The sequence below is a fragment of the Mixophyes fleayi genome, chromosome 3, assembly GCF_038048845.1.
Source record: "Mixophyes fleayi isolate aMixFle1 chromosome 3, aMixFle1.hap1, whole genome shotgun sequence".
NCBI lineage: Eukaryota > Metazoa > Chordata > Amphibia > Anura > Limnodynastidae > Mixophyes > Mixophyes fleayi.
In genome coordinates, this window is record NC_134404.1 from 311,992,085 (window position 1) to 312,064,173 (window position 72,089).

The 72,089-nt window shown below is 40.1% G+C and overlaps 1 protein-coding gene across 2 annotated transcripts; it reads left to right on the forward strand.

Annotated features, from left to right (window-relative positions):
- The first annotated feature begins 7,795 nt into the window (after positions 1-7,795).
- Positions 7,796-27,540, forward strand: HAO1 (hydroxyacid oxidase 1). Of its 2 annotated transcripts, XM_075200737.1 has the most exons (8): positions 7,797-8,010; positions 11,364-11,515; positions 14,330-14,585; positions 17,390-17,565; positions 18,554-18,645; positions 21,918-22,076; positions 22,176-22,245; positions 27,289-27,540. In XM_075200737.1, exons 1-8 carry the CDS (start codon positions 7,874-7,876, stop codon positions 27,354-27,356), a joined length of 1,110 nt encoding a protein of 369 aa, XP_075056838.1. In that variant the 5' UTR covers positions 7,797-7,873; the 3' UTR covers positions 27,357-27,540. The 2 variants fall into 2 exon arrangements, with proteins under 2 accessions (XP_075056839.1, XP_075056838.1); XM_075200738.1 differs by lacking the exon at positions 22,176-22,245 and having other exon boundaries at positions 7,796-8,010.
- Positions 27,541-72,089: the final 44,549 nt, after the last annotated feature.

Sequence of the window (72,089 nt, forward strand, 5' to 3'; positions counted from 1 at the left end):
AATTGACATCATACACTAACAATATGTAAAATGTATAAACTGACTGCTGGTAAGACAGATGTTTCTGCTAATAAAGGTCACAAACCAAGGTTTGGATTGGAACTAACTTGTTGTTTCATTTGAATCTTTAAATATGTATCTGCCACTGTCCCTGACTGACAGATCACATAGATGAGTTATGTGAGTTATGCACAAAATAATAAATTACACAACAATAAGCATTTGGTCTGGTAGGTGTAGTCAAGGGCCCCTTGGATTTGACCTTGTAAACACATACAGAGAGCAGTCTTTCTGAACAAAGAACATTTTCTGTAGATTAGCTGGCCCAGTGCTAGACATGTGACCTTGTGCCGAGTCTCTTTCTCTCCGTAATCCCAAATTACATCCCCAAGAGCCTCAGAAAATGTTATCCTAGAACACAGAGATGACAAGAACAAGCCCAGAGACAAAAATGTCTTAAGAACACATGAGATAAAGAGTACAGAAAATTGAACATTACTTACTTGTAAAACCCAATTGTTTGCAATCCTCCTACCTTGTCCATGATGTGAGATGATTTCCCCCATATTGCTCATCCTTCTGCAGTAAGGTGAATTTATAACAAGTTCATCATGTGAGGAAGCACATGATTAACATGCTAGAAATGTACCAACCACCCTGCATTTCCTCCTGTTTTCAGTATATGGAGAACAGGCAGTAACAGACATGATAGTGGGGGATTAAAGATCAAGTCACATTTACACAATCTGGGAACGGGGTTGGAAGAGTTGGCGACAAGAGGTGTGATATACCCCTGGCTCTTACACTACTAACTGCCATACATATAACTTATACAACCATTCACCTGTCTCACCCCCTTCAATAGGTTCGATAACCTCTGTCCCGTTTTGCTGACTGTTGTCCTGTGTCTTATCCTGTGTCGACCGTGGATTTAAAAAAAAAAAAAAAAAGCAAACAAACGTTAAGGACGTCTGTGGTCTCCATGTCAGGCAAATAACTTTTTAGTTCAACATTAATTGTGAGAAATCTGTATTGTGTGAGAAATCTGTATTGTACAATTTTTACAGTTTACACAGTTTTACATTATCATTATTATTTTGCAAAATGCAACAGCACAGGTTATATTCACTTTTATGCTTCTGTACACGCATGTTTCTAGGTACAATATTAATAACTATGTATTAATTGCTGCACAGTGCCCTGCCTATTCTCACCCTCCCAGTATAAAGGGAGTGGAGACCCCGATCCCCCCATGCGTTTATCTGAAGTTAAGATTTTGCAACTTTCCCTGTGTATACCTGAGCCACAGTGTATTACATGTAAAAGAACCCTTCTGATTAGAAGTTAGCTCTGGGAAAGTAGACAGGTAGTATTTGCAGGACATAACAGAATACGAGGGAGCATGTTCACACACACCTCCCCTCATCTATCTATCCAATGACATCCTCACGCTGTCCTCTGTCCTGCAAATCTGCAGCCTAGGGGTTGTCCTTGACTCCTCCCTCTCGTTCAATCCACACATTCAATTTATCTCCAAATCTTACAGCTTCTACCATAGAAACATCCCCAGGAGCAGACCCTTTCTCACCCTAGAGGCAACTAAGACCCTCATCAACTTGCTTATCATTCTCTCTGGCCTTCCCTCCTGCCGTCTATCCCCACTTAATTCTCTGGACACTTTGATTTGTTGCAGCTCCAGCCGTCGTTTACTTTGTTCAGAAGTTATTATATGCAAACTAATTTTTGTGGCATTTACAACCATCAGTATACTAAAGGATTAGTGGGAACCTTTGTTTGACTTCTTCCCAGGTGTTTGGACACAGATGACAATTGTGGGATTGAATTAGTGAAAAACATTTACAGATAAGTTGATGACTATTTATTAAAATACAATTACATTCAATCAACAAGGTCAACTTTAATAGAATGCAATCAGGGGCGCACGCAGGATTACCCCCCCCCGACAAAAAAAAACCACGCGAGAGCAGCGCTGTCCTATACAGCAGCCGCGGCGCTGACAAAGAAGCGTCCGCGGCGGTGCTGTATACAATACAGCACCGCCGCGGACGCTTCTTTGACAGCGCCGCGGCTGCTGTATAGGACAGTGCCACTATGGTGGCCACTTAGTTAGCGGAGAGAGGGGGGTTCTGGAGACCCAGAAACCCCCCCCCCCCCCTGCGTGCACCACTGGCAATACTATATTATTTACTTTTTAACAAAAAATGTTTTTTCAAAACCAAGGAGTATGAAAGTATTATAAAACTCACCATAAAATTGGTCCACAGTTACTTATACAATTTACTATAACCAGACCAGGCCAATCCCAAAACATCACAATCTTATCATTCTTGTTGATGGGTGAACATTACGGCTGCATATATGTTAAGTGATAAATACATATAAAGGGCCTAAATCATTAAGGCACGGAAAACTAATGCATTGTGCATTTTTTTTAAAAACGCACATAAATCGGGCATATGGATGGCCGTACTCAGCAAGGAGCGAATGTAAAGATACTTCTGTTGATGAATACGGGTCTAGATCCGTTCTTCTCTAACAGACAACACACTGCAGGATACGTCCAATACATACGTGGAATATAAAGTCACAATAGAGCGCACAGAATAAAAATTTCAATTAATGTCACCTGTTAAAAATAAAGTCAAAACACAAAAAAGTTTTTTTGTTCCTCTCCTCATAAAATACATGTATTAGGATGTTCTTAATGTCTACTGTACACAACATGCATTTTCTTTACAATTGCTCCAGATTGGACATGTTCTAGCAGGCATACGCGACCATCATCACTATCACTGGGCACTTTCACCTGACCTGTAGTTGGTGCAAATGATACAGCAGAAAAACATGTACCTTTAAGATCCTTAAAGCTTGAATTGAGCGCTGTGTGTGTGCTGGAGCTTGGCACGCTCTTACTGTACATTGATTACGTACTTACGCCCATTCCCTCCCCCGGTCTGCCCCTGAAACTGTAGGCTGTAGTAAGGGTCATTTGTGCTCAGGGCCGGATTAACCATAGGGCTAACTGGGCTACAGCCCAGGGGCCTATGGCATCCAGGGGGCCCTTGAAAGTGCTCAGCAGCAGTATTGATCAGTCGGGGGCGGGGGCGATCAGTGCTGCTGAGCACTTTCACTGCGGTCCTTCCCTGGTGCGCTGTAGTCTCCTTACTGAGGAGATCTCGTGAGTCTCAATCTCACGAGATCTCCTCAGTAAAGAGCGTACAGCGCGCCGGGGAAGGAGGTAAGTTCTGGGGGGACGGATGGGCAGCTCGCATCATCATCAGCTCGGATCACGGGGGAAGCGGGCAGCTCAGATCACAGGGGGGGAAACCTCATGGGGGAATGGAGGCCCCCTTAGCCCAGGGGCCTCCATTCCCTTAATCCAGCCCTGTTTGTGCTCATAGAGGAATAGGACATTGCTGCGTTCTCAGGCGTATGATTGGTTTATTGGTATACACAAAGTGATTTTACACAAAATATGGCATGTTCTGCATTCACGTTCCTTAATGAATCAGGCTGTCAGAACTGTGAGCTGGATGGAGCTACTAACTGATATTAGCTCAACTGTACCGGGAGGTGCGGAGTCTAACGCACACCTGGTGTTGGCCAGGGACCCCCGCAAGGAGGTTTGGACTTTGTTGCAAGAGGCGTGCAGGTCACGGTCCTACAGGACAGTCACAAGTGTAGTAGTGATGAGGGTGGTCAGGTCAAGCCGGGTCAAGCCAACAACACAATGAAGTACCGAGGGAGATCCAAAAGAATAGTCAGAGAAGCCGAGGTCAAACCAAAAGAGCATACAACTAGAAGCAGGATCCAGGAGAGTAGTCACAGAACAAATCGGGTCAAAACAGGAGAAATAATGGTGCCAGAGTCAGGTTTAAATAGTGGAGCCCAGAAACTGATAGGTCGGCGGTCAATGACATCACAGACCGCTGACCGAGATCCGAAACTAGCATCCCATTGGCTAGCAACGGCATGGACGGCGCTCGGGCGGCTGGGGGAGACTGCTTCTCAGTTGCCTAACAACAGAGCTCCCTCAGCCGGAAGTGACAGGCAGCTGTCCCAGCTCCCTAGATGCGATGCGGGATCGGTGACTGACACAGGCCCTATGTGCTTTCTATCAGACGGGCACAACTTGGTGTAAGGTGCATAGCACAGGGGGCTGGTGGGTTCACTCATAAGACACTACAAGTAAAGGTGGTACATTGAAAATTGCAATTAATTTTATTATGCATGAGCAGTGTTGGTTTCCACATTCATGACTGTCTTATTACTTCAGGAACAGCTTTGATATTCACGCACATTAAAGAATGCAATGCTGTTAGACTTTACGTTAAGTGGAAAAACAGTAAATTGTATCCAAGAATAGTTGCATAATGGTACAGTTTAATTAATGTTATATTTCATTACATAAAAATGTGTTACGTTATATAATCTGACACTGTTTTATTGGGTGATGATTATGTTGACATCAGTGCTGACACTGATGAGGATGATGGGCAAATTGAGTCCAAAGTCCGCTCAAAATCCATATTATTTTATGTTGTTGGGGCAGTTCAGCCACAAAAGTGACACTGCCAGTCGCTGAAGTGCCTGGGTACTGGAAAAAATATCTGATTGACACTGCCTGTCACTGGTTGGTAGAGCAATGAACTTAATTAAAACTTTGGCTTTCTGGTTATTTGCATATCCTAAAAGCCATATAACCCCACAGAAAAACAAGAAAGCCTTTATATGCACTATATGGACAAAAGTGTTCGGACAATTGACCATTATACCAATAGGGACTGTAATGACATTGTATTCAAATAATTTTCCTTTAATATTGAGTTGGTCCCCCTTTTGCAACGATAACAGCTTCTCTTCTTGGAAGGACTTCCACAAGATGTTGGTAGTGCTTTTGTCGGAATTGGTGCCCATTCATTTTGTAGAGCATTTATGTGGTCGGGCACTGATGTTGGACGAGAAGGCGTGGCTCGCAATCTCGGTTCCAGTTCATCCCAAAGGTGTTCGATGGGGTTGAGGTCAGGGCTCTGTGTGGGCCAGTCAAGTTATTTTACACTGAACTCATCAAACCATGTCTTTGTAGTCCTTGCTTTGTGCACTGGGGCACAGTCATGTTGGAATAGAAAAGGGCCTTCCCCAAACTGTTGTCACAAACTTTAATGCATAGCATTGTCCAAAATTACTTGGTATGCTTAAGCATTAAGATTGCACAAACTACAATACCCTCTTAGGACACCCCAGGTACTAACTGATCCTGAGGGATAACTATGAACACTCCCTACCTGCTGTCACTCACCCAGCTTAGATCACTCAGGTCCATTAGTACACAGCTGCTCCGCAGGCATCTGCCCGCAACCTGGGCCCCAGCCTTTGGGCCCACCTTCTTGAGTCTCAGAACTTTAGGTGCTCTTCCGGAACGGTTAGAGGGGACTTATATGCCACTCTTACAGACTACCAAAGAACTACGTAGGGCCTAACGCCCTTCTATACTATCCAGAGCCTAGGGCCCTATTATGGCTATATAAGGGTCTACTACCCTGCTATCAATAGGAACCTAATGTCCCTCTACCTACCAAGGGTCTTGTACCCCTCTTCTAAATGGCCTGGCCTATAGTCACACTTAAGGACCTGTGCCCCAACTAATAGAACTTCAAGGGCCTTGTGTCCCAACTTACACAACTACAAAGGCCTTGCACCCCAACTTACAGAACTACAATAAACTACAGGGGCCTGATTCTTTCTTGTCCTATCCTACCAACGCCTTGTGCCCTACTGAACCAAAGTAGAAGGGCCTTGTGCCCTGAACCTAAGATCGCGCAGTCCTATCTGCCACTCAAGCCTAATGCCCGATATGAGCCTTGGGCCTAATGCCTGTTGAGAGAAGAAGGTGTCGGGCGGGAGTCCTGGAAATGGGGTGCCCAGTAGGGCCCTACATGTCCTTGGGGGACCGCTGTCCACCTCAGCGTAGCTTCTTCCTCTGCCGCTGTTTCCCGGATTCACCGCCGACGTCTTCGGGCCTCTGTGCTTGATCCTGTCGTCGCCCAAACAGGGTAGCTCTCAGCCCTTACAAGGGCTCCCTGCAGCTGTTCTCCACCAGCCTCCAATGTACTCTTCCTTCTCCTCTTGAGCGCGCCATCTTTATTCTTCTTTCCGGTCGATCTTGGAGTCTTCTTTGGCGTCTTTGTGCAGCTCCTGACAACCACTCTCTTCTTGCTCCGCCGATGAACTGCCCAAAATGACGGGGTGCAGCAGCTTATAAACCTGCTGACATGTCTACGTCATGCGCCAACTTCGTGACACACCTAAACAACGCGGCGAGTCTGAGTTAGCTCGCCGCGGTGGCAAATTTTAAAATTGACAGTCAAAGAGCCGTGATTGGCTCCCCATCCAGTCCAAACTTGTAACAGAGGCGAGTCGGGTGCAATTTACCACTGTCATCCCAGGAGGACACTGGAGGGACTCACCAGGATGCAAGGACCCAGGTGAGTCCCCCACAGAAGCAATAAGATTGCCCTTCACTGGAGATAAGGCACCTAGCCCAAACTCTGAAAAACAGCCCCATACCATTATCCCTCCTCCACCAATCTTCACAGTTGGCATGTTGCAGTCAGACAGGTAACATTCTCCCGGCATCCGCCAAACCCAGACTCTCCCATCTGACTGCCAAACAGAAAAGCAGGATTCGTCACTCTCCAGAACACGATTTCACTGCTCCACAGTCCAGTGTCTGTATGTTTTCCACCACTCCATTCGACGCTTGGCATTGGTCTTGGTGATGTGAGGCTTGCATGCAGCTGCTCGGCCATGGAAACCTATTCCATTAAGCTCCCACCGCACAGTTTTTGTGCTTATATTAATGCCAGTGAAAGTTCAGAAATCTTCAGCTATGTAATCAGCAGAGATTCGGCGACTTTTACGCACCATGTACCTTAGCAGTCGTTGATCCTGCTCTGTGATTTTATGTGGTCTTCCGCTTTGTGGCTCAGTTGCTGTTGTTCCTAAACTTTTCCACTTTCTAATAATATCACTTACAGTTGACTGTGGAATATCCAGCAGTGATGGAATTTCACAAACCATGTTATTGCAAAGGTGGCATCCTATCACAGTACCATGGTTGAAGTCACTGAGCTCTTCAGAACGACCCATTTTTTTATCACAAATGTTTGTAAATGGAGACTGCATGGCTAAGTTCTTGATTTTATACACCTCTGGCAACGGGTCTGACTGAAATGCCTCAATTCAATAATTAGCAGGTGTGGCCAAATACTTTTGACCATATAATGTATGTGCCATCTCTACCCTGCCTACTCAGTTTGGAATTTGAAAAACTCCATGTCCTATGCAAAATCTACAAGCTCCTTATTGCACTGTGCACATACCACATACATATACAATCCCATACAAATAGGCACACAGCCTACAAATAGACTTTCATTATGTCACAAAAGTAACTTTATTATACTTTTTTTTTTATACAGGTCCAAAGTGATAAACAAGGCTAAACATATGTTTTTCATTTAAAAAATAGACCTAATTTTACTGATTTTATTTTAGTGTCTCAATATATTTTATATATTTATCTTCACATTTCAAGCAGTGACTGAAGAGTCACTGGCCAGTTTTCTAAAGTTTAAACATCCCAGTGTTGACTGAAGGAGAAAGTCCAATCTGAAATCAGTGTATATACAAACCTGTGTTTATACATTTACAGAGATAACAATCTCAGGTCACTCAAACACAATGTTGAATTTGTTATTTATTATCTATGTACCACTTTTAAAAAGCTAGGAAGCCAATACCAAGTGACCATTAGTACGGCTGGCTGGCTCCCAAGAGTCACTAATTTGAAATGTCTGGAAAGCTAATAACAGTGGATGATTTTGAGCACCATGCAAAACGCTTTCTCAAAAAATCAGTGTTTGATTATTATCGATCAGGGGCAGAAAATCAGCAGACCCTAGCAGAGAATGTAGCAGCGTTTTCAAGGTAAGTTATAATATACACTGGGTTTCAATATTTATTTTGTGGACATTTTCTGTCTGTTATTTCTGGGGGTTTTCAAATGTGCAAAATCTGTGTTTTTTAGTATTAAGGACAGAGTTATACCATGAAAAATGAAAAACTGTATAACTTATCTTGTTTTGATATTAAACAAGTCTTGTTACACTTATATGTTGTCACTATTAGCATTGTCACAATATGTGCTGGGAGTAAACTACTAGTACTGTCACAATATGTGCTAGAACCAGGGACAGGCTGGGCTGGGGGGCATTTTCCCCCGGGCCAGACCCATAGTTGGCTACCTTGGGCTGGCTCACTAGGCCACCTGCATTTTTTTCCTTTAAAATATTCCTAATAGGCAGCTTAATCGAGTCTTGCCCAGCGTGCTAAAATTTTGTAGCCCTCCCCTCGCTGGGACTCACTATTAATATTGTCACAGTATGTGCTGAGTGGTCACTAATAATATTGTCACAAATTCACAATATACATCGGCTGGGAGTCACTACTGGATTTGTGAGGGCTTATGTACTGGAGATCACCACTAATATTATCACAATATATATCTCCTATGTTTACTTATGGCACTATTTTGTGCCATAAGTGTGCTGGGGGCACAAGTAAATAATTGCCTGATAGAGTATACTATTTTTACTATTTTCTATCAATCTCAGTGTCTAGTGTGCTTGGGATATTTCACTACCACTCTGGATTATTCGCATTGCCTGCAGTTGCTTGTGGTTTTGATAGAAGTGTTTAGCTGCATGCACTAAACATAGAGACATGCATAATTTATGTAGTAAAAGTTTTGCTTTTTTTTATGATGTGTTTTGAGTTGTTTTCTGTATGTATCTTTTGGGATACTGGCAAGGGCTGGCTGGCAAATTTTAGCTTGGGGGTGAGACATAGCTCAGCAGCCTATTAGGAACATTTTAAATAAAAAAAAATGCAGTTAGCCCGGGTGGCTCAGCCTAAGGTAATCCACTATGGGACTGGCCCAGGGGGCAGAATCCCTCTGCTCCCCAGCCCAGCCAGTCCCTGGATATTGTACATTTTTCTATACTGCACTGCTTTGACTGTCCCATTGTCGTGCTAGCTCCTCTGTATTATTTCCAGCTGCTTTTATTATTATTATTTCTATTATCGTTGGCTTATGAGGCGCCACAAAGGGTCCACTGTGCCGTACATAGAGCGTGAGACAACAGTACAGGGTAACAGTACGCGACATACGGGCAGTACACAATTGCAAAAAAGTACAAAAAGGTGCAAAACACAAAAATGACAACTCAGCAGGGAGCGGGTGCGCAGGCAAAGAGGTAAAAGTGACTACCAGTGCACAGATAGAGGAAGAAGGGAGGGAGGAGGGGAGTACTAACAGAATTAGTACCAAGATGAAGAAGCAAAGGCAAATAAGAAGATAAGGAACAGCAGCAGGGGATGAGTGATGAAAAGGAGAAAAGAAGGGGAGAGGGGGGCATGGTAAACAGGAGGAAAAGGACAAGAGGATAGAGGGCCCTTCTTATGGGAGCTTACACTCTAAGGGTGAGGGGAAATAAAGACACAGAGAGGGAAGATAAGTTAAAGGGACGAGAACTCAAAGGAAGAGGTGAATGTGAGTAAGAGGTAGCGGCGGAGGAATGAGCGGGTGGTAACATATGGTAGGTGTAGAATGATAGTGAAGAGGGTTGTAGGAGGGCAGGGTCAGATGGAGGAAGGATAGGCAAATCTGAACAGATGGGTTTTGAGGGAGCGTTTGAAGTTAGGCAGACTGGGGGAAAGCCTGATGGACTGGAGGAGATCGTTCCAGAGAAGGGGGGAAGCACGGGAGAAATCTTGAATGCGGGGTATGAGAGGTGGTGATCAGATGGGAGGTGAGGTGGCAGTCGTTGGAAGACCGTAGAGGGCAAGAAGGAGTATGAGTGGAGATAAGGTTGGAGAGATTAGGAGCAGTGGAGTTAGAGATGGCTTTGTAGGTGAGGGTGAGGAGTTTGAGGAGGCCAGTGTAGAGCTTGACAGAGGGGGGGGGGGTAGATGAGTACCGGCAAGAGAGGAAGATAAGTCGGTCTGCGGCATTCATTATGGACTGAAGAGGAGCTAGACAGGTGCGAGGGAGGCCAGTAAGGAGGAGGTTGCAGTAGTCCAGGCGGGAGATAATAAGAGAGTGGATGAGAGTTTTGGTGGCATCAGTGGAGAGAAAAGGTCTGATCCAAGCTATATTACGAAGCTGGAATTGGCAGAATTGGGCAAGGGATTGAATGTGAGGGGTTAAGGAGAGGGAAGAGTCAAAGGTGACCCCCAGACAACGAATTGGGGTGAATAGGTGATGATTGTAGAACCAATGGTGATTGAGGGGGCGGGAGGGGAGGAGTTTCTAGGGGGGAAATTATGAGTTCAGATTTGGCCATATTGAGTTTGAGGAAATATTGAGACAGAGAAGAAGCAGGACACCTTTTTTGAGGATGGAAGGGGAGAGGACAGGAGAAGAGAGGTAGATTTGGGTGTCATCAACATAGAGGTGGTACTGGAGGCCGAAGGAGCTGATAAGATCACCCAGTGAAGAGGTATACAAAGAAAAGAGCAGAAGGCCAAGGATGGAGCCCTGAGGGACTCCTACGGGAAAGGGCGAGAAGGCACAGGAGGAGCCAGAGGAAGAGACAGAGAAGGAGGAGTTAGACAGATAGGAAGTGAACAAAGCAAGGACAGTATCAGAAAGGCCAAAGAGGTGAAGAGTATCAAACAGGAAAGGGTGATCAACTGTATCGAAGGCTGCAGAAAGGTCTAGGAGGAGGAGGAGGGAGTAGAGGCCTTTAGATTTGGCAGATAAAAGGTCGTTTGTGATTTTAGGTAGGGCGGTTTCTGTGTAGTGGTGGGGGTAGAATCCAGATTGGAGAGGATCGAGGAGTGAGTTGTCGGTGAGGTGGTTAGTGAGATGGCTGTAGACTAGCCACTCAAACAGTTTAGAGGAGAGAGATAGGGCGGTAATTGGACAGGTTGGTGGGATTAAGATTCACTTTTTTAAGAATAGGCGAGACTATAGCACCTTTGAAGGAAGAGGGAAAATTCCAGATGAGAGGGATAAATTGAAGAGGTGGGCTAGGAGGGAGCAGGCAACGGGCGAGACGGATCTGAGGAGGTAGGAGGGAAGGCTTTTATACAGACAAATGTAGCAGATGGGAGAAGGTTGGCAGAACAAAAGTCAGGCATGGCTGCCATGAAAATGGAGGTTCTGAGAAGTGAGAATTGAATTGTCTTGAAAATGTTGCCTACTTACAGACAAACAATGTGAAAATAAACCCTATAGATCTGATGTATAAAGCTTTATTAAATGCTATTGTTGACAGATGGAGGTTGTACCCTCGTGTTCTAAGAGACGTTTCTGTCACTGATCTATCAACAACCATACTGGGACAGAAAGTCAGCATGCCGATTTGTGTGGGAGCAACTGCAATGCAGCGAATGGCGCACCCTGATGGAGAAGTAGCGACTGTGAGAGGTAAAACAGTTCCCCCCACAATTATGTATCATGTATGATAGAGGATATGGTTCTGTTCTTTGTTCTATGATTACACTATAGACAAGTGTGGCATTTGTCTAGGAACCCCAGACTACCAGGGACATATAACAATACAATTATAATTTATATATTTATTTGGTTATATTCTCAAAAGTGAAAGACAATATGGTTTTGAGGGATCTGTTTATTACCAATTGTATTTTTTTCACATTAATTATCATGTCTTATCGCAATTACAATAATTGACTTAGCATATATGTTTATGAACATTCTTCAGCTGGGACAGTGGCTCCGATAGAAGCCTGTCCCATCAAATAGTCTACAGTAAAGTTATCGCAATCATGATCACTTTTCCTACAGGTTCTTATGGGCCTTTTTACACTTTACTATGGGAAGGAGGGGAGGAACACAAAGCCTAATAGGGAGGGATCCGAAGATCCCTTTCCTGCGATGCTCTCCCCATAGGATAGAATGGCTAATTATATATATATATATATATATATATATATATATATATATATATATATATATATATATATATATATATATATATATATATATTTATTTATATTAATCTTCTATTTATGAGGCACCACAAAGGGTTGCAGCACCGTACATAGAGCATGGGATAACGGTACAGGGTAACAATACATGGCATACAGGGTAGTACAAAAGAAAAGTGCAGTAAAAGCAAAGTGCAATAAGTTTAAACAAAGGACAATAAGTATAAGTACCCACTAAGCAGAAAGGTGCATAGGGCAAAGAGGTAAAAGTGGGTTTCAGTGTATAAATGAAATGGAAGAGGGAGGAGGGGAGTGAGTGAGGGGTTGAGCCTGTGCCCAGTAGTGAAGGCACCACCTACGGGATCAGGGCAGAGATGGGGAAGCCGAGGCATAGGAGAAGAGGAGAACTGGAGAGTGATAAAATGGAGACAAAAGACAGGGGGACGAAGGTAAAGGTAAACTAAAGGCAGAGGACACGAGAAAAGAGGGCCCTGCTGAAGGGAGCTTATAATCTAAGAGTGCGGGGGAGACTGACAGGTGACAAAGAGTGGCAAGATGGGGTGAGGGATAAGAACACTGAGGGGAAAGAAACTCAGGAGTAAAAGGATAAAGAAGAGGGTTGGAGGAGGGCAGGTTTAGGTGGTGGAAGGGTAGGTTAACCTAAACATGGGTTTTGAAGGAGCATTTGGAATTTTAACACGCAGGGGAAAGCATGAAAGAGGAGGAGAGATTGTTCCAGAGAAGTGGGGCAGCACAGGAGAAGTCTTGAATGCGGGAATGAGAGGTGGTGACCAGATGGGAGGTGAGGCGGCGGTCATTGAAAGACCGTAAAAGGCGAGGAGTATAAGTGGAGGTGAGATTGATGAGATCTGGAGCAGTGGATTTAGAGAGGGTTTTATAAGTAAGAGTTAGGAGTTTTAAGAGGAGTGGGAGCCAGAGTAGGGCTTGAGAGAGGGGAGGCAGATGAAGACCAGCGGGAGAGGTAGATAAGTCGCCCTGCAACATTTAGTATGGACCGAATAGGAGCGAGATGGGTACGGGGAAGACCAATGAAAAACAGGTTGTAGTAATCAAGGCGGGAGATGATCAGAGAATGGATGAGAGTTTTGGTGGCCTCAGAGGAGAGTAAAGGTCTGATCCGGGCTATATTGCAGAGATGGAAACGGCAGGATTGGGCAAGGGATTGAATGTGAGGGGTGAAGGAGAGGAAGGAGTCAACGGTGACCCTCAGGCATCGAACTTGGGATGAAGAGGAGATGATGGTAGGACCAACAGTGATGAAGCGGGTGGGAGGGGAGGAGTCTTTTGGGGATTATGAGTTCAGAATTGGCCATATTGAATTTGAGGAAATGTTGGGACATCCAGGAGTAATTGGCAGAGAGACAACGGGACATCTTGTTGAGGATGGAAGGGGAAAGCACAAGAGAAGAGAGGTAGATTTGGGTGTCATCAGCATCTTCAGGTGGTGTTAACTGTCTGGGTCAAGCTCCAAATTTCGCTTGATAAGTAGGGCATTTTTGCAGTCCCCATAGAAATCTATGTGATTGAAGATGTTGGGACCACAGCAGATATCCTTTAATAATAAATAGGCATGTTACTTTAAAATGCTGAAATCCCCTGAAAACTGCATAAAATAAAAACATCTCTTCGGAAGTTCATAAATAGACCCCTAAAGCTATACTAATTTAGAAATAACTTTAAAATTAACATAATATGTAAGGCAAAATGACAATACAAAATTGTATTAAAAAAATCTATTATTTGTACTAAAATCCTCCTACTCAGCTTAGTATCTGTTTCAATGGGGCAATGAGGTAGAAGGGGTGATATATGCATTCTTGGGAATCAGATTTAAGGTTTTTTTTTTTTTTTACAAAGGGTCTATTTTGCAAACATTTCCCCTACCCTATTATATCCATAAGTACTTCAGTAGAGTGTGTATATGACTTACAGCTCCTGCAGCTTCTGCTGTTATCAAGGCCCCATCTGCTACATCATATTGCCGAAGTCATCGGATTTTGAACACAGTAGTGCGTAAAAGCTTTTTTGCATTATTTAGTTTAAACCCAATTATATAGATATACCCTAAAAATATTTACTTCGTACAAAACAAACTCCACTTTTAGAGATGTCAAAGCACAATTCACTCTTGAAGGTGTCAACTCTTCTGTAATTTGGTGAGTGTATTTTTGTGACTTTCTTTTCCAATCTTATCAGCCCTGAATATTCCTTGATAGGTCAACCAACTGCAACAGTGAAGCTGATAGTGATCCATTGTTTTACATTGTAGCTTGCAGATCTATTGGAACTGGAATGATGCTGAGCTCTTGGGCCACATCATCCATTGAAGAAGTGGCAGAGGCCGCAGAAGGCAGCTTATGTTTGATGCAGCTGTACATCTACAAAGATCGCAGCCTAACAAAGTCACTTGTGCAGCGAGCGGAACGATTGGGCTACAAAGGAATCTTCTTAACTGTGGATACTCCTTACCTTGGCAGGAGACTTGATGATGTACGCAACAAGTTCCAGCTCCCTCCTCATCTGAGGTATTGTCAAAATTGCTTAAAAATGTGAAATAATAATACATATCCTACAATGTTGTGTCATATATGAGATAATTTATTATAATAAACAAGTCTTATTATCAAAAAGCAACTAATGAACCAAACTGGTTATGAAGTCGTGATCGGGTAACTTAGACTGCATACCTTTTTTTTAAAGAGTTTCAAAATAAAATAAATTGTACTTAGTTAAGGCATAAATCACCTCAAAAAACCAACCAATGTGTTTAGTTCACTAAATTGAGTGTTACAGAGGAAATTAATCAATTCAGCTTCTGGCAACAGCTGTACACTCGGGGCCTTATTTACAGTTGAATGTAAGTCCAAATGTGCGAAACAAAAAAATCATTTTGCAGTACTGGAGATGCAGGCGACCTTGTTTTCACATTTAATCTTATATTGTACTTGCTGCCTCCTGGAGAAGCAGATCAGGAACTTTCTTTTTAAGTGTAATATGGTATTACACATGTAAGTTAAGCACACTCCTTAGAGATGAGTCTTTGTAGATACATTCGTTTTTCAGACATATATTTTTGCATCTGTTCAAGGCATGCGTACATTTCCCAGTTGATAATGATGAATGCTGTGTCTTTCAGTGTTAAAAATAACTATGTAATCTTAGAAAATAACAGCACAGACTTCCTAAAATCCCTAACCAGCACCAGTGCTGGATAGTTTGGGGTGGTTTCCACTAAAACAGGGGAATGTGTTTGGGATCCTCCTGCTAAAATGGGAACCAGGCTTAGGCTACACAGGCTGGAGGGGTCTCACTAATAATAGGGAGCTCCTGTTTCTATGGGAAAGGTAAAATGTAGAATTTCCGGATGGTGTCAACAATGGTGGGTTATTTCTGATGGAAGGAGCAACATGGAACAAGGTGTCCCTAACTGAATGCGGGCTAGGTACAGGAATGCCCGTTGTTTTGTAAATTCATCAGGATGTCACCTTCCCTTAGTTTAAATGTTTTTGTGTTGTTCCCCTAAAATATTGCTGGTTTAGTCTTACTCATGCCTCGAATTAATCACGACAGTGAACTATCTTTATGACATGACATATTTCACTTGTTTGTTTGAATTTTTGAGTTTTTAATATAATTTAATGTTCTTTTAAAGACTCTTTTCCATATAAAAAGTGTCTGCAAGTCATATTGCGTCCCTAGAAAGTAAAGGCTGAGAGCATGTAAAAAATCAGTACTATTACATGGAGAAAAAAAGGCTTCGTAGCACAATGCTAAATAATGAATGTCACCTTAAGAATTACTTTTCCACACTTTAACAATCCTGTCCTGCAAAACTAAGTCTAGTGTTTGCAAGTGGGCAAAATATGAGGAGTATAAGTGCAATTAACCCACATTCAGCAAGACAGACTTCTATCACCACAGCTCTTCCCATCAATAGATGCAACATTTTCCACCCTTGCAGTTTTCTCCATCTTGGCCCGCTGACCCGTGCACTTCCCTGTACAACAGGCTCATCTGCACAAGAGTAGAAGCATGAGGTGACAAAAGGTCATTTGTGCTGCAGTTTGTATATTTTTGTTTTCACTTGCATTCATTAGAGCAGCCTTTGTTGAAGTATGTAGCTGACTTCACTAATCAATTACACCAGTGAGATAGTTACCACACCCTTTCTTTCTGAATTAATAATTGTAGTTGTTATTGTCATTTTGAAATGAATTCCATGCATATTCCTTCCTCTCATCACATTCTGACTGATACAGCTGCCCCAAGTTGCCTCATTCCAGTCACACCCCGGAGGTGGCCATACACGCAGCAACACTGTCTGTAATACCTGTAAATGAGCCCATATGTCAGGCTTCAAACCCAAGGGACTGCTGCTCTACTGACTGAGCTATTCTGGCTGCTGGACAGTTCTTTGCCTTTATTCTGTGTTGTAGATCAGTTCCTGTGATCTCCTGATGTTCCAGCATGCCTTAGCTTCACCCCTTGACTTCCTATAAAAGCCTAGCCAGTTCCTGTCTCCAGTGCCTGATTATTGTGCTCCTTGCCTTTGATCAAGCTCCTGCTCCTGTTACCCTTCCTGGTTCCAAGTATTAACTACTCCTGTACCGACCTCGGCTTGCCCTCCACTTCGCTTGCTCCTGAACCTTTGGACCTCCACGCCTCACTGTGTACCGCACCCGGCTACGCCTGACCTCTCTTACTATCTAATCTCCTGTTGGCCAGCCTTCCTCCCTGCCACTGGGCTCCTATCCTGTCTCCATACCGTGACAGAATAATCAGACACTGAAGACAGGAACTGGCTTTTATAGGAAGTCAAGGGGTGGAGCTAAGGCATGCTGGAACATCAGGAGATCACAGGAACTGCTCTAGAACACAGAATAAACTCAAAAAACTGTCCAGCAGCCAGAATAGCTCAGTCATTAGAGCAGCAGTCCACAGAGGCAGAAGCCCTGGGTTCGAATCCTGACACCATAACAAGCAACATGCCTAATAATGATCTGACTGCATGCTATAAATTTTATTCGAGATGATTGCTATATGACTGTGTCTTCTGCCACACAGTGTCTTTGCCCACCTTTACTGTCAAAGGAATTAAGTGAATACATGAGCTTAAAATGCAGGATTTATATTTTCTGTTTATTTTAATTTCGTAATTAGGAGCAGTTAAGAAATGGAAGTTGCATAAAGTTTTTTTTTTAAAAAAACTTGATACAAAAATAATGCCAACTTTTTTTGCAGAAACTTGCATACATCTGCTAAATTCATCATAACGTATTTATATATTATATTATGTTGTATTATTGTATTATTAATGTGTTCTTTCAAGGATGAAAAATTTTGAAACTGAAGACCTGGCATTTTCATCAAAAAAAGGCTATGGGGATAACAGTGGGTTGGCCGTCTATGTATCACAAGCTATTGATGCCTCTATCAAGTGGGATGACATTGAGTGGCTTAAAGGACTAACTTCTCTACCCATTGTAGTCAAAGGCATTTTAAGAGGTGTGTAAAGATGTAACCAGACATGTTGTTTATTATTAGATTATTATCATTTAAGTCTGAAATTGTAATTCTATTTAATAATGTGCTGTTATAAGACATCATAAAATGGAAATTGGAAAGCATAAATTATATAAAGATCTTGTAGCAGATGGAGTGGCATATTTGGCCCAGCTCCTTGCAGTACAAATATAGTGGCTTTTTAATCACTTTATGGGGTGTAACTATACATATGTGGGCTCCGTAGCAAAATTTTGAAAGTGCTCCCAAAAATTTTAGTAATCGACTCCTACCTCTAACCTCACTGACCATACAAAACTGGCTGCCTGCCTCCTCTTGGTGTAGGCCGCTCGCTCCTCTGTGTGCCACTCTGTACTTCCTGCTCAGAGATCAGGAGAACATTGGAGATCACCTTTGAGCAGAATGTAATTTTGGAACCCAAGAATGCTGGCTCAAATACACAGCATTCTGGGGCCTCAAATGCCTTTCATTGTTATTGGCACACAGCAGGGAGCTCAAAGGAGCAAATGACTCAAAGGAGATGAGTAGGAGAAAGGATGGAGTTTTGGTAGCAATATGGGGCCCAACAACTGAGGTGCCCTGATGAACCCCCTCAGATACGGGGCACCATAACAGTTGCTACCACTGCTACCACGGTAGTCACACCCAAATTAGAGTACAGGCTTGGATGTATCTATCATACAGGCCAATTGGGGATTTGCCTAGAACTGCACTGTACAAGAAGCAGCATAGAAATGGTATGTTCATTTTATTTCTCATTTTTTCTTTTAAAGTAATTAATTGGATGTTAGGTGTGAGTATTTAGTAATTTAGGACATATTCACACTGCCAATGATAAATACTGCTGTGTCTAAGTCACCTGTACATTTCAACCTAAGCAACGTCTTAATTAATTTAATAGGCTGAGATTACATTGTCATACAAAGTATTATTTCAGACTAGTGATCTTTCAATATTCTTTCTGTTCCAGCTGATGACGCTAAAGAAGCTGTGAAACGTGGTGTTAGTGGCATCCTGGTGTCTAATCATGGTGCCCGGCAGTTGGATGGCGTTCCGGCTACAGTGAGTGTTACATTTACATTAATGTGTGCAGGATGCCAGATATTCTGGGAACTCCGACACATATTACAAAAACAAAACCTATACATAATATATAAAGTAACTACTGAACCATTAATAGATTACCTTGGTATATATATTTATATATGTATCCAGTCGGAGATGTGTTATATATTTAGCCTCATGTGATTAATACATCTGGGGGTAAATGTATCAATGACCGGATTCTTTAACTCCGGCGAGATCGGCGTCTTCAGCGCTTAAATTTAAAGCGGCGCCGCTTTAAATTTAAGCGCTGAAGACGCCGATCTCGCCGGAGTTGAAGAATCCGATCATTGATACATTTACCCCCTGTTCTTATTTGAATATCCATGCAAAGGCTAGGGTTATAGGAAGGATAATGCTCTTCCTAGAATCATTTATTAAGGAAGGCTCAAGGATTAATAGTACATTTACTTGTACGAATCCACATCTACTAATTCACACACAGTGTCACCACCTTGCTGAAGCTGGGTAAACACTACAGGAAATTTATCCCAATGAGATATCTGTAATGATTTTAACAACGATTGAAAGTCCCGATGAGCACGCAGATCTATGTGTACACAATTGCACAATTTACCTTCAGACCTGTGATCTTCATCTCAAAACCATCTGCTGAAAAGATTGTGACTCTGCTCACTCCATAGAGATCTGACTACACTGCTGGTCGTGAGTGCGTAAACAGTGCAGAATTGTCACAACATCGTTCCATCGTTTATAGAGCTTTTTAGTCAGTTTATAAAATCAAATCAAACGATACGATGTGCCTTGGTACAATATAACTTGATCGTACACACTAATGGGATATCGGACCTAACAGTCGTTTAGCGTGTGATTAGCACATTAATTATGTGGAAAATCTATAATGTGTAACCAGCTTAAGGTTGGCTAAAATAAGATTGAAATGGCTTCTTTTACCTGCAAAAATATGCTTGAAGAACATCATGTCTATGTACCTCTTACTTATGTGCCATTTTCTCACCCGTCACCTACTGATCATTTTCTAATTATGTGTGATGAAAGCAACTGGTAACTCTGATAGAAAGTAAAGATTTAGATCAAGCAATATAAACATGCCATTGACTTCTAATGAGTTGCATTGAATGACTCTCCCAGTCTATTGCCTCCTACATCTCTAACCACCTCACCATTCACACTCTTGCCCGCTCCCTGCGCTCGGCCAATGACCGTCGCCTCTCCTCCACTCTAATTACCTCTTCCCACTCCAGAATCCAAGACTTCTCCCGTGCTGCCCCCCTGCACTAGAGTGACCTCCCTCGCTCCATCCGTCTCGCTCCCAATCTGTGCTCCTTCAAACGGGCACTCAAAACTCACCTGTACCTCAAAGCCTACCAACCATCCACTTAACCCCTTATCTAGTCTGCTCGTTCTCCCCCTCTCCCCTGGTCCCCTATTTCTCTCCCCCTTGCATCAGCGGCCCTTTCGTGCCTGTTTTGTCCACCCTCCCTTAGGATGTAAGCTTGTATGAGCAGGGCCCCTCTCCCCTCCTGTCGCCATACTTGTTTTTCTGCTCCGTCTTTACTCCATATGTCTGCCCGGAGTTTCTGAAGCATTGGTACTTTGTGTTTATTGTTCTGTACTGTTTCACCCTGTACGGTCTACTGTTTGTACTATGTACGGTGCTGCGGAAACCTTGTGGCGCCTAACAAATAAATGATAATAATAATAATAATAATGACTGTCTGAATACATGCCTGAAAATAAATTGATAGCTGTGAATGTTTTATCCTGAGGTCCTACAGCATACACAAGTGGCTTTGATCTTGAGGAGGTCAGTCTTTGTGGATGCAGAACATGCATCCAGACCAGTATCAGACAGAACACTATATCAACTGCAAAAATGCTTCTCAGAATAAAGTTGAACTTCTACTTGAATTAAAATACATTCAGATGGAATAAGAATCCCCAAAGTTGCAAGTTGACAAGAAGACACTTTGCAGATTATAACACCTAAGTGATTATTATTGTTTGATACACCATGGACATTATTAATCCGAAAACAATGCAAAATGAAATCCTGTCCATGAAAGACATTTTGGAGCGATGAAAGGTAGAGAACGAGCCAAGCAGACCATGTGGTTACTGGGTATAGGAGAAGACATAAGGAATAGCTCCTCCCTAGAATATTAGCAGATTTTGCCTGTTTGTTAATCTTGTTTTGAAAAGAATGCACTGTATTAACAACTTGTAGAAGTGAGATGATAAGGATGCCGTATTTGACTAAAGTACCAAATATCTGTGTATCAAACTACTTCTTAAATGAATAGTATATACTGCATTGAGTACAGCAGTTTGCCATAGGGCAAATTAGCTCACTGACACATCCAAATCAGTTGTCTAATATTACCCATTTGCTTATAACAAAATGAATGCTTACAATTTTGCTCTGCGCAAAACATGCACTAGAATAGTCATAGAAAATGTCCTTAAATATAATCATAAAAAGTCCAGGACGGACATTCAGTAGACACTGATTATTTCAATATGCATTAGTAAAAAACCCTACAAACGCCTAAGCATAAAATAATGACCTATATATTATTATTATTATTGTGAGCACTTGGTCATATGTTTTTGGTGTTCATAATATAGATTTTTCATTTACACCCTGGGTCCCACTCGGTCTGCAACCAGACCTGTCAGACAGTTAAATTTTTTTAGGAGCTCTCCCAAAACAAATATAGATGGATAAAGAGATAAATGAATAATGGGTAATGTTAAAACCATCTGTACATGAGGAGATCCTGTAGAGTTCAGTGGAGATTCAAGACAATACCAGATAAACCCAGTTTGTTTGGGCAACAACTGTTGAAATACTTATTGCTATGAAACTTGCACACCTTGAGCCTGAGTCATTAAGGAGAGCAAAGCATAAAAAAGGAGTAACATTGCACCTGGGCAAAACCATGTTGCATTGGAGGGGAGGTAAATTTAAAATGTGGGGACATATTTATAGTTGGGTTAGGGCATGTCCTAGGTCAACTTTAAATTTCAGTGTAAAAATAAAGCTATTAAATATTTGTGTGCTAGATGTAAAAACAGACAACTAATTTGCACCCCTTGCATTGTAACATGGTTTGTCCTGGAGAACATTTACTCCTTTTTTGCTGTAGATTCAGTCCCCTTATTTATAGACATAAAGTCTTCTTGTTATATATTATGAAAGTGGGGCAATTATAATAGAAAGTGTATAAATCTTGTTTGTTCTACAGATCGATGTGCTGCAGGAAATTGTAGCAGCGGTAGACGGGAAGGTGGAAGTCTATCTAGATGGCGGAGTGAGGAAAGGAACAGACGTTCTGAAAGCTTTAGCCTTGGGTGCCCGGGCAGTTTTCATTGGTCGGCCTGTAATATGGGGTTTGGCTTATCAGGTAGCTATATAGTAAATGCATGTTTAGTGTACATGAATCATATGCCACAATGGAACTGTGGATGTAAATTGATAATGTAATGTTTTTGAACGATATAAGGGAGAAGATGGTGTGAAAGAAGTTCTTGATATATTAAGGGAAGAATTTAAGCTGGCAATGGCTCTAGCAGGTACGTAAAATCATTTATTCTATGTAAGTTAATTAAAAGGTAACAAAAACCTTCAGAGTTGTTAAATACACATAAATATATTAACACATTTGTTTATATTCATTATTTTTTCTTTTAATGATTTAAAAAAGTTTGAATGATTCCATGGCTTAGTATGGGCAAAATGTTTTTGAAAGCGACTGGTACAATTTACAAATTAAATGGAATTAAGCAATTCCAAAAGGTGATTAGATATCTGGGCAATGGCTTTGAGTCAGTGGTACATTGAGTACGTTTTAAGAGTTTAAATAGGCTTGTATTATATAAAACATCCTGCTCAGTGTGGGGTACGTTGTTCTGGTCAGCATTTGAGGCATTCCAAAGACCACTCTGTAAACCATTGTGACTTATTTTCATATTGTCTTAGGGAATGTAGCTCAGAAATCTTCTTAGTTTATCTCTTTGTTGAGTGAGACCATATGAAAAGAATAGAGAGGGGTCTATGCTGAGCATGTACGAGTTCCAGTGTGAGCCCCCCCTGTGCATGTGCTGCTCAGAAGAGGAGTCAACTGTGCTCTCTTAAGAGTAGAGAGGGAGCTTCAGGGGGTGCTCGGGGGCCACGGATGAGGGCTTTGGGGCCCTGTAGCAGCCACACCTCTTGCACCCACATCATTCTGCCACTGAGAATATGTCTGGTTAGAGCCACTATTACTTTTTCTTAATGTGTCAGTTTGCCACTATTAACTCATCAGTAAAAAAACAAACAATCCAAGATAGTGATCCTCAGTAATTCAATCTTACTTGAGGCGCTAGCACTCATCATTCTGCTGTCTAATGACACCCTTCTTATCCCTTTCACAAATTGCCAAAAAAACCTCCCAACTTTCCATGAACTTGAATCAGGGAAGTGTGCATGGCTACATTGCTATGGGGCTTGTCTATAACAGGTGCACTAGAATATTGGGATGTATAGTGAAGTGTGTGCACTGTTATGTGCTCTGAGGACCTTTACGTTCTCCAGTACGGAGAATGATGTGTGCACTGTAATGTGCTCTGAGGACCTTTACGTTCTCCAGTACGGAGAATGATGTGTGCACTGTAATGTGCTCTGAGGACCTTTACGTTCTCCAGTACGGAGAATGATGTGTGCACTGTAATGTGCTCTGAGGACCTTTATGTTCTCCAGTACGGAGAATGATGTGTGCACTGTAATGTGCTCTGAGGACCTTTATGTTCTCCAGTACGGAGAATGATGTGTGCACTGTAATGTGCTCTGAGGACCTTTATGTTCTCCAGTACGGAGAATGATGTGTGCACTGTAATGTGCTCTGAGGACCTTTATGTTCTCCAGTACGGAGAATGATGTGTGCACTGTAATGTGCTAAGAGGACCTTTATGTTCTCCAGTACGGAGAATGATGTGTGCACTGTAATGTGCTAAGAGGACCTTTACGTTCTCCAGTACGGAGAATGATGTGTGCACTGTAATGTGCTAAGAGGACCTTTATGTTCTCCAGTACGGAGAATGATGTGTGCACTGTAATGTGCTCTGAGGACCTTTACGTTCTCCAGTATGGAGAATGATGTGTGCACTGTAATGTGCTCTGAGGACCTTTACGTTCTCCAGTACGGAGAATGATGTGGGCACTGTAATGTGCTAAGAGGACCTTTATGTTCTCCAGTACGGAGAATGATGTGTGCACTGTAATGTGCTCTGAGGACCTTTACGTTATCCAGTACGGAGAATGCAAAAGTCATCATATTGTCTGCAACCTTTTTGCCGGTCATTGGACTTATCTGTCTAGTATAAATGAGTCTACATGTACATTTCCATAACAATATACTGCAAAGAAACGTCTGAGCCTTGCTGCATTCCGCTTGTTTCCTACATCAGCACATGCCCTACATTCAGATACAGGCGTGTTTAAAGTCCAGCATAACATACTGTGTGTTGATTTTACTTCAAGCAGAGTATGTTATAAATTCTAGCAGCCCAGGAGTGCAGGAACTGTCTGCCTGTCTTTATGTTTATCTGCTCTACTCTATCAGCTAAATTATATCGAGGAGGCGTGTGAATATGGGTTTGGATCACTTATATACACACATAATAAAAAACGTGCATTGCAAAAGTTCAGACCATAAACATACAGTATGTTAGAATCATTAGATGAAGAGTTTGGTCTAGAGTGAAACTATTCCTTTAATGGTGTCAGGAAAGACTAACGTATTTGCAAGGTGGATTTTTGGCTCTGCGTTCGTATTTATATCTATGTTGCAAAAATAGCAGCTCTCCTTTTCAAAGATAAGCACCGGGGGCCTGATTCATTAAGGATCTTAACTTAAGAAACTTCTTATTTCAGTCTCCTGGACAAAACCATGTTACAATGCAAGGGGTGCAAATTAGTATTCTGTTTTGCACATAAGTTAAATACTGACTGTTTTTTCATGTAGCACACAAATATCAACTTTAAATTTCAGTGTACAAATAAGCTATTAAGTATTTGTGTGCTACATGAAAAAACAGTCAGTATTTAACTTATGTGCAAAACAGAATACTAATTTGCACCCCTTGCATTATAAAATGGTTTTGTCCAGGAGAATGAAATAAGAAGTTTCTTAAGTTAAGATCCTTAATGAATCAGGCCCAGTGACACATCAGGAGTGATATGCAATCCATAATTACTAGGTTGGAGAATAAGTACCTTCTCAGGTCTTGTGTGGGGATTAAGAGAGTTATCATCAAATAGCTGTGAGCATGTGAATAACTTCTATTTATGAAGGCTTTGTTGCTCTATGTTTACGGTAAGAAATCCTGCTCAATGTAAAATAACATGAGGCCCAAAAATGCATTTTTTTCCCCAGAGGAGCTTCATCCTAATTAGTTTGAAATGCATTCCTTCAGTGCCTAGAATAGGTGATCAACATATAACGCTCATTATTATTGGGCTGATTAATTAAAACTGGATTTGTGGCATAAGTGTCAGGCTTTCCTGACACCATTCAAGAAACAGTTTTACACTGAACCAAAGTCTTCACGTAATGACTGACATGTTAAACAATTCAGACATCAAACTGGTTTGTTATTTTTTTTTTTATTTAATCTCTTTGTTGAAAGTGAGTTCTTTGAAGTTATTTTTTAATCTCTTCAATTACCAGAATGCTAATAAACAACTGTGTACACTAGTTATTTATTAGTCTACCCTTTCTTTGTTAATTACTGTAAACTGCTCTCTTACTAGATAGAACACTGATTTTCGTTATATTTACACAAGCTGCAATAAACTATATTTACAGTATAGATCAATCAGATTGGATATTCTATATAAAATATCTAGATATTATGGGCATTAGAAAAATAAAACTTTCCAAGGAGTGTAGTCCACCCAAGGGAACTGCTATTAGATATGGGACTTCTCCTGGGATAATTTTCCTGTATTTCATAGCACCAATAGATGAAACAATGCTGTACAAACAGAGGTTGCCGATTCATTTACATGAATCTGTGCCTCTAAAGGGTTTAAGTTCACAGGGCCAAAAACCCTTTTACCGATGAAAAGGGGAATTTGCCACTGATAAGGCTTGGTTTTGCTTTGTCTAAGCTGTGTAGCTATGATATGTAGGAACCTATTTCTAATGTATAACACCAGAACTGAACCATTAAATAATATAATTTATCCTTGAAATAAATTATTTTTCTTTTTTTTTAATTTTTTTTAAAAAAAGAAAAAATGTTTATTAATGTAAGTTTAAAAGAAACAATAAAATATTATGATTCGTTATATAGTTGATGTGTGAGATTTTTTTTTATTTGCTTATTATTTTGATACTGGCACCGAGGTCAAATCTAGGCTTCCAGTTCCATTGTGCTTGCATAAGTTGTGATAACACACTCACTGGCCAATCTAGTAAGAAGTCAGTTAACCTACCAGTTGGTTTGGACTGTGGGAGGAAACTGGAAGACCGCAATTTACATAGGATTCCGAATCACACGTATCTTTAGAGACATGTGACTCAGAATACTGTGCAGATTGCAGACACTTCATAAGAGACACCTATTTGTCTGTATGATGGGGCTGCTGCGCCTGATACTTATATTATTATGCAATACAGATGTTATATACATCTAGGGGCTAGATTTGCTAAACTGCGGGTTTGGAAAAGTGGAGATGTTGCCTATAGCAACCAATCAGATTCTAGCTTTCATTTATTTAGTGCATTCTACAAAATGACAGCTAGAATCTGATTGGATGCTATACGCAACATCTCCACTTTTTCAAACCCGCAGTTTAGTAAATATACCCCTAGGTCTCTAGATCTCTATATACTCTCTCATGCAGGAAGCTGTGATTAAGATGTCACTGGTGTTTCCGGCTATCATCTGTGGCACCCTTATGCAGGGCCATCTTTTCTATTGGGCACGATGGGCAGGTGCCCGGGGGCCCCATGGGCAAGGGGGCCCCATAGGCAGGGCTCTTAATTAGAATAAATAATTCTGCAAAAGAAAAAACCTGCAAAAAAAACCTTCAAGGGTCACTAAGCAAGTACATCTATCTATCTCTATCTCTATATATCTATATCTGCATCTCTATACATCTATATATATATATATATATATATATATATATATATGTAGGGGCCCCGGTGCACTGCTTTGCCCGGGGGCCCATACTGTTGTTAAGATGGCCCTGCCCTTATGACACACAGGGATAGCAATCTCTATGAGATGAGGGGTTCAGGACGACACCCAATCACTATTTAAAGTGAGCTGGGTGCAATCCGGCTTTCAGAAATACCAAGTGACATAGGAGCTACGTCAATAGCTGTGTAAGTGTAAGACAGGCCATGAAGTGGATCCGTAATCATTGACAGTGAAAAAGTTAAGTGACAAACAGTGTTTTTTTTTGCATATTGTGATTATTACTTTATTGCATGCATCATACTTTCTAGCATGCATTTGCCTCAATCAAACTCAGTGCATGTATTTCAGCTTTGGTTAAGTAAAGCTTAACAATTAGTGGGAACATTCATTATAGCTGTCCTGAATACCGTTCTTCTTGTCCTGCAGGTTGCCGTTCCGTGAATGAAATAGAGAAGTCCCTTGTTCGAGCAAACCATTTCTCGTCTAAAATGTAGATAAGTCGGCATAAAGGAAATCTTCCTTCTGGGAAAGTCTTTTGTAAACCATCCAGACACAGAAGGCAATAAAACAGTCGAACAAAACAAGTATAAAATAGCTAAATTTACATTGCTTACATATTTTATTTTCCTTTTATTTTCTGTGTATTTATTTTTAAATGTATTAAATACGGATACTACACTTTGCTTCACTTTTTTAAAACTGATTGTCCTTTTTAAGATATCTTTACCGGTAATTGAAGGTTATCATTGTCCTATAAGATAAAGCATGGTAACGAAATTATGGCTCTTGTACCAACTATAAAAAATAAGGCTCCGCACTGGTTTTATATTTGTGCAAGAACGCATGTTGTTCTGTCTGGCACTTTTCTAGAACTTCAGAAGATCAGTCTGTACTTGGTTCTACGGGTTTGCAGAACCACTTGAGTATGATGAACATTGCATCTGGTTAAAAGAAAGAAATGTCACTTCAAAGTCCAACCTACTAACACCTTAAGACCACCTCGTTCATTTCAATTTTATTTATCACGTGTCATCACTTTCATGTTTTTATTACATCGGTCAAAGTGTGCCCAGAAACATGCATTTTTTTATTAATAGGAGAAACCAAACTAATAAACATTGAATTAGAGAGTTGGAAGTTAGAGAAGAGTGTGCCGATCATAGCGTTGCCCCAGCAGAACGAATTAGATGCTTGTGTCATGTACCCTGTCCTATCAGGAGATAGGCTGTGCGCCACCATGGCTGTACGACAATAAGTGGACCCAAGAAGGAGAAGGTGGAGAGACTAGGAGACATCAATAGGACACCTGGGAATTAGGATACAAAACGCAGAGGGATATGAGTAATAGTAAAAATGGGCATATTACTGTATATAATATGAAGGACATACATACCCATATTACTGTATATAATATGAAGGACATACATACCCATATTACTGTATATAATATGAATGACATACATACCCATATTACTGTATATAATATGAATGACATACATACCCATATTACTGTATATAATATGAATGACATACATACTCCTATTACTGTATATAATATGAATGACATACATACCCCTATTACTGTATATAATATGAATGACATACATACCCCTATTACTGTATATAATATGAATGACATACATACCCATATTACTGTATATAATATGAATGACATACATACCCCTATTACTGTATATAATATGAATGACATACATACCCCTATTACTGTATATAATATGAATGACATACATACCCATATTACTGTATATAATATGAAGGGCATACATACCCATATTACTGTATATAATATGAATGACATACATACCCCTATTACTGTATATAATATGAATGACATACATACCCCTATTACTGTATATAATATGAATGACATACATACCCATATTACTGTGTATAATATGAATGACATACATACCAAAATTGCTGTGTTATGTGCTGGACACAGCTGGTGCTATTGTTTATAGCTTTCATTACTTCATTACATTCCCAAAGGGGTCTATAAATAATTTTAACACTGCATTAGCATAAACAAAAATAATTAAAATAAAAAACATGCAATAAACACATATGAATTTGAAGGTCTTCTTGGGGAAACAAATTCTATACACTCACAAATGAAAAATGACACCGTGCAAATGTTTTCTTCATTTGCAGCACTTTGGAACTCTGAAGGTAGTTTTATACCTTAAGCCAGATTTACAGGTTCAGCTTTAATTAGGGCATAGTATAATGTTAGGCCTTGGATTGGCCATCCATTTGTTCCATTTTCCCAGGACAGTCCACTTTTTTTTGCCCAAAATCTTTTAATTATGGGAAATTAAGTATTGTGACTTCCTGGAGAACCCACATTAAGTGGGGATAGGCTCCTATAAATGTTATATTATTTCAGCCCTAGAAGTAATTATGGGTTGGATTGTATAGTTTGAGCAGAGTACAGATCATATGGGTGTCACATATTCTATTCTAGGTACAGTTTTAGGACTTAGGCCTATGTTAGGTGGTATAAGGTTTAGAAGTAAGACTTGTGTCAAAGTTTAGATTAGTTTTCTTTATTTAAAATGTATCCCAAAATATCTTATGATCCTATTGGGGAAGTAGATTAAAGGGCAGGCTCCTCTCTTTTAAAAACCTGGGGTCTGAGAGAAGCATTTTAGGGCCATCCATACTCCATTATTATGACAACTAATGGTTGACCTCCTGGTAGACATGGGGAAATGCCCCTTTTTGTGCCTTTATAAAGCAGCTCATTTGCTGCTACATCTATAGGTGGCTGTGACTATTCTCAATATTGGCAGTAATTTAAAATAGCAAAAAAAAAAAATTTTTAGGTTAATATTTTTATTTTTTTTATAAAATTTGACATTAAAAAATCAGGGCTTACCCTGCCTCTGTCACTTTCCTAAACTGTCATCCTACTAACATATCCGGGGCTGTTCTTCCTGTTCAATTTGTGTCTAGTAGCAACTTTTAGTTCCAGAAAGACGTAACACTGCCTTGAGGCTAGGGGGTAAATGTATCAAGCTGAGAGTTTTTCGGCGGGTTTGAAAAACCAATCAGATTCTAGCTATCATTTATTTAGTACATTCTACAAAATGACAGCTAGAATCTGATTGGTTGCTATAGGGAACATCTACACTTTTCAAACCCGCCGGAAAACTCCCAGCTTGATACATTTACCCCCTAAGGTGTTAAAAGGAATCAAAAACAAATGGTCAATGCAAGTAATGGACCTACATTTAATATTAAATGTAGGCACCAATTTTAGCCAGTCAGCTCACTCCAGGATTCGGTCAAAGCTGATCACAATGGACAGGAAAAATACTGATTGTTTGTGCATGTAGCACAGAAATTCTGGACAGCATTTTATTTTTACATTTTATGGGGGGTATTCAATTGACGGCGGGATCGCCGAAAATCCCGCACTCAAAGAATATTACCGTTAATACGGTAATCCTGTGCGTAAATACCGCTCAGGGAGCTGCGAGCTGAAATCCAGCGAGTAATTACCGTATTAACGGTAATATTCTTTGAGCGCTGGATTTTCGTCGATCCCGCCATAAATTGAATACCCCCCTTAGAGTTGTACTACGACACGCCCCCCACCTCTAAATCTGTCCCCACATTTTAAATTTGCGCTCCCCCCGTAGAACAATAAGGTTTTGACAAAGTGCAAAATGACAACTCCTAACTATATTTGCTCCTAACTTTAAATAAGATCCTATGTTACTAATTGTGAGGTCTTTATAAATATACTGTAAATGTGCCTAAATGCATGTAATGTATAGAAATACTAATGTCGGAAAAGAGAACCCCCACAGTTTCATGATTCCATGAGATTGGCTTTACCATCTTTGGTGAAATCCAAAAGCAAAATATCAGCCTGGTTTTGCCAAAAATAGAAGATGGGATCCAGTGCTCAACTCTTATATATAAAATATCACCTATTTTGATGAATGATGTCAGTCACTCGGGTTACTTATCATATTATCACAAATTGATTAGACTTAAATATTACTGAATTATAGCTACAATAAATCCATGTCTATTTTTGTTAAGGATGGGAATAAGATGCCGTTTAATTAAAAAGCTAAGTTAAATGCATTGAGCCACATTTAGAGTGAAGGTCCTGTTTTACACATTGGTGAAACCATGTTGCACTGCATTGAGCAGACAGATTAGAGTTGAGAGTGGAATGCATCAACTCAGCTCAACTCTAAATCACAGTGTAATAATAGATCTGCCCAGTATGCGTGCTCCTTATTAAAGCAGGCTATACTTTCCCCACAGGCCAAGGAAAAGATTGCATTGCCTCCCCTCCCAGTTGTTTGTGCTATCACGGATTAGTCCAGTGCATTACTACAGTAATAGAGTTTCTCACCTGCTTCACTTTCCAGACATAGATTAAATTAAGTCCCATAGATTGTAAACTTGCGAGCAGGGTTCTCTTACCTCTCTGTCTGTATGTATTATCATCATCATCATTTATTTATATAGCACCACTAATTCCGCAGTGCAGTACAGAGAACTCATTCACATCAGTCCCTGCCCCATTGGAGCTTACAATCTAAATCTCCTAACTTATACACACACAGACCGAGAGAGACTAAGGGCAATTTTAATAGCAGCCAATTAACCTACCAGTATGTTTTTGGAGTGTGGGAGGAAACCGGAGCACCCAGAGAAAACCCACGCTAACACGGGGAGAACATAACAAACTCCACACAGATAAGGCCATGGCCAGGAATTGAACTCATGACCCCAGTGCTGTAAGTCAGAAGTGCTAACCACTACGCCAATGTGCTGTATTACCAAGTATTGTTTTATTAATGTTTGTTCCCAATTGTAAAGCGCTATGGAATTTGCTGGCGCTATATAAATAAATGTTGATGATGATGATGGTGATGATGAAGGCAATGTACGCCCCACTTCTGGGATGAAGGATCACTTATGAGGCCCCTGAAAAGACGAAGGCGTGGAAATAAATATCTCTAGTTTGTTCATCTCCGTACTGGAATGATACCATTTCACTTATATTCAATGTGTCCTATTTGCTGCTTGTACTCTCTTATCCACCCTTAACATAAGATAACTGTAAATTAATTTAAAAAAAAATGTTTTATAGTGAAACAGACAAAATATCAAGGAAACTATGATTTTTTCCCACATGGTATATTGAAATCTGGCTTCATAAGGTTCCACTTTCTTGTATTTAAATAGAGTCTTCTGCTTTTCCATCTGCATCATGGATTAGCTCACTAATACCCCAATGCATATTTATATGATATACGCTAATGTTCCAGCTACAGTTATGCCTGGAATGTTTCTGTGTGCTTCTTACCCCAGTATATAACAATTATTACCATTTGGAGGACCTAGACTTTTCTACATTTTGTAGCCCACTAATGTTAACACACCCGCCTATACACTATGCCTAAATTGGAAATGTGTACGTGTATAGAATATTTCCACACATTATATTGCAAATGAGCCAGACGACTGAAGTAATTCATTATGGCAGAGCGGCTCTTCACTGCTTCTAGTGTTTCTTGTCTTGTTCTTAAGTCTGGAAATACTGAGGATATAATTTATGGCCTTCATAAAGATGCTTTTCAGCAGGTCCACAAACATTAATCAGGAACCTCAGGTGTTAAGTTAGACTTTCTCACAGGACTCTGGAGTGTATCTGTGGAACTAATACAACATTCGCTCAAAAGTTCCAAGTTGTTACTTAAAAAGGAATTAAGAGAAGCAAATCCTGGTTGTAAAAATACAGTAAAATCTGCACAAGATCTATAAAAGAAAAAGTAATCTCCTTCAAGCAATAGGAGTGTGTTGATTAATAAATTTGGTCTGCTGGAATTTACTAGGGATGGGGAAGGTTAAGTTTTTGGTCTATCATCCTGTGTATACATGCACATGGATTTAGTAGGTGTAGAATTTAGATGTTTGTTATTTTATAATTAGTTCTTTAAAATTTATTTGAGAAATGGTCATGTCTTATAGTTGACGTTCACATAAAAAGTACTTGTTTTTTTTAGTGTATATTAAGTAAAGAAAATTCATTAAAAATATGTTTTATTCACTTAAAAGGGAATTTCACACTGCTATAATTCATAAGACACAGACATATTACTAAAGCAAAATGCAAATATTAAAAGACCAACCATGTTGTGGCAAAGAAAACACACCCAGCTGTCAATCACAGCACACCCCCTACCTACAAACATGTCCCAAATTCATCAGGCCCCCACAGGCTTCTCTGACATGCTGGGCAGGTAAAACCTCTGCTTCCCACACCTCCCTTCTCCCCCCCACTACTTTATATCTTGCTGATATTTTCCTACACCCACATCCTTGTTATTACCACAGATTGGCCATACCAGTGAGCAATGTGAGTATGCCCAATCCATGGTCTAATCCTGCAAATTCACCCTGGCCACCAAGGTGTTAATACTAAAATAGACCCATGTGACCCCTATCTTTATCAGTTGGGTCAAATCTTTTTATTACTCATGTAGTGCCACTAGCAATTAGGCCCAATCTGTAGCACAAATTGGAGTCAGAACATAGTTGTTAGAGCAGTAAAGCATCTGGGGGTAAATGTATCAAGCTGAGAGTTTTCCGCCGGTTTTGATTCTAGCTATCATTTATTTAGTACATTCTACAAAAATGATAGCTAGAATCTGATTGGTTGCTATAGGCAACATCTCCACTTTTCAAACCCACCGGAAAACTCTCAGCTTGATACATTTAAATAATAATTTAGGCCAAGTACTGGACCTATTTGTTTTACTCTTGATTAGGTCCACTTATTAGTCAAAGTCTCATGATGTAGAGGAAGGAGATCTTAGCCATTTTCCCATTTCTCACCATATATGATATAGATCTATAAATATAGATAGTTGATTTGCACATTTTTGTTATGAACTTTTTAGGTGCATTTTGGCATAAAACCAACCCATGAGATGAAGATTAGAAATGCTGGAATCAGTTGAAAAACCACTCTCAAGCCATTTTGTGGCATCAGTGCAAAACTTGCAAGTTTTATGAACTTAAAGGATTTGACCATGATTCGTCCTGTTCACGTCCGTTTGAGTAGGTAACGGCCCGATGGAATTTTGATGAACGCCTGTCCCTGTTCGATGAGTGTATTCAGCATCCTACTAGTTGCAATTTTAAGTCATTCTGAGAACACTGTCAGATCATGGTGAACTGTCTAGTACAACACTGTTGCTGTGCTAGTCTGTCAGTAATCACAAGTGCCTGCTGTTGATATTTACATTTGACAATCTAAATCTAAAAATCACATCATGCCCACATCTCCAGTTCTGGGGGAGGAGGCGGGGATTGCTGCTCTAACAAGCTTGAAGGTTTAGTGAAGAAACTTATGTAGGGCTTCAACTCCTTAAACTTCAGTTCAGTCATGGATAGAACACTGTCTTACAGCAAGTGAGTGAGGAACTGGCAGAGATTGAGCATGGTAATGAACTACTTTCTGAGTTGGTAGTTAAAATGTCACTGCCACTACCAGAGATTGTGTTACCTGTTTTACCACAGACTGTGAAACTGATGTGGAAACCTTACAGGTGTTTACAGTTTGTTGTGCTTTAACTTTCAGACATGAGCCTGATGCTAGTGGATTTGCTTCCTGGAGCAGTGAGGTGAATGATTTTGTGAGTGCCCTAGAGGTTTTAGGGGGTGACTCCATTCCTACTGATTCTTGCGGGCACTCAGATGATGCACCAGTGGATATGGTTGCTCATGAACATGCATCCCTATCACAGTTTGATGCCAGTTGCTCTCAGACTGTTCTTCCTGCTTCTGTGCACGTCTAAGCTTGAAGCAATGTGGTGTAGGTGGTCAATCAGCTTCATTGTGTGGGAGTATTGCTGACACAAGCATGGAGGTCTCATTGACCATCACTTGCAATGTCTGCAAGTGTATATTGTGAAGGGGCAGGGTGGGATCACATATGGGAATTACTGCACAAATGAGACATTTACAAGTGAGAGATCCATATTTGTTAAGAAGGAATGGCAGGGGTGTTGCATAAATAGCTGCATCATGTACCATGTCCAATCCTCCCAATTTGTGCTCCGCAGTAGAGCATCAGTCCATCAGCAGGGAGCTGCACTATGCACAGGCATTGATTTGAGACCAGTGAAGTTGAGCTGTCAGCTGAAGAATCTGTATGTTCCCCACCTCAGACGTCACTTTCACCACCCCCAAGACAGCAGATCCAGGGAAGTATAATAAGTGAAGGAGCCAGAGGGAGGCATAGGCAGGTGCCATAGACATGATGAATGATTTATCATCATGCAAGTGAGCCAGAGGTGGAACTAGTGAGCTGTGGGCCCCAGTGTAGGGAGGTGGGGAGGAGAGAACCGGGGCCCTCGACCCTCTGCTTCTGCCATACAGCAGGCCCCATTATCTCCATGGGCCCCGGTGCACAGCACCTGCCACTCCAATGGTAATTCAGCTACACGTTGTACTTATCTGATTTGTCACCATTTGTAATAAAAAATGTAATTCATTATACATCCTTATCTGTGATTCTTTGTGGTGGACTGTCATATAATATCAGAAGGAGTGTACCATTATTATGTAGATTACCATTACTAGTAAAATATGAACTGTTGAACCTGACTATTAAAGTTTGGGATTGTGTGGTGGGGTGATTGTGATGTAAGTGTTGGATTGTGGGGTGATGCCCATCATTCATTACACACTAGCAGTGTAACGTAATGTTGGATAGGACACAATATCGTACTTCCATTTGCCCTTCCATCCCACTTTCCTCAATTTGCTTCTATAGCCTTGCAAGCTGGAGCTGTTGTTTTTTTCTTGTTCTGTACATGGTACGAAAAGATAAACTACTCAATTATATATTTTGTTATAAAAAGTTTAGTTGTCAAATCACAGTTACTTAATGCAATGTTCACCATGATTCATCTAGTTTTCTTTACAAAATGAATCATGAATCAACTAAAGTTAAAGGTTGTAGTAAACTAAACTGGAGGTAAAATTAGCAGTAAACTGAAGGTAAAAAAATGTGATTAAGTGGAGGTAAAATTGGTGGTAGAGATGTAAGAATTTGTTTCAAAGTAGTTCTCCAACCAGGTAAATTTGCTCTAAAGTTTGAAAATGTACAATAAAATCTTGACTCTGCAAATGTGAACGTTGAGCTGCAAACATTGAACAACAACAAAACCCAAATTGCAAAATACTACTAGTAACCTGGAAGTAAAAGTGGTACTACTAGTATACTGGAAGTAAAAGTGGTGGTACTAGTAAACTGGAGGTAAGTGACACCACAAGTACAAGTTCAAATATTTCTTCACTGGTGGTAAAAGTATTAGTACTAGTAAACTGGAGGTAAAATTGGTAGCACTAGTAAACTGCAGGTAAAAATGGTAGCACTAGTAAACTGGAGGTAAAAGTGGTAGCACTAGTAAACTAGAGGTAAAAGTGGTAGTACTATTAAACTAGAGGTAAAAGTGGTAGTACTAGTAAACTAGAGGTAAAAGTGGTAGCACTAGTAAACTAGAGGTAAAAGTGGTGGTACTATTAAACTAGAGGTAAAAGTGGTAGTACTAGTAAACTAGAGGTAAAAGTGGTAGTACTATTAAACTGGAGGTAAAAGTGGTAGTACTATTAAACTAGAGGTAAAAGTGGTAGTACTATTAAACTAGAGGTAAAAGTGGTAGTACTATTAAACTAGAGGTAAAAGTGGTAGTACTAGTAAACTAGAGGTAAAAGTGGTAGTACTATTAAACTAGAGGTAAAAGTGGAAGTACTATTAAACTAGAGGTAAAAGTGGTAGTACTAGTAAACTAGAGGTAAAAGTGGTAGCACTAGTAAACTAGAGGTAAAAGTGGTAGTACTATTAAACTAGAGGTAAAAGTGGTAGTACTAGTAAACTAGAGGTAAAAGTGGTAGTACTAGTAAACTAGAGGTAAAAGTGGTAGTACTAGTAAACTAGAGGTAAAAGTGGAAGTACTAGTAAACTAGAGGTAAAAGTGGAAGTACTAGTAAACTAGAGGTAAAAGTGGTAGTACTATTAAACTAGAGGTAAAAGTGGTAGTACTAGTAAACTAGAGGTAAAAGTGGTAGTACTAGTAAACTAGAGGTAAAAGTGGTAGTACTAGTAAACTAGAGGTAAAAGTGGTAGTACTAGTAAACTAGAGGTAAAAGTGGTAGTACTATTAAACTAGAGGTAAAAGTGGTAGTATTAGTAAACTAGAGGTAAAAGTGGTAGCACTAGTAAACTAGAGGTAAAAGTGGTAGCACTAGTAAACTAGAGGTAAAAGTGGTAGTACTATTAAACTAGAGGTAAAAGTGGTAGTACTAGTAAACTAGAGGTAAAAGTGGTAGTACTAGTAAACTAGAGGTAAAAGTGGTAGTACTATTAAACTAGAGGTAAAAGTGGTAGTACTAGTAAACTAGAGGTAAAAGTGGTAGTACTATTAAACTAGAGGTAAAAGTGGTAGTACTAGTAAACTAGAGGTAAAAGTGGTAGTACTAGTAAACTAGAGGTAAAAGTGGTAACACTAGTAAACTAGAGGTAAAAGTGGTAGTACTAGTAAACTAGAGGTAAAAGTGGTAGTACTATTAAACTAGAGGTAAAAGTGGTAGTACTAGTAAACTAGAGGTAAAAGTGGTAGCACTAGTAAACTGGAAGTAAAAGTGGTGATAAAGGGTAGATGACGGTGAAGGTAAACTGGTGGTAAAAAGTTACATCCACCTTAACTTTAAATTTACTACCATTTTTACTTACAATTTATAGCACCATATTTCCCTCTACTTTAACTACACTTTATAACCTGTTTTACCTCCAGTTTTATGTTTTATCACTGTACTTTAAATTTAGGTGACTCAAACCATGAAAGAACTGGGCCCCAAATCACAACTGATTCACAAACAAATTTGAGCCTGTCCTACCAGTCCAGTTCCAAAGAATTTTTAGGTGGCTATACCAGCCCATTTGATTGCATTTCAAACTAGCTCAAAAATGAGATTCCAGCAAATGTGTATCATCAGTTCACTGTGTAAGCATAGTAGTCTGTGACCGTACATTGACAGGTAGCTACCAATATTGTTTTATTTCTTTTTCCGGAAAAATATTGCTGCACTCTGCAAATCAATTAACCCTTCAAGCTGCAGGGAAACTGATCACTTTAATTGATATTTTTTATTCACTACTTAGCAGCAGAAATGGGAATAACAATGTTTGCAACTTTTTTATTTCAATTAATGAGTACGAATTAAAAGTACTGGACTCATTTTATTTCTAGAATAGCTGCATAGTTGTGATAACACCACATTTAACAGTATAACAGTTGTGTTTTTGTTGTTTTTTGAAAAGTATATTAATAATTAAATACAATTAAAAACTAAATACATTAATTCCCCTCATTTAATTACTTAAAAAGAGAAATATCAAAAATACATTGTTTGTTTTTACTTTACTTTCCATAAATATTCTATAAAAATATATGCTATTTTGCACAGAAAACCTTATTTCGTGTCCTATGTGTATTTATTAAACACTATGAAAAATATTTAAAGTTGCCAGGTTTTGTTTACCCCGTTCTCGTATTAGCTGAAATACCCCTCACCCATCCATATGTAAACACTGGCTGGAATTGAACTGTGCACACAAATGACAGGGTGGCAGTCTAATCTTCAGGTACAAATACCAATGTAAACTTTTGCAACAATCCTGCAAGTACATAACAGCAACATTAAACATAGATCGGAGAGTGATATTCTGAACCCTAAGCATTAGCTCAGGGATGAGGAACCTGATACACTTCAAGGGCCATATCTGTGGCCCTCTAACCTTCAAATGGGCCACATATTCCTTAAACAATAGATTTAGTCAAAGTAGGAGACACAAATTTTAAGTTAAGATGAATGTCTTACATGCTATACAATACAATACAATACAATACAATACAATGTGTCAGATTTTTAAAGTTTGGTGAAAGGTTTTCCATCCGTCAACCTGTTGCACTTGTTGCTCTTAAAATGCCCAAATATACGGAATGTCTATTCACATGTGTAATTGGAACCAAATATAGACAATTTTGTAGCAAACTGGTGTATAACAGGGCCTGCCTAAAAATCCCTCACTTAATTTAATAAATACACAGCAATCACATAGCTCTTTCCGGAGGGAGACAAACTCAATGCGTACTGCCCCCTCCTCCTTTTCTGATCTCAGATATGCTACTAGAGCTGCATAACTTCCCTGCCTTGTACAGAAGAGGTCATGGGCTATGGGGCAGGGGGGCATCTGCCCTCCGGGCCAGACCCATAATGGGCTGCCTTGGGCTGGGTCAGTGGTCCACCTGCATTTTTTTCCTTTAAAGTGCTCCTAATAGATTGCTGAGTCGACTATTGCACCGCGGGGTAAAATTTGCCAGCCCTCTACTGGTAACGTGTTGGCTGCTCCAGGTAAGAAATACGATCAAGTTCAGCAGTAGTCTCTGTTTTATGATGCATTGAGCTTAACTTGCTGCCAGAGCTCTTTTTCAATAAGAGCTGTGGCTGTGGGTAAAGCTTAGGCTGGGTGCACACTACAAGGTTTTCACCCAATTATCGGGCCAATCACCCAATAAACGACTGCTCGGCCCAATATTGCACTAGTGTGTACAATGCATCGATGAACGATTATCGTTCCAAAACATATTGTTTCATTAGATTTGTAAACCAAACTAAAATCTCGTTCGAAGATGGAACAATATCGTTCCAAATCTGCAGTGTGTGTGAGTGCATACACACTGCAGAATTGGAACGACATTGTTCCATCTTTGAACGAGATTTTAGTTTGGTTTACACTATTGGGCCGAACAGGATCTCCATAGACTCATGAATTTTTCAGCCGATGATTATGACAGATGAAGAGCACAGATCTGAAGGTAAATCTTGTAAAACATGTATAATGTTTGTTATAAAATTCATTATTATTACTGCATTGCACTATTTTTATTTTTTTTATTTCCATGACTATTCCGGTTTGAACGTGGCGAGAAGAGGAAAGAATCACAGAGTCCTTTACAATTAAGTATTTCACATTTGTATTACTGCACATTTTCTTTAATTGTATTTGTATGCTTTATATCTGTTTGTTTTATTGAGAGACCACAAGCGCTAAAAAATGTTCTCAGCTTTTCCCTTTTACTGATGTACAGTGTGTACACATGAATCGGCGTGATGATCGTGACTTTTTTTTTTATTAGTCGTTGGCAAAATCGTTATAGATAACACATCGGGAGAAAATTTCTTTAGTGTTTACCCAGCCTTAGCAGACATAAAGCAGAGAATAAAGCTGGGTACACACTAGAGAATTTCCCACCAACTTTTTATGCCGATCGATTTTACATGCGATCGATGGTCCGATAGCTCGGTCCATGGACTGCATACACACTAGCCTTGTTTTAGAAGATAAAGGGAAGAGCGGACGTCCCTTTAGCAACTTTTTACAGCCATGTTGTCGTGAGCAATAATTGCAATTTCGTACACACGGTCGGAAGTTTATACACACCACACAACGGAAACAAGATTGGAACGAAAATATTAAAAGGTACCACCAACCAAATGAGGCGACAATCGTCCATTTGGGCAGAATTTCAACCATCGTGTCACTACACACACTGACCCGACTTTTGAACGAGCGGTCGTATGTCGGCTGGTTGAGCCGATTATTGGACGAAAACCGTGTAGTGTGTACCCAGCATAAGAGCTTAGGCTGAGAGGGCATAAAGCAGATAAAAGAAAAAACACGGTAAATAGCAGGATGGAGATAGGGGTTGTTGGTGAGAGATCATAGGGCCTAATACATCCCTAATACTACCTGTTGTCCATCGCTGCTATAGCTCCATATCTCACTACAATGTGCACCCATGTCTTATTTATTACAGGAACTCCAGTTTCCCCTAAGATTCATCACAGTGTGCTCCCTATATAACTACTAAATGAAGGTTCTAAGAGAATTCTTTCAGCAGTTTCTACATGCAATGGGGTATATTTACTAAACTGCCAGTTTGAAAAAGTGGAGATGTTGCCTATAGCAACCAATCAGTTTCTAGCTGCCATTTTGTAGAATGTACTAAATAAGTGATAGCTAGAACCTGATTGGTTGCTATAGGCAACGTCTCCACTTCTTCAAACTCGCAGTTTAGTAAATATACCCCTATGACTCTATGGGGAGTATTCAATTGTTAGCGTTAACGCTAACAAACAAGCGCTCAAAAAATCTTACCGTTAATACGGTAATTACTCGTGGAATTTCAGCTCTAAAATTCCGCGAGTAAACTACCGTATTAACGGTTTTCGCACGCAATATTACCGTATAAACGGTAATATTTTTTGAGCGCTCGTTTTTCAGCGTTATTGCTGACAATTGAATACGCCCCTACTAGTCTGCATATGTCTGAAGGTAAGCAGCGTTCATCAGGTCCAACACTGCAAAGCATATATCCAAAACTGTGTGGTTCACAGGCATGGTTCCACTACTTGGGAAGATGTATTTCCCCAAATTGTCAAAAAACCATTTCCCCAGCATTTTTCGGAATTATTTTATTGAATTCTAAATGTATGTAGCAAAATACCGCCGTGTGCAATAACGTATAAGGCCTGCTCATATTTAAATTTACAAATACTATTTAAATAATTGTATTAGCTTTTTAAGCATCTAAGAGAATTATAACATGCCTTGGTTTCCATGGAGGAAAAGGAACAGTAATTTACATATTAAATGTTGTGTTTGGAGGTGTATTTTACCATATAAGCACACTCTGGCCAATCTACACAAGAACCAAACCTCAGCTTGAAAGAAATGTCTAATATGTGGGTATTATATGTGGTTGTATATTTTACTTACCACAGAAGTTGATTTGTATGAGATCACTGGATGAGGTAGCATGTTTTCTTTTTTAACTAGCTATAAAATGGCATTTTCCAGACTTCAGTCATTTTCATTTGTGCAGCTAACCATGAGATCTTTCAGCATAGGTATGAAAGTACTTGGTTTATATTGTTGGACATGTTACATGACAGGTATGGTAATTCCGGCGCTAGTTAGCCAAACTTAAACTTTACATCTTGTAAAGTATGTGTACTAATAGACCAACATGCCAGTCAAGGACTCTCTGTGGCTTATTACTGAGGTATCAAAAAATTTCCTGTTTTGGTATTTCTTTACTGTAAAAGCACCAAAAACAATCTACCTCCTTTAGCCTATCTATGAATCATTGAAAGCGTGTTCAGTATATTCAGATTAACTTGTTAGACTACTCTATAGAGTCCTTCCACAGACTTTTCAACATCCCCAATGGTTTACAGTGAGTTATTGATAGCATAGGCTAATGAATATTCAAAATGACAATGGACTAATGGCCAGTTATAGGAAAGACAAAATATTTTGCTTTTTGGGATTGCAAATTTTGAAACCATTGAATCCCCTATACCAGTGGATTCCAAACTTTTTCAGTTCAAGGCATCCTTAGGGTCTCCAAAAATTTTTCAAGGCACCCCTAAGCCAAAATAATTATCAAGTAGTGCCCCGCCTTACTTACCACTGGCCCTGGCTGAGGCACCCCTGTGAGATCTACAAGGCACCCAGGGAGCCTAGGCGCACAGTTTGGGAACCACTGTCCTATACTGAACTGATGCTAGTGATCACTTGGACTTTTATGTGACTGTAGCTTGGCTCTTGGATGCCATGTTTAAAGTACTACATGAATAGGCAATCAAAAATAAGGTAGTCAGCACAAGAGATAAGTACCAGGGTCTATCTTATTCCAGCAACTCTTAGAAATGGATCATTTATATTGCACTTATAACATGATTTGGGGCAGTGTCATTCTCAAATGAATCAATGCTTAATATATTATCAAAAATATTGGAATTGAGAGTTGTTTGTAAAGCGACACAATACCCTTCATTAGAAATTCCCCTTTGGATGGCACCTTACTTTAAATGGGTTTTACACCATTAAATTACCTTACTTTACTGGGCAGTATATGTCCTCCTACAACTTTTAATATATATTTATTTTTTATTTCTAGCTTTCTTTTGAGCTTTTATCCATTTTGTTTATTGCTATTATTTTCATTATTATTATTCATTGTAAGCAACACATAAAGATGTTCTCTAGAATCAATTGTATCCAATGTAGAGACCACAGCCAACAATCAGAGATATCAGTTCTCACCGTCCCATTATAAAATATGTCCTCAATAGTTTACTTAATATGTGAGTGGTGTAAAAAAATCATATAAACAGCTGTGAAATATATCTTTATATCTGTCCATCCTTGACATCATAAGCTATCAAACCTTATTCATGTCAGAGAGTGACAAAGATTCTTTACATTGCTTCAAACAATGAGTGTGAACAATACATACAGCTTCTCTTCCTTATTCCAACTTGTCTGCATCAAATGTGTAGACACAGTCATGATACCCTCAACGCAAGGCCTTCCCAGGGTCTTGTGGGCGCCCCCTCGAGAAGCAATCGCTCACAGAATCCTCTCATAAGTGTCACAGCTGCTTTTTTCTGTCATTAAATATTTCCAAAAAACATAAAAAAATAAATAAATATACCAAAACATTATTAAATACAATGGTAATTAGATAACAAAGCATTTTACATTGTGAGATGCAAAGATAATAGAAGTTATGTCGAAGTCTGTCGAAGTCGTATAATTGGATGAACGAAAGTATATTGGTTAATATTGTTTTGCCGTGCGATTGCGATTCGTACGCCACGTAACACAGATCCGTACGCCACGTAACACAGCGCGTGGTGCGATCGCACGGTAAAATACGCACGTACACACTCGCATTACAACATTTAGTTATTTATATAATTCATATTCATGCTAGTCCGTTACACTGTAATTTATGAGCAGATAGTATTTGGTTTATTATTAGTTTATATAATATGATTATATGTACACTTCAGTGATATTTAAGGTTCAGCTTATAAGAATGGTGTCATGTCTAGTATCATATTAAACCCCTATTCATCAGCAGCTGTCCAGTGCATTCGGCGAAGAGATCGCACATTGCATACTTTAGTTATTGATGTTAGGGAATAAACCTTTGTATGATGCTGGCTATGAAATGCTAATGGTTTAACTGTAACTGGAGCACATCCCCTGGAGAGACGACCCCCACCTTTGAATTCCTTAGTCTGGACTAGCCTATGACCTGTTTACCCTGGACCCATCTGATGTCTGGACCTATAGAAGCAAGCCACGTCATCTGCACTGTTCTCTGTAACACTGAATGTGTATATATAATCATAGCTGCACCCCCACTAGCCTCAGTCTACTCTGACCACAGTTATCTAAACAGATATACTGTGCACTGGGACCCGTGGAAGCGCAGCGATTGCAGCGGTATGTATTTATCTTTTGGTATTGGCTGTACTGTACTGTATTATATTACAATCATGTATTGAACTGTTAAACTTTACATCTGCTAAAATAAATCACTTTGTGCGTTAGAAACACAATGCAATCGCTTGGGCAATGCTTATTTGAAAACGATAGAATTACTTTAATAGTTACTTCAGAGCTTTGTGACCTGTATATTTGGCAATGAAGCTCATTGGATATAGCCTTACAGTGGTTACAAAAAGTGTACACACCCTTATTGGTCTACTGCTTGTGATGTATAGCCTGAAATTCATTTTTGATATGACCTTTCAACCAACAAAATTCAAGTAAAAACAAATAGTCCATTTTTAGTTAAAAGAAGCGAAAACAAAAACCTACAATACTAAGTAATTATAAATCAAAAATTGTTGAGAAAAAAATAAATGTCTATTTCTTAATTCTCTTCAAAAGAACAAATCTAGACAACAAGGCATAGGCGTACAACACACATATATTGATGAAAGTAACATTTTAAAAACTACACAGTATTCCTTTGGAGTGTCTAGAATTCTAAAGTTCAGGGTTCTATAGCACATAAAAGTTTGTGTGACTGACAAGAACAAACTAATGAAGTGATTTAAATGCCATGTAAAGCCAAGTCTACTTCCTGCCTCTGCTTGTAGATGGTGGTGTTGAAGCTGTGTTGTCTAGTGCCAGGACAAATTTCCTCAATTTATGGTATTGATTTTTTTCTTGGCTCAGAAATATTCAAAGTCTCAAAAACGTACGTACAGAAGTTGAACATTAAGATACTTTATTATATATATAATTTATTAAAGGAGAAGTACTGGATAATCAAATTGTGTTTATTATATTTTGTAGAAAATAAATATATTCGATCATTGAGATGCAAAACATACATTACTTTATTATATTTATTTATTTTATTACATTTTTATAACACTCCCCACTTCAGTGTGTGAACCAACTAGTGGATGGGTTATGTCCTTATTTTTGAAGATCATGACAACAATTTTGACAAATAATTAATCCCTGAGTTCAGTCAGAATGAGTGACAAGAAGACAGGGGGCCTGATTCATTAAGGATCTTAAATGAAGAGATATCTTATTTCAGTCTCCTGGACAAAACCATGTTGCAATGCAAGGGGTGCAAACTAGTTTTCTGTTTTGCACATAAGTTAAATACTGATTTTTTTTCATGTAGCACACAAATATCAACTTTAAATTTCAGTGTACAAATAAGCTATTAAGTATTTGTGTGCTACATGAAAAAACAGTCAGTATTTAACTTATGTGCAAAACAGAAAACTAGTTTGCACCCCTTGCATTGTAACATGGTTTTGTCCAGGAGACTGAAATAAGATACCTCTACATTTAATATCCTTAATGAATCAGGTCCAGAGTCTAGACCAGTGATAGGTATTGATACACTTCAGGGGCAGGATTGGTTGCCCTCTAACTTTCAAAAGGGCTGCACATTACTTTTAGACTCTAGTTATAAGTTAAAACAATGAATTTAATAAAAAGAGACACCTATATGTAATAACAAATCAGCAGACATTTTAAACAAGCTATAAGAAACATATCTGACAATAAAGCAGTAAGGAGCTGAGGGCCTCATGTGAAGACTCGGAGGTTCTTTTTTCTTTGTTAAAAACAATCAAAATCTTTCCTCACAGTACACACAGCAGTGCCAAGTTTGTAATAGGGTGTAGTAAAAGAATGTTCTGCATAGTGAGCTAATAATTTGTAAAATACTCAGCTTGCCACATAATGCTTGGATTATTCATCCTGCATATTGTATACTGGTACAACATATATATATAACATAATCATTTAACACAGTTTATATATTAAAGTCATGGTTCTGAAGTTCAGACTGAAAAGCTTCATTTGGGTTGGATAATGATGGCTACATACACCATTGTAATCATTCTAGAACTTGACCTTCAAAGCTGCTGCATCAAATGTTTAGTCTTTAAAACTATTGTTATTGGTTGTTTATGGGTCACCATACTGCACTGTGGGGTCAGTTTGGGTGACTGCATTCTAGTATAGAAAGGGAAAGGGTGAGAGAGGGAAGAAAGGAGGGTAAAGTTTATAAAAGTGTAAGGACTGAGCACAAGTGTAAAGTGGGGCAGGAGAGCAAGTGGAGAGGGTCACAACAAAGGAGGCAACACAAGGGCATAAGCAAATCAAGGGGGGGGGGATTCCTAGTGCCTGTAAACCCCCCTCCCAGCCTGCGGTATTGTATGCTTGAGGTGGCTGGACCCTGCTCCGGGACCAGCCACTTTGCAGCTTGTGTGCAGATCGTTTCTGTCTGCACTGCTCACAGCCATCTCTCCCCAACAAGTATTGAAAGCAGCAAGAATAGGTAGGAGAGAGCAGGACAGTCTGTCAACTGTTCTGACACACTCAATCAGGACTTTGTCCTGATTGTAGGGACAGTTGGGAGATATGTCCTGCTTTATATGGCTCTGCTCGAAAAGAAAGAGTTCTGTACCCCTAACAGTAGTGCATGCAGCATTGCCTGTGTACATGATGGGGATAGGAAGAGTTGGAGAGCAGATAAGCACTGTCTAAAATTATAGCCATGCCCCGAAGCATTCTGGCCGCACCCACTGGCAATGTGACATGGAAACCCCTCTCTACAAACTCTGCATTTGCCCCTGCAAGGGAACAGGAAAATTTAGGTAGAGAGAGTGTAGGATAGATACAAGAAGGGAGAGAGTGAGAGATCTTTAGTCCTGAGATTACAAAAATAAAATCTAAAGTTATTGGAGTATCAGTGAGCATAAAGAGGTGAGAGGAGGCTATGGGCAATTGAGTAGTAAGCTCTGAAGGGAGGTTTGACAGAAAATGAGTTGGTAAAAAGGGTAAAAAGTCTAATAGAAAAAGGGAAGCGGGTGAGCGTTAATGGGGTAATTATTGAAACTAAATTCTAATAAATAGAGAGTAATATAGAGGACAGAAAATGGTTAGAATAGATTTGGGTAGGGTAAGTTAGACTAGAGATGCAATGCTACAAAAAGGCTGCGCTGCCCAGTTTGCACTGGTAAGGACCATGTTCACCATCCAACACTGGATATAGTGTCTGAACTACATGGCAGATGCAGTGGGCTGGGGACCCGGATCCATCCTCCCCACACCGGAGCCCACAGCTCACTAGTTCCAACTCTGACTGAATCACAATAGTGCTAAAACTTGCAGTCATTTCTTCTGTATAACTTAGGGCTAAGAGACAGTGCTCCAATTTCTAACTCACTACTATTTAGATAATTGAACATTCATACCAGGGCTAAGAAGACCATACACATAAACGGGACACTTTGCTTTGGTGAAGAACTTTGACCCTTAAGGATTATTGATCAGACTGAGCCATTTAAAGCTTTACTAATTAAATATTATTATATTGTGAGTTCACATAATTTAGTGAAAGATAAATAAGCTTTCATGAAGATGCTTAGTGCCCCACTTCCGTGCCCTGGAAGAGGGTGAAGATGAGCCCTGCTGCTGTGCCCGTGAAGAGGGTGAAGACAGAAAAGAAGAAAATCTACTCACCAGTCCTGCGTTCCAGCGGTGAGTACTTCTCTTTCTTTTCCGCAGGTCCAGTTAGCAGAGGGCAAGTGAGCCAATCAGGGCTCACCTCTCCCTGCTGGCCAATTGGTGGCCGGATAGGTGAGCCAATCCTGGCTCACATCCGGCCGTTTAAATTATTGGCACCGTGGCGAGCCAATCAGCGCTCGTGGTGGTGCCGAGTGACATCAGCCGCCGGGCACCGCCATTTTGCCAGTAGTCCATCGGCGGAGCAGAGAGAAGAGGACATCGTAGGACATCCGGTGTCAAGAAGACAGAAGATGTCGGTCGGAAGTGGCAGGGTGCCCTTGTAAGGGCAAGGAGCTACCCTGCCACTAGAAGACAGCACCGGAGTCGTCGATGGGGAGCCCTTGTAGGGGCCAGGAGCACCCCCGCCCAGAAGACAGCCGCTCTGAACAGGAGAAGAAGGAGGATCTGGAAGACCCGGAGATGAAGGCATCGGGGACAAGCTGAGTATCCTGCGCAGAGCAGGAAAGTATACCCTGTGTGGTTAGGGCGGGCACAAGGCTTGTGGCACTGTATTGGGCACAAGGCCCAGGCACAGATAGGTATTGGTAGGGAATTATAAGGGCACAAGGCCCTAGTTAGTCAGGCTCAAAGCCCATAGTCAGAAGGGCACAAGGCCCTAGTTAGTTGGGCTCAGAGCCCATAGTCAGGCCCTAGTTAGTCAAGTTCAGAGCCCATAGTCGGAAGGGCACAAGGCCCTAGTAGAGAGGGCACAAGGCCCTGTAGTTGCAGAGGGGCACAAGGCCCCAGTAGAGAGTAAATGCATATTGATTTGGTTATATAACCAAATCAATATGTGTTCATTTAACTGCATTTTCTCCAAAGGTCCATGGCCCCGTAATGCAAATTGTCCTGTGCGAGAACTTCACGCATATATTGCTGGTCAACTCTCTGGAATAATAATGTATTCCCTAAAGTTATAGTAGAAGGACTTTTAAGTGACTTTTCAACTTTTGCCTGCATGCACATTGATATCTTGGACTGAAATCCTGCAAATAATAATTCCAAACACCAACAATTTTGTTCTTTCCAAAATCAATGGCAAACCGCCGGTTTGTGGGGCAATAGACACATCTGCCCAATAATTACTTCATATCGGCTTATTGGCTCTTAATGGCTCTGTTTTGCTAGCCTGAAGTCATTAGTTATTTTTGCAGATGCTTCTTAAAGTGGTTCAGCAAAAATAATAATAACTTTACATTTACATTTCATATTTAAATAAAATAAAAAAATAAGGTCAACGTGCCTTTAAAAGAAAAGTCATCTCTTGCTCTTAGTACTATATATGCCCGCAGGTAAGAGGAAAACATACAGTAAATGTGAGAATCATTAGTACACTAGTAAACCTAAGAATCGTGCCAGCTAATCATAGAAAGGCTTTTTTATACCCTTTGAACGACACAAACTAAATGAACCCCTGTTGGCCTCAGAATGGTAATTCCCTTGGAAGTGGAGGAAAATGCCAACGACCCATCTCAAAGCCTTAACATAGCACAGCCTCTGGCTCTGTGGAGAATGCAGCGGATTAAATAAGGAAACTCTTCTGTGTAACAGGGCTGGAATAGGCATGCTTTCATTGGCATCTGTCAAGGACTCAAATCAAACACTGTATGCATGCAGAATGCTGGAGTATGAAGTCATGATTGTGTGCTGAGTCTCAATGTAAGGATATCTGTTATAAAGTTGCTTTTGAAGTGAAACTGGCTCTCAATTTATTGAAAGCTATTATAAATAGCCTCTTCATTGCAGGAACCACGGAAGCTGGCTCCCTGTTAAGTACTTCAGCAAGGTTGGGAGAGAGTTTAAAGTTATAATGTTACAAAATGCCAAAGCTTTACATTTTCTTATGAGGTGTTCACTAAACCTGTTAGCCAAGATTTCCCTTATGGACCTTTAGATCGTGCTGACCTGAAATAATCAGATTCAAATATTTATTATGTATTTTTCGTCTTACTGACAATACACATATTGTTGCAGACACAATGAAAACAAGCCTTGCATATGTAAAGACAATATAAACAGAAACTTATTTTTTAACAAATTTATTCTAAAAGTATTAAACAATAAATAATACATGCATTGTTTAAGTTCAGAATATTTTCTTGTTTAATAGAAATATGCGCTAGTTGTCATGGAAGTAAGTTTCTAACAGCACAAATCTGCATTTTAGCTGACAGCTGGGGGCGCTGTTGCTATTTTTGAATACTTGCTTGTTCTCTTGGAATGTCTGGGAGACTCCGGAATTTCAGGGAGATCACCCGAACTCCTGGAGGAGCAGGGCAACCAGCCAGATTCCAGACCTCCTCTCTACGTTCGTATCTGACAGACTGAAGTGCGCCCATCATCCGTACAGAGTGGTGGCAGCCGTTTTGTAGGCCGACTAATATTCATGAGAATGCAGCCCATCCATTCCCTAGGAACTAGTCATGTCAATGAGGCACGAGGCACGAGGTGAAGTTCCACAGGCATCAGTGATCTCATTAGTTCTCATTGTAACATATGATGTAAAAACATTTATGAGCAAATGTTTCTTAACATTTGCTCATAGGATTCTAAGTTCCAGACAGCAAAGTTAAAATTGATCCTATTTTCTTCTACAATACTGCTTGTTGGGGTCTCATTTATGTTTTTAATAAGACATGATAATAGAGGGACATTGGGCATGTCTTTATTAAATGTATCAGTTTAATGTTTAATTATATTGGTTTTGTGCACATGTAAATGTGTTTTCCTGTATCAAATGTACCTAGATGATGCCGAAGAAATCGAATAGATAATAATTAACACTGATCTCCGCCATCTCTAGATACATGTAAAATCAGGATGTAAAAGGATCTCTAGTCACTTACTAAACTGTGAATACTCTTATATAACTTTTGTCTTACATTGTAATTCTCAGACATGTGTTGATTGATACCCGTTCCAAATGATGACCATAGCTTTTATTTCCATAGGAAACTCAATAGCATTAGGGCACTATAATATCAGTATGCTGCCACATTAATATTCATTTATGACAATGAAATGTATGGCCACTTTTAAAGACAAAATGAACAATCCTAAGTATATAATTAGAGATAATTGAATCTAATGTTGTTTGATTCACAGGGGTGTTTCTCAATATCCATTGAATAGTAATTTACATTTATTGTATCAAAGGTTCAAAAACAGTGATCTTATAACGATGTTTTGGGGGTATAAAAAGTCATGTAAAAGGTGTATTCATTTCATTTGGTGTTTTTTATAGCATTTTCTCAAAAATTACATTGTAAAAGCAATCTTGTTCAAAAAAGACATTTTCAAAGACAATTTGGCTCAGAGTCCCAGCACTCTTTCAGAACAACCATTGCAAATTGATTCCCCAGCTGGAAAGCACTGACACTCGAACTTATAGGAACTTAACATTTGCTGAAAAATTTTGTTACTAATCAAAATAGGCAGTGGTCCAGGGGTACCTTGGGGTCATGGTTGTCTCAGGTACTCTACCACACCCACTGATTTTTTGGCCCAGTTAACTGCACTGCATGTGGTGGTCTATAGTTACAGTACTTACAGAGTTACAGAGTGTCCTTGCTGTGTCAGTTCTTACTGGGAAACAGACTGTGTGAAAATAAGACTTTCTGGGTTCGCTAAGATGCAGAAGAAAAAGCCACCTTGGAGCAGCTAGCTTGGAGAGAGGTGAGAAAACAGAATGGGTAAGTCAATCATTTTCTTCTTTTCTTCCTGTAACTCCTGTTACTGTTGTGGCCAAATATCCTCAGGCTTATCAAATTTCTCAAGCTCCATGTAATCACTCTTGCCTATGAAATTAAATTGACCATCTCCAGAGCAGCGTGTAAAATATTTCATGAGTAAAGTGTCATAAAAGATTGTACATTCCAATGAAAAAGGCTAGCATTTCAAAGCCATTTACAAATGGTCTAGTAGAATGTCTACACTGCAATTGTACATGTCTAGCCTTTCCTATCCTTGCTTACAGGTGGATAAACAAAAATAAAAAATGGAAACACCTGAGTAAATAAGTATGAGTACGTTCAGAGCAAGCTCTTTATTATCCACCACCGACGATTTAATGAGATGTAAATTCTATGTAAATGATACTACATATTATACTTTCTACCTCCTGCACTGTTTTAGCGTACTGTTTCTGTAACGCAAATTATGCAGGTGCATTGTATGACATCATTTTTTCATTATAGACATGAGATGTAAGTAATATGTTTGCACTATAATGTGACTTAGTAGATGTGCACATGTGTAAATGAAATATTAATATTTATTTTATTATAATTATATTATTCTTTGTCGAAAAGAACTTGAACACAGATCTAGTTTACAAGATCAGTGATTATGTCCAACAAACTATTAAAGCAGTATTTTGTAAATGAACTATACATGGTCCGTGAACTAGTTTTTTTTAATTTACAAAGTAAAATTGCAAAACCCATGTCCATTAGGAGAAATCAGGCAAAATGCAAGCTGCCAGCACTTCTGTCTATTACGTCAAGGCTTCAAAATGCTTACATTGAAGCAAAGTAATGTATTTTTACTGTAATCCCATGGCAAATATAAGAGAGACAGAATTTCTGCTTTACACATTAAAACTTGACTGAATTTGAAAGCCTCGGAGTACACTTAAGGGATTTCGGAAATTGTTGCTTGGCTGTGAGCTCAGACCAGAAGCTGCCATTTTGCAAATGGAGTGGTGGGGAAGCCTTTTGGCCTCATTCATAATTTCACAACTACTGCAAATATCAGCTGATGAATATTTATGTTATACCTGGCAAAAAGCAGAAAGGAAAACAGGAAAAAAAAATCTAAAGTTAGGAAAAGGTCATCTAAACTCTGTGGGATTTATTTTTTCCAGCACTTTCCATGCTTGGCCAAAAGCTACTGAATGAAATCATTATATGTGCGGACCCCAACAAGTCAAAGGAAATGTGTTAAAGCTGTGTTCATAAGGGCTTTGCTGGATGATCAGATGGTGAACATTGCTCAAAAAGTTCAAAACAAACTGATTAAAGCTTTGAGGCACAGGGGAATACAGGTTTAAGAGGACACAAGTGTATTGTGTCCAGTGTAATGCAGCAAAGGATCATCCTCATCCTCATCAGTTATTTATATAGCGCCACTAATTCCGCAGCGCTGTACAGAGAATGCATTCACATAGGTCCCTGCTCCATTGGAGCTTACAGTCTAGATTCTCTAACAAAGACATACACACACACAAACACAGAGACAGTCTACAGTCTAAATTCCCTAACATACACAAACAGATAGACAGAGAGAGATATTATACAATAATGGGAGAAACAGACAGAGACTAGGGCCAATTTTGATAGCAGCCAATTAACCTTCTAGTATGTTTTTGGAGTGTGGGAGGAAATCGGAGCACCCGGAGGAAACCCACGCAAACACAGGGAGAACATACAAACTCCACACAGATAAGGCCATGGTTGGGAATTGAACTCATGACCCCAGCGCTGTGAGGCAGAAGTGTTAACCACTAGGCCACTGTGCTGTCCCAAGGATGGAGACAACAGTACAGAGAATGGATTACATTAGGCTGCATATACCATAGGCTGCATATACCAATAAAGTAGTGAGACATTTCAAGGTCTACAGTTAATAGATCATGTATAGCCTACAGTAGAAATGTGAAATCTTTAGGCCAGGTTGCCTGATATGCTGTGAGATAGTGTAAAAGACTACCCATCCCGTGTCTACATTTTTTTTTACATGAAACAAGAGATGCTTATTAGAAACTCAGCTGTCCAATTTACTAACAGACTTCAATGCAATGTGATAACCTTTATTGAGTAGTGCATTGCACCCCTTGCACCCAGGAGATGCAAGCATTACATAGTGAGAGATTGTAGTTATATTTGTATTATGCATTTATTTATTTTATATTTGCATATTAATGGGGTAATTTTTGATGTGGGAGTAATGTATTATATTATATAAGAGAACAGGTTTATGATAAAAGCGCCTTGTGTACTAAGTCTATGTGAAAAAAATAAAAATTCCTCTATGTCCCCACCACCAAGGGTAGAACATAATATATTGGCGCATGCCATATACAAATGCTGTATGCTGAATTTAAGTCACATATATGCTCCCCGAGGCTTCTTGCACCATTTCCTCTGTGCTCATGTGGTTGGGGAGCCGTGATGTGGTAGCAATCCAGCGGGATTGACATATAAATATATATTACACTCTGTCCCAAGAACTATGTAAAACTTACTATTCCACAAACCTGCAGGTCCTCTGTTACACTACAACATAATATAGCCCTTGCCATGTCCTAATCTAATTTATTTTGACTTTTTTGCAGAATTTTGCAGGAAGGTAGGAACTCATCATGCACACCAAAACTTGCAGTTTCCCGGATACTCCACAAAAGTCACAGCCAGATTCCAGGAACAAATACATAGATATCAGACAACTTCACACCTCTTCAAAATGTCTTTTATTGCAAAATCACCAAAGTTTCTGCACTGTCCATGGTTGTATTCATCACAATAATGGAAGAAAAAGTATCATGGTCAATTACAGATGTGCAACATGCATCCCGACCGGGCATTGTTCAAATGATGACAGCATGTGTCTATATTTATGCAAAGCTTTGGCCAACGGGATCTTTGGGGGGGGGGGGGGGGGGGATACAACATTTGTGTCTTCTGAGAGGTGGATCTGGGTAGATATGTACACTCCTAGCTAAACACAGGCTGGGTTAATGAATGCCCATTGAACTGCACTCACCTAAAAAAAATGAGATCTTGTATTTCAGGACAAAGGGCTTGATTCATTAAGGATCTTAACTTGAGAAACTTCTTATTTTAGTCTCCTGGACTAAACCATGTTACAATGCAAGGGGTGCAAATTAGTATTCTGTTTTGCACACAAGTTAAATACTGACTGTTTTTTCATGTAGCACACAAATATCAACTTTAAATTTCAGTGTACAAATAAGCTATCAAGTATTTGTGTGCTACATGAAAAAACAGTCAGTATTTGACTTATGTGCAAAACAGAATACTAATTTGCACCCCTTGCATTGTAACATGGTTTTGTCCAGGAGACTGAAATAAGAAGTTTCTCAAGTTAAGATCCTTAATGAATCAGGCCCAAGGTATTTAAGTGAGATTCAATGGATCGTGGGAGCGGATTTATGGATGTGTTCCCTAGTTGTCTGTCAGCTGTGAAGCCTCTTTCTCTTCTCTTTCTCTTTATATAAAAGAGTTTAATTGAACAAAGTGACACATGTATTTTCAGCAGGACCTGCAGCCCCACAAACGTTACAGCCGACTGATATAACTTGGGCAATACCAAGAATCACAATGTTCAAATATACACTGTAGGAGAGAGTTAGATAAATAGGGCATATGTGTAAATAGAGATGTTTGTGGGGGAGAATTTTTACACTTGCAAATGTATTACACTTTTGAATGACACTTTATAAGATTGCATAGCAGTAAATGAACTGTTCCAGGTCAGATTATAATAGCAAAGTTTGAGCTATTACCCTAGGTCCCAGAGCGGACTGTGAGAAGACATAAAAGGAGATTGGGGTAAGAGGCTTTTGGTACTTTCCAATGAACTTAGGGAAGAGTCCATGCTATGAATATAAAAATACAGGGAGTATTATGCTAGTATTGTATATTAATAAAATAGCAGTGGAAGGCTTGCTGTGTGCTCTGATGAAAATTGTACTTCAAAAGTCATCTTAAGCTGTTATTAAATTATATCAGTGTTCTCAGAAACAAAAAATAGTTGGAACAGAGACCAATAGCTTAAAACACCACCCAGGGGTGAGCTAAGTTTTAATCCACCACCTTTAGAGGTTGATTGACCCTTAGTCATGTTTCAATTATGTTTTTAGTCAGTCAAGATTTTCCTTTATTCACTGCAGCTTTGCTCCGTTCATGTCCAACTTGGTGGTGAATTTCGAAGAAAACTGGTAAAAGTATTATCTGGTAGCCAGACAGTGTAGAAATCCACATTGCTTGGCTCAAGGGAGGGAAAAACAAAAGTAAGGTGGAACATATATGGCAGCAGCAGAAGCAATATAATCTTTAATACTGGTGTCTGCTTTGGCCCACATTTTTCAGTCAGAATCAGGAATGAACAGGATGTGAAAAATGTACCTTTGACCCAGACCTGTCTCTAAGCACACAAAATTTTTATAAATAATTGGGAACTGCCAGTCGTACCTGTATTTGGAATGTCTTTGTGCTGTTACTGTTTTCTAGTGAATTGATAGGATGCATTCTCATGAATATACTTTAGGTTGAACTCACAAAATGGCTTCCTTCACTATGTGTAGGTCATAAGTACACTCTAAAGGGTATATTTACTGCGGGTTGAAAAAGTGGATATGTTGCCTATAGCAACCAATCATATTCTAGTTATCATTTATTTACTACATTCTACAAAATGACAGCTAGAATCTGATTGGTTGCTATAGACAACATCTCCACTTTTTCCAACCCGCAGTTTAGTAAATATATTCTTAAGCATCTAAAACTCATTCCCTCCTGCCTGATCCCTGTTTGTTAGTGGTAAGTGAGAAATGATTTGGTTAAGACAGAAAGAAATTGTAAACCAGGGTTGTCCTGACTATAAACCTATCCAGGGTCCTACCTATCATAATATCGTACTCTCCAATAGTCCCTATTTTGGCAAGACAGTTTGGAATTGTGGACCCTAAAAGGGGCGAGGTTTTTGGAAAAGGGAACATCACTTTGCAATAATTTGGGCCTGGTTTGGTGAGTCTAGGTGGCTTTGGGTATACTGGGTGTGTTGGATAGCAGCTTATTTTAACCCAAGTTAGTTTTTTTAAAATATCTTAGGAAGTATGAGAAACTCCATGCATCTTAGCACTCTTTGGGGGGAACTCAATTCTGCTGCGAGTAACGTGGCGCTAAATCTATTACTGTTAATACGGTAATTTTAACCTTGATTTCTGCTCCCGCCTCCCTGATCTGTGAGCAAAAACCAGCATTGAAGATTACCATATTAACGGTAATAATGCTGACGATTACCGTAATATTGGTAATAGTGCGCAGGCCGAGTTACTTTCGGCAGTAATGCGGCCAATTGAATTCCCCCCATAGTGTCAAACTCCTACTGAGCAACTTACCCTCCCCATCCTATCTACACTTGTGAAAATGGTCTGTACGTGGTCCCATGTTGTATACCAACAGTATTATATATGGGAAATTACATTGTATTAAATAAATCTATACATAATGAAAGGCATGTTACAAGCCTTAATGGAAAATGTAATGGTTTATTTAATTTGCAACTCTTCCTGCCTGGTCAACTCTAATTAACTTAGTGTGTCAACTGTGGTTTGCTCATGAATTTTCCATCATTACTGTAGCGCTTGAGTCACTTCCCTGCATCTCTCAATCATTCCCTTCCCCAGGCGCCTCACCTTCCGAATACTTCAAAGCCAATGACCACACACAAATAGAGCCAGTACATTCAGTTCCCAGGGATACTGTCATATTTTAACTTTAATGTTCACATTTTAAAGCTGGTGACATTTTTTTTATTTTTTGATTGCATGCTAAAATAAAACAGTATTGTAGACAAAATATTTGCTTCAAAGTTTTTAATGAGTAAACCAGCACATTTTAATTAAATTACATGATTATAAGATTCATGATGCTAAATGACAGACAAAGCAACCAACATGGTCAGTAAAATAGGTACACCGTCACTTTTTTAAGGTAAGAGCATATAAGTATTTAACTTTTTGTTATAACCAGCAGATGTCAGTAAAGTATATTGAATTACCAATGTTGGTTGCCTATATATAACATATATAGAGATTTTGATAGTGTCACATCATTTTAGATGCTTTTAAACACTATGTAATGTAATAAAAAATATATTAAATGATGCAAGGTTATCTGCCCTGTGATCCCCACCTCTCCTGTGTCCAATTACCCTTCCCCTGTGTCCCACCATTCTCTCTAATGTCCCCTGTGTAACGTCACCTTTCCCTAATGTCACCTGTGTATACACGTCTCCTTTGTGTACTTCCAATTAAGTGTTTTTGCAGAATGAAAATGGCAGAAATTTCTCTAAACTGCACCCTCACCGTAGCTTAATCATATTCCAATAATCCAGTTCTACAAGATGAAATCTAATTTCTGCACTATATCACACTTGCCAACTCTCCCGGACACTCCCGAAATCCGAGTAGGTCTCTCGGACTCCCGGGAGAGCAGGCAAGTATCCCGCATACTACTGTTTGATGGCCAAAATGATCCGATTTGCGGTGAATTGCGTCATTTTGGTGCCACCCCCACGACAAAATGATTTTTTGGCACCGGGGTGGGGCCAAAATGACGCGATTCAACACACCTCGCCCCCTCCCGTCCTCCAACCACTCCCCCTGCCTGGGATCTCCCGGAATTCACTGTTCAAATGTTGGCAAGTATGCACTATATACACATGTTTGCCTACTTGGTACGTGGCACAAGTTTACAAACATTGCTGGATCCCAGAAAAAAAAACAGATTTGAACACCCCAACATTATTACTCCCTGCAACTCCTGAATATGGAGCCACTGCAGGAAGCAATTATTTTTTTCAAGATTTAGTTCAACACATGGTCAAAGAAACCACTTTTTATAGTGCACTTTTTATGTAGCACACACATATCAACTTTAAATTTCAGTGTACAAATAAGCTAACAAGTATTTGTGTGCTACAAGAAAAAACAGGCAGTATTTAACTTATGTGCAAAACAGAACACTCATTTGCGCCCCTTGCAATGTAACATGGTTTTGTCCAGGAGACTGAAATAAGAATCCTCTTCATTTAAGATCCTTAATGAATCAGGCCCTATATTATTATCAAGTGAGAATAATTGAATTATTTTATTTCTGTGCGTTCTTTTGGAACTTTATATTCCACATATGTAGTGGATGTACCATGCAGTGGATTGTCTGTTAGACCAGAGAGTACGTAGATCTGTATTCATCAAGAGACGTATCTTCAGATCTGCACCTAGTTGAATACAGACAGGTGTATGTATGAGTTATGTGCGGTTAAAATAAAAATGCAATTTACGTTCGTTTTGCGTGCCTTAATACATCAGGCCCTATACCTTTAATAAAAGCATCCATCTGGGTATATTAGTATTAGTATATAAGTACAAAACCAATATATGCTATTCCAGACCACTTTATCACGTTTCTGCACTGACATGATCATTCCCGATCATCAGAGCCGGATTAACAATAGGGCTAAAGGGGCTACAGCCCAGGGGCCTCGGGCAGCTGGGGGCCCGCCGGCATTCATTGGGTCGGGGGCGTCCCCGCCCCCGGCTCCGACTGTCACCTGTTCAAGGAAAATGGCAGGCAGCTAACAGCAAATTTTATGCTGTTAGCTGCCTGCTGTCACTGTAGGACTAATGCGGTGCGCAGTAATCTCCTTACGGAGGAGATCTTGTGAAAGTGAGACTATGAACCATAGTCTCGGAGATTACGGCGCGCTGCGTAAGTCCTACAGGGAGTGGAACAACGGAAGGAGGTGAGGCCCGCGTCATTTGTACCGGGCCCCATGATATCTGATGGTGGCCCTGGACAGCATAGTCCTTATGCGTTTCATGTCCATATGCTTCATTCAGCATTTGATTGGTTGCAATTCTTACTTCATTCTTTTGCAGGGTAAATAGTATAGAAAGCAGATGCAGCTAATACTGAAAGTGGGCACAACTCTCCTGGATGACATAATTCAGGTTGACAAATATAGTGCATGTTTTTTAGCTGTATCATTTGCACCAGCTACAGGGCAGGTGTAAGAGCCATCTTAATTTGTATTTAGTGTAAAAATCATATTTTTTAAATTGTTTTCTAAAAAATTTCTTTGCATGCATTCTGATAGGACCTTATATTGCACATATGCATGTGCGTATGTGTAAAATACAATAAATCAAAGATGTGGAGTTGCCCGGTCAAAGTGCAGCCTTAATCCCATCAAATAAAGGGGAATGATTTAAAAATTGTCGTCCACCAACTGGTGGAACACAAGTAATATTACAAAGAAAAATGGGTAAAAGGTTTGATGTTCAGATCTGTAAGTGAATACTTATGGAATCAATTATTGACTGCTATTTATTTGCAATGAATTAATAAAAAGTTTTAGATTTTTTTTTTTATTTGCCATATTTGAGTTTTTGTGTTGATCAGTTGTAAAAAAAATCCTTTCAGATTCCATGATAAAATGTGAAAAATGTCAATTGGGATGAATTTTTTTTAAACCAGAAACGGGGACTCTGTAGTACTTGAAGTAACTTTAATCATTAGAAAGAATACCTAACTGTATACTACTGACAGAGTGCTTGCAGATGCCATATACAGTAAGAAAACCTCAAGAACGGCTTGACAAGTTCTTATTTCTATCCTGTCAGGTGTTGAAATGAAGTACTCCAGCCATGTGAGCTGCTTAAGATTACACTGTATTTCCTGGCTGCAGGTGATACGTTCAAAAGCATGAGATTTTGATTCATGTTTGGATGTTGAACAATTGCAAATATTGATTGTGAAATGTGAGCTGTGATCTGGCAGTGTTTAGAAAATGGAAAATGCCAAAAGTTGTTGATGAGTGGTGAGAAATGTCTCCAGCTTGTTGGGAATCCTGGCAATCATTCTGCCATTATAAGGGTACATTCAGGATAGTTTCAGTTTGTGATTGATTGCATACATATGTCGTGTTATAAAAAATAAAGGCAATTTTTTTTTAGAACTAAATAATGTAAATATAAATACACGGCAATAGAAAACTTTCACACATTTCTATTATTTAAATTAGAGATGCTTGGGCACGGTTTTCTGAAAACCGAACCCACCCGAACTTAGGGGATCCGAGTAGGCTCGCGAGCCAGCTCGGTAATTTCGGGCATCCTCGGATCTGAATTGAGGCAAAAAGTCATCGTTTCGTTGTCGGATCTCGCGGGTTTTGAATTCCATAAGTACCTCCCTCCCCAGGAGATCCAGCGCCATTGCTCACACAGAAACAGGAGGTAGCAGTGTTCTTATCACTCTCCAGTGCCATTGCTCAGTGCCATTACTCATAAAGAAACAGGAGGAGTAGCAGTGTTCTTGTCACTCTCAATTCTCCAGTGCCATTTCTCATTGCCATTGCTCACACAGAAACAGGAGGGGTAGCAGTGTTCTTGTCACTCTCAATTCTCCAGTGCCATTTCTCATTGCCATTGCTCACACAGAAACAGGAGGGGTATCAGTGTTCTTGTCAGTTGACAAAAATTGAGTGTAAATGACTGGAAATTAATGTTATTGAGGTTAATAATAATGTAGGAACAAAAAAAGAGGCAAATTATGTGAAAACACACAAGGGCGGTTTTGCCAAAACCAAAACGAAGTTAATCCAGATCCAAAACCAAAACCCGGGGGTCAGTGAACATCTCTAATTTAAATGTGCAGTTTTAAAGGTGAAATCATCAATCCCGCAAGATGGGTTATTTATTGTGGGTTTGCTGTTATGTTGGTGTATGCCTCTCCTGGCATCAATTATAGTGCTGCCATTTATAGGCACTAAACTCAAATCTGGAACTAGTTCAAAAAAACTTCCTAGCATGGTAGAGTGTATCCCAGGTGTAAAACTGCTCATATAGGCTACAATGTTCCTGGCCAATGAGGCTACCCAGATTTGTTAATATAACTTGGTATCAGCTGCATTTGACTGCATTAAGAACACCTATTATCATCATCATTATCACGAGCTATTTATATAGTGCCACTAATTCCGCAGCACTGTACAGAGAACTCAATCACAGCAGTTCCTGTCCCATTGGAGCTTGCAGTCTAAATTCCCTAACATATACACATACAGACAGAGAGAGAGAGAATACGGTCAATTTGATATCAGCCAATTACCCTACTAGTATGTTTTTGGAGTGTGGGAGGAAACTTGAGCACCCGGAGGAAACCCAAGCAAACACGGGGAGCACAAACAAACTACACACAGATAAGGCCATGGTTGGGAATCGAACTCATGACCCCAGTGCTGTGAGGCAGAAGTGCTAACCACTAAGACAGGTATTTATTATTCAAAACTGGTTACACATAGATGAGGTAGGTAAAAACCTGTAGCCAATCAGTACATGTTTAATGTACTGTATATAAATCTATACATTTGCATGCCTGTCTAGTAATTTTGTTACAGAATAGCTCAATAGCAGTCCGATCTGTGGTAGCAGTTTCAGATATGTTTTTCCTGTTTTACTCTAATAAGCATCACACCACAGATTTTAAATGATAATGATACTATTTCATAAACAGAGACCACTGGTGTTAATGGACATTATGTATATGTAATGAAATACTGGTTTAATCACCATTACATGCAATAATCCCCTATTTCACTAAAAATAAAGGTAATTCAATCTATCCATGCCTATATGAGCAGTCAATATAGTTGTCTTAAATTTTTTATGGACTGCAAAGAATTTTATCTACCTAATAAAATCATATTTGAATATGATCAACTGTGGCATTGCTGGGGTATTAAAAGACATGCCAAATAGTACTTAAATAATTAGCATTGCAGCTATATTATATCATGCAGTGCTTGAAGTGGGGTGGTATGTGCCGGTATGGTATACTGACACTTCTTCTCCCCCCTTCATTTTAGCTGCACACATGCTCTGCTACCCTTGTAGAGCATATGTGCATTAGACTTGCAGCCACAGATGTATGATCCGTTCCCCCCTCCCCAGGGCCGGATTTACCGCTAGGCAACCTAGGCACCTGCCTAGGGCCTAGCGGCTCTCGGGGGGCACAGCTGGGGGGGACAGGAGCAATTTGAAAGAAAAAAAATATCGGGTGCCGCGAATTGGGGGAGGAGGGGGCGGGTGCCGCGAATCGGGGGAGGGGCCACACAGGGCTAGTCTGGTGGCTGGTCTCCTCCCTCCCTCCTCTGTGTGGCCTGCTGTGTGTCACATGGGACGTGCACCACATCACAGGTGCCGTCCCATGTGTGAAGGGGATGAAGTCTCCGCAGCTCCTAGATGGAAAAAGGTAAGTTGGGGGAGGGGTGGGGTAGTATATTAAGTGTGTGTGTGGCCACTGTGTCCGTGTATTATGTGTGTGGCCACTGTGTCCATGTATTATGTGTGTGTGAGTGTGTGTGGCCACTGCGTCCGTGTATTATGTGTGTGTGTGTGGCCACTGCGTCTGTGTATTATGTGTGTGTGAGGGGCCACTGCGTCCGTGTTGTATGTGTGTGTGAGGGGCCACTGCGTGCGTGTATTGTGTGTGTGTGAGGGGCCACTGCGTGTGTTTATTATTTGTGTGTGTGTGAGGGGCCACTGCGTGCGTGTATTATGTGTGTGTGTGTGAGGGGCCACTGTGTGTGTGTGAGGGGCCACTGTGTGTGTGTGTGAGGGGCCACTGAGTGTGTGAAGGGGGGGGGCCCAAACCGAAATCTTGCCTAGGGCCCCATGAGGTGTAAATCTGGCTCTGCCCCTCCCTCTCTTATGTGTGTTTGTGTATGTCTCCTCCCTGCATGTGTGTGTGTCTGTGTCTGTCCTCCTTTCTCTCCCCTGTGTCTCTGGATCTATCCTCATTGTCCTACCTGTGTCTGTGTTACTAACAAGTCACTTGGGACGTGTACCACATGACAGGTGCCGTTTCATGCGTGCAGGCTGCAAGAGACTCTCCTACACAGTGCAATTGAAAGAAGGTATGTGTGGAGAAGGCGAGGGGGATTTATTTTCTTAATGTAATATGGGAGGGAGGGGGATTTGTCATAATGTAACGATGGAAGGGGAATGTTTATTTGTTTTATTGTAATGAGGGAAGTGGGTTTGTTTTAATATAATGAGGGAGAGGGGTTTTGTCTTAATGTATTGAGAGGTGGCCTATTAATTTAATGATGAACTGTGGGTGGGGACTAAGTTTGGGGAGAAAGAGGGCTATTTATTAAATGTGATTATAAATTATTTAATGTTGGCGATGGTTGAGGGAAATAGGTATATTTATTAAATGGAAATGCTATTCATTTACTACCTGGGATATTTGGAGGGAGAGAAATAGATGTATATATTAAATGGGAATACTATTTAATTTTGGGGCTGGTTGGGGGTAAATAGGACTACTTATTAAATGTGTATGCTATTAAATTAACATCAGGGTTGGCTGGAGAGAAATTGGTCTATTTATTAAGTTTGAAAAGTATTAAGCCTAATTAATTTAATAGGGCAGGTTGTAGGGAGGAAGGCCTAATTATAAAACACGGGTGTTATTGATTTAATTCTGGGATCGTTTTTTTCCCAAAAAGGGCACCAACATTCCAGAATCCAGATAGGCAGCACCTGAGCATAAGACACTAGCAGCCGCTGGTAGTGAAAACTGCAGAAAGAGGTAAGGCTACAGACTAATAAAAGTAAATAGTTATTTTTAATTTTTAAGTGGCCTAACATTTGACTTTGCCTTAGCTGATGTCAGGACCCTTTAATTAGTATTGTGTCCTATATTAAGACTTATGTTATTTTGGCTTAAAAGAAAATATCATTCCCCCACTCCCATCAATACACACATTTATATCTCTCTTCCCCGCACTGGCTACTTACGTAAAAAAATATGGGAAAATCTAAAACATTTATTATATGTTCCTGAAATTATTAGTGAGAGGGAAATATAGGAGCAGGAAAAGGTAGAGATAGATGGGAGAAGGGGGTTAGGGGATATAGTGAGAGAATCAGGGGGTACGTAAGAGGGTGAGAAGAGCAGGGGGTGAGGTGGAAAGGAAGTGGTGAGAGAGAGGGAGTCACCTTGGATGACGATAGGGGCACATGGCAGAGTGGACAGATAACAGATAAGGAAAATTTGAAGAGTCACAAGGAAGACATAAGGGGGATGTGAAGAAACACACTATTGGTGGGGGACACAGGGTGGGTAGCCTTGCATTATTTAATATGTTTTACATTATGCTATATACTGTAGAAATGCATCTAAAATTAATTGTACATTATCAAGTTCCCCAAACGCTCCTGGGGACCTAGGCCGCCCCTAGCCTTTCATTTATAATTTCCATACCTGCACTTCTAAATTCCCACTTCGACCACTGATATCAGGTCATGGGCTGTCTATTCACATTTCTATTCACATTTCTTATTTGTCACTTTCATTTAGAGCACTGCAGGAAAGACTATTCCTGTGATAGAATCCTCCTTTTTTCCTGTAAATACCTGGCTGTGTTTAGACAAACACCCTCTCCATTTACGTTTCAATGTCCTGCATTGGGCTTTGCCGACAGACCTCTAAGAAAAAGTGGAGACACAGAGCTTGGCAGGGCCTTCTATTCCACACCTCTGAGAAGACAAGATCAAATCTCTCCTCTTCCACCCCCTCCACCACCTTATCACATGGATTTACACAATGTGTAATGTATTCCAGTGCAGAGACATACAATGGTTGAGTATAGATTAATTACATCTTGATACAGAGATATATGGGAACATGGGAAGGATTGTAATGGACTGAAGAATAAATGATATTAAATCAGTGATTCTTATGGGAATAGAATAATAATGCTAGGCTATTGTTACCATTGAGTACATATTAAGCTTGAAGTTAATGTATGGCTTACCGGCAATCCAGTGTGTGCTGTGGGAAGGACATGTGTGCTATGAAGGCTGTGTGCTATGTGTGAAGGCTGTATGCTGTGTTGGAAGGCCATGTGTGCATCAATCTATGACATAGCTGAATCTTTTATCGCACTTTAATGAAATGTATCTCTTGCTAAACTCACAATATAGGATGAAAAGTTCTAAAATGTGTCCAAAAAAACTTCACAAAGGGAATGAAATTCGTTGTTAGAAATTGAAATAAATTCTGTATTTTCATAGCAACAATATAGCAACAATATATCCTGCAACACTATATGATTAGGAATACACTGAGCAGTATTCATGTTAAAGGGCATTCAGAAACAACTTAGAAGAGAAATAACATATTAAACAGGTGTTCAAGAAGTTGAGATAAAGGTGAGCTTAAAGAAGGTATAATCAATAGATGCTTGAAAGAAGAGTGGAAATGCCAGATAAGAAGGAAAGGTTGAAGATTCCTTTTTAGAATCGAAATTACACCTGGAGGGAGGTCGAGAACAAACAAGATGTTAGGGAATGGAATATAGGCAAGTAGTAGGGGAAAGTGAGAAAAGAAGGGCGCAGATTTAACCACTAGTTACAGTAGGTACAGAACCGAATGAAATAAGGAGAGGGTGTATGAAGGAGTAGGTACAGAACAGGATGAAATGAGGAGAGGGTGTATGAAGGAGTAGGTACAGAACAGGATGAAATGAGGAGAGGGTGTATGAAGGAGTAGGTACAGAACAGGATGAAATGAGGAGAGGGTGTATGAAGGAGTAGGTACAGAACAGGATGAAATGAGGAGAGGGTGTATGAAGGAGTAGGTACAGAACAGGATGAAATGAGGAGAGGGTGTATGAAGGAGTAGGTACAGAACAGGATGAAATGAGGAGAGGGTGTATGAAGGAGTAGGTACAAAACTGGATGAAATGAGGAGAGGGTGTATGAAGGAGTAAGTACAGAACAGGATGAAATGAGGAGAGGGTGTATGAAGGAGTAGGTACAGAACAGGATGAAATGAGGAGAGGGTGTATGAAGGAGTAAGTACAGAACAGAATGAAATGAGGAGAGGGTGTATGAAGTAGTAAGTACAGAACAGAATGAAATGAGGAGAGGGTGTATGAAGGAGTAGGTACAGAACAGGATGAAATGAGGAGAGGGTGTATGAAGGAGTAAGTACAGAACAGGATGAAATAAGGAGAGGGTGTATGAAGGAGTAAGTACAGAACAGGATGAAATGAGTAGAGGGTGTATGAAGGAGTAGGTACAGAACAGGATGAAATGAGGAGAGGGTGTATGAAGGAGTAAGTACAGAACAGGATGAAATGAAGAGAGGGTGTATGAAGGAGTAGGTACAAAACAGGATGAAATGAGGAGAGGGTGTATGAAGGAGTAAGTACAGAACAGGATGAAATGAGGAGAGGGTGTATGAAGGAGTAGGTACAGAACAGGATGAAATGAGGAGAGGGTGTATGAAGGAGTAAGTACAGAACAGGATGAAATGAGGAGAGGGTGTATGAAGGAGTAGGTACAGAACAGGATGAAATGAGGAGAGGGTGTATGAAGGAGTAGGTACAGAACAGGATGAAATGAGGAGAGGTTGTATGAAGGAGTAGGTACAGAACAGGATGAAATGAGGAGAGGGTGTATGAAGGAGTAAGTACAGAACAGGATGAAATGAGGAGAGGGTGTATGAAGGAGTAGTTACAGAACAGGATGAAATGAGGAGAGGGTGTATGAAGGAGTAGGTACAGAACAGGATGAAATGAGGAGAGGTTGTATGAAGGAGTAGGTACAGAACAGGATGAAATGAGGAGAGGGTGTATGAAGGAGTAGGTACAGAACAGGATGAAATGAGGAGAGGGTGTATGAAGGAGTAGGTACAAAACAGGATGAAATGAGGAGAGGGTGTATGGAGGAGTAAGTACAGAACAGCATGAAATGAGGAGAGGGTGTATGAAGGAGTAAGTACAGAACAGGATGAAATGAGGAGAGGGTGTATGAAGGAGTAGGTACAGAACAGGATGAAATGAGGAGAGGGTGTATGAAGGAGTAGGTACAGAACAGGATGAAATGAGGAGAGGTTGTATGAAGGAGTAGGTACAGAACAGGATGAAATTAGGAGAGGGTGTATGAAGGAGTAGGTACAAAACTGGATGAAATGAGGAGAGGGTGTATGAAGGAGTAAGTACAGAACAGGATGAAATGAGGAGAGGGTGTATGAAGGAGTAAGTACAGAACAGAATGAAATGAGGAGAGGGTGTATGAAGTAGTAAGTACAGAACAGGATGAAATGAGGAGAGGGTGTATGAAGGAGTAAGTACAGAACAGGACGAAATGAGGAGAGGGTGTATGAAGGAGTAGGTACAGAACAGGATGAAATGAGGAGAGGGTGTATGAAGGAGTAAGTACAGAACAGGATGAAATAAGGAGAGGGTGTATGAAGCAGTAGGTACAGAATGGGGAGGAAGGAGAGGGTGTATGAAGGAGTAGGGGCAGAACAGGGTGAAATAAGGAGAGGATGTATGAAGGTGTAGGTGCAGTACATCGTTCATTAAGAAGAGTGTGCATGAAGGAGTAGGTAAAACATTGTGAGGCACGAAGAGTGGGAGATAGTGAATGAATTTATTTGATATATTGTGAGTTTTCTCCTTAAAGTATGTGGTGAGACCCTGGGCACAGAGACTGGTGGTTTCTTCAGTAAAGTGGTGTTTAGGATTGGTGGACAGAGAGCAGTTAAGAAATGGAAAGCTGGTCTTGCTTGGAGAGGATTGATTTTTAGTTTAGAAAGGGTGCATAACTTTTCTTAGTAAGGAATAAGCTATGTTTTAAGGTTCTATATTAAAATCAAATTTCCCGTATCAGTAAAATATTTGTTGTCTGTCTCCTTAATAAATGTGTGATTTATAACATTGAAAGACTATTCTCATCTTCAAACTTGCTGTTTGTACAATGCTACAGAATATGTCTACTGCTTTTCAAATAAGTGATAACAGTAATGCTAAGATAAAATGTGCAAGGCAGCAAAAAATAGAGTTTTATGGCTATATTAAAACTCTTTATAGTGGTTTCTACAGTAATCATAATAAACGGAACCCTTTTAAGCCACATTCACCATTACTTAGCTATAAATAAAGGCTGTAAAGTTTGTAAATAGGAAAAAGTGGGAGCTGCTCCCAGCGGCTTTCAACGTCCAGATTATGAGCTAGTGACACTTCAAATGAGGAGAAAATAATGATGTCACAGCTTGGAAATTTGCAAGGCTATGTCAACAAATATCTTGTTGCACATGGTTTCTGACAAGGCTTCGGCAGTTAGTAGGGCTCTCTGAGTGCCTTTCCTTATAGAATATTGTAAATGTTTCAACTATAAAACTGACAAGTAACTCTACAAAACACATTTGCTTAAAAATGGCAAATTACAGAAAAAGTGCTTCAATGAAATGCATTAAGGTTTAGCTGGTGTCCTTGTACTGAACTTTCAAGCCTGTTCATTTTATATGCTGCCCACATGTGCGCTTAGAAACCTCAAAGTGTGTTGTATACTCTAATCTGCTGTTGCTGCTCTGTTTTGTTCAGTGCTTTTTGAAAGCTTTCCTCACTCTTTAATATCAAATTTGTTACAGGTTGAAATAAAAATGTTGTCACGCACCAGGCTCTCACGTCCTATTACTTACCACTTTGCTGTCTTTTTAAGCAGTCCCTGCTGTTCATAGGCTCTGATGGTCTCAGATCTCTCTGCAGTATGCTGCCCGGTCTGCCTCCACTCCAGAGATCCCTGTAAACTCAGTACATGGGCGCTGCCCTCTTGGATTCAGTCATCTGCTCTCCATCAGCCAACCAGAATACTGCTTCACCTCAGCTGACTGCAGCTTCCAATCAGGGGATAGCAGTCTTCACTCCAGGGTTCCTTCCAAAACCAGTTCCTGGGCACTGGCATCTGGGATCTAGTCACCTGATCCCTCTCAGCCAGTCAGAGTGTAGTATCAGCCTAGCTGACCGCAGCCTCCAATCAGGTGACACTAGTTAGTATAAAAGGACTTCCTGGAGCCTTAACTTGTTGTGTCTGATTATTCAGATGCCAACCTGGTTCCCACCATTCTGTAGTCTTCTCTGCTATTCCTGCTCAGACAGGGCAGTCTGCATTCCGGTTCCAGTCCAGCCCAGCAATCCAGTTCCAGTCCGGTCCAGCATTCTGGTTTCAGTCCGGTCAAGCAATCTTGTCCAGCATTCCCATTCCAGTCTGGTCCAGCAATCCGGTTCCAGTCTGGTCCAGCAGTCTGGTTCCAGTCTGGTCCAGCAATCCGGTTCCAGTCTGGTTCAGTAATTCGGTTCCAGTCTGATTGAGACCTTATGGGGTGTTCCTGGTATGCAGTGGTTAGTACCTACCAAAAGTGGTCCAAAGAGGGACATCCGGTGAACTGGCAACATGATTAAGGGCTCATTGATGCGTGTGGGGAGTGAAGGCTAGCTTGTCTGGTCCAATACCACAGAAGACCTACTGTAGCACAAACTGCTAAAAAAGTTACTGCTGATTAGGATAGAATAGTGTATCGCAGTTTGGTGCTTATGAGGCTGCGTAGCCGCAGACTGGTTAGAGTGTCATGCTGACCCTGTCCACTGCCAAAAGCGCCTAATAAAGGCCACTTGAGCACCAGAACTGCACCATGGAATAATGGAGGAAGCCTGGTATGATGAAACAAATTTACTTTTACATCATGTGGAAGGTTGGGTGCGTATGCGTCTTTTGCTTGAGGAAGAGATTCATTATGGGAAGATGGCAAACTGGCGGAAACAGTGTGATGCTCTAGGGAATGTTCTGTTTAAAAACATTGGGTCCTGGCATGTGGCTGTTACTTTGACACGTACCACCTACCTAATTATTGTTGCAGATCAAGTACTCCCATTCATGGCAATGGTATTTCTTGATGGCATTTGGCTCTTTCACCAGAATAATGTGCCCTGCCACACTGAAAAAATTGTTCAGGATTAGTTTGAGGAACATAACAGAGAGTTCAAGGTGTTGACTTGGCCTCCAAATTCCCCATATCTCAATCCAATTGAGCTACAAAAGACAAACCCTTGTGATCATACCTAGAGACAACATGGCTTCTGGTCTAATGGTAGCGTAGAGCAGCTGTGGGATGTGCTGGAAAAAAAAGTCTGAGCCATGGAGGTCCCACCTTGAAAATTACAGGATTTAAAGTATCTGCTGCTAATTTCTTGGTACTAAATACCACAGGACACCTTCAGAGGTCCTGTGGAGTACATGCCTCCATGGGTCAGAACTGTTTTGGCAGCACGAGGGGGGACCTACACAATATTAGGCATGTGGTGTTAATGTTGTAGCTGATCGGTGTACAGATAAATAAAAGAGCTCCTAGGATTAACTTAAACTCAATAACCTTTTACATTAACCTTCATAACTCCAACTACTGCAACTTCAGGCATTTTATCTCTGGACCCCTTATTTTCGAGAGAGGCTTATTACCTGGCATAGATCTATAGGTTCTTAGAGTCGCTCCAAAGACAGAGGCAAGTTAAGAGTTCGACTGGGATAGCAGCTAAAACAGCAGTTTCGTTCCTGATCAGTTGAAGCATAGTTCAAGAATAATTTGCATAATTTACCAATCACATGAAACTATTTGGGATGAAATTTGAGGAGATCATTAAAATAATAAAACATTTTTAACCCCCAGAACAGAGGACCTTACAGAACTTCAAATGCTCAAATTACAGGTTCATCTGGCCAGAATGAGAAGAACATCAGAGCAGACCTATACAATAATAGTAAGAGGAAAATTGTCTCATCCATGAGATATTAAATGTGTCTTAAAAGATATCCTATAGATCTATTAATTTTTTTTATTTTTTTTTTAAAAAAACAACTTTGTTTAAAACTTTCAATATAGACTGCAATAAAAGAAATGTGTTTGCTCTAGTTTTACGATGTATAATCATGTTTGTCTTTTCTGTTCCACCCCCTCGACCTGTGGGCAGATGTGAGATCACGATTAGGGCGGAAATAACTCGGAACTCCATTTCTTGAGTGTTTGGTGGTTGATTGGCCCCTTATCAACGACCAGAACTATAAAAAACTGCCTTATCTTGGTCATTTCCCTATGCCCCCTGAGGATGTCGGAGAGATGAACCGTGTTGGGGATCTACCTGGGACTTAGCTGTGGATATATTATCAGCACTTGTGAAATTCTTCTCCTGGCCAGAGTCCTTTTCCACATATGGACATTGTTACTGATATGGACCACAAAGAACATATTTTGTAGCCCCTATATCTCTCTATGGAACAAAGCTTCCCGTATGGGTCTGGTTGATTTAGAGTTGAAGGAGATGTTCGTTCCATAAAGTGTTCAACTACTACAGCTAAGCTTCCCTGTATTATATTATTTATACTCTAGTGAGCGCTCTTTTAATTTATTATTGTATGCTGCTTCTTATTGTTTTTTTCTTATGGACAGGATATCTTATATGAAGCGCAAAAACAATAGAAGTGTACTACTAACTAATATGGTAAGGTAGTGGTGTTGATCTATAAGAGTGCAAC

Excerpts from the sequence above, each read along its gene's own strand:
- HAO1 (XM_075200737.1), top strand. The coding sequence starts at position 7,874 with ATGTCTGGAAAGCTAATAACAGTGGATGATTTTGAGCACCATGCAAAA. Across the intron at positions 8,011-11,363 it reads AATGTAGCAGCGTTTTCAAG|ATGGAGGTTGTACCCTCGTG; the intron begins GTAAGTTATAAT and ends TATTGTTGACAG. Across the intron at positions 14,586-17,389 it reads CAGCTCCCTCCTCATCTGAG|GATGAAAAATTTTGAAACTG; the intron begins GTATTGTCAAAA and ends TGTTCTTTCAAG.